Below are 67,776 nucleotides of genomic sequence, written 5' to 3' on the forward strand. Positions count from 1 at the left end.
AGCTTTCAGCTAGTGTCCCTACTGTTTTTTGTTGTTGTCTTTTGGCTTTTGGTGTTTGGTTCTTTTTTTAATATGGATCAATCATTTCTTACTTATCACTCTCTCCAGGAAGAAGCCAAGTGTTCCTCAGGTTACAACTGTTATTTCCACTAGCGTTGTACTCCAAATGTGTTTCTGTACATGAGTGCTGTCTTCTCCTCTGGCACATGCCATTGTGACTGTGTTGGTAGGAGAAATTCCTGCTGAGCTGTGGCCTCAACTGGTCCCCAACTACTGTCTGATGAAGGAATAAAGCATTAAGGCACAGATGCACAAAAAGCCCATCTATACAGGGCTGCCACCAACTCTTCAGGTATTGAGATCAACTGATGTAACAAAAAGAGGTCACAGAGGACCAGAGAGTGAATTTCCTAGAGCTAAGGCTACGGGGACAGGACAAATGGGCTCCCTTGCGGAGGATGGAGAGGGAGCTGGATCATACCCAGGCACACCTTAAAAAAGGCAATGTTGAAGGTTGGATGTCTGCTGTGTTTTGAACTGTCTGTCAGCGAGGAAAAATGATACCTCCCATGGTTTTGAAAGGAATTGACATTCATTTTATGTTCTCCAGATGGTACAGAGGTAAAACACTGAGTAGGTGGATGGTATGGGTCAAAAGAGAAAACCAGGACCCATCTCTTCCTGTGGGAGACTGCTGTGCCTAGGCAGAGTGCCAGCATGGGGGGCAGCTTGGGTTAGCATTTGGAGAAGGAGACTTGGCAGCTTGAATCTAGGGGATGGGTTGTGAAAAGAAAGTGATTTTCAGCTTCATACTTAACTAGCTAAATCTGTGAATGAGTGGCTCAATGTCCAGGGGACAAAGCTTTTTACTTTTTACTCTTTCAATATCTAGAACTTAAGGGTCTTCCTGTGTTGAGGCATAACTGACCTCCCACTCCTGAGGATAGATAGATTAGATAGATAGATAGATAGACAGACAGATTTAGATCTGTATCTGCTTATATCCCTTGCAAGGAGGTGTAACAGAGACAAGACATGAAAGCATGTGTGCATTACAGACCAGCTTAGAAGGACTTCATAAGCCACTCTCCCATGATCTGTGTCCAGCTCTATAAGCCATGGCCTCAGCAGCACTAATGCAGCTATTTCAGAGCCCTTCCAAAGGATTTGTAGTAAGAGCATAGCAAGATACATGATCCAGCCTGGTATTTATACACTGATTTCACTGGCATTGTATTTGTGCATCTGACATAAAGGAGAGCTGGTTTGAGTGTGTGAAAGTGATAAAATGTGATGTGTAGAAAATGGGTTCCAGGTCCATGCTCAGCTTGTGCCTTTTGACTCAGAAAAAGCCAGACCTGGCCACTGAAGATTCATTTGCTATTTTTTCTTACTGCCCATACAGACACCTGTAATGAATTCTTTTTTTGCAAAGCACAGAGCAAAAATTTGACCAAAATTACCAAAGGGTTTTTTTTCTACTTGTTTTATAGCTAACACTGTTAGGTAATAACATAAAATAACTGATAACTGAAACCACTTATGCATAGATTGTGAGAGAATTGTTAAACCCAGTACCAGTTGTAGAATCTCCTGTGACACAAAAAGTATAAAAGTGAAACTAGAACAGGAGCATCTGTTAGGGAAATAATAAAACTGCTGCTACTTGGTCACACTCAGGGTGACAAACTTAATGTTATGGTAAGAAATCAGTCAGAAAATAAAGTAGGAAATTTTTAACAGTCTAAAGCCAGACAACAAATTCTTGACATTTGTATGTTTCGGATTGACAGTATCTGCCTGCTCTAGTGGTCCAAACTTAACACTTGCATTAGCTGCCACAAGGATTTCCACTCCATCACTTGCCTTCTGCTGCAGATGCTCTGATGGTGAAGAGCCTGTTCCTCCTTTTCAACACTGGCATGAAGCACAAAGGCATGATGGGGACCAGTCTAGCACAGCAGAATCAACACCAAGCAGTTGAGCAACATACTTATTAAAGCTGATGTTAATGCTTCCCTGAGAGAAGATTATCTAAATAGGTTACCTTGATTAAAAGCATGTTTCACAAGAAGTCAGTTTACAAATTGAAAGAATCCAGAATTATGCATGAAATGTCATACTCAAGCTGATGTGTTATTGAATTAAATAAACTGTTATCAGAGTTTAGCAAAAGGAAAAAAAACCCAAACAGTTATTTAGATTCACTGAATGTTAGCCTGAGGACTTGAAACTACTGAAAGATTTCTCTGGAATTAATGACGACAGATGCCCTTAGGAGGCTGTAAACAGCTGGGATGTAATCACCTGCAGCTCCCTACATGAACATAGATACACTCTTTGCTCTCTAGGAATTCATACCAGGAGTCTTGAAAACCATTGTGGCACTCACCTGGGCTATGTGTCCAGCCTTCCTGTATGCAGAGACAAGTGTAGGGGACCACATGCCAAAGGGACCAACTTCTATTTCCATTTGAGTCACTTGTGAGAAACACTAAGTTACTACATTGCAAACTGAGGCAAAGAAGGAGAAGGCAGCCAGGAGGGCCAACCATGTCCTGGCTGGCACATCAGGCACAGCATCACCAGTTGGACAAGGGAGGGGGTTGTCCCACTCTGCTCCGCTCTGGGGTGACTTCACCTTAAGTGCTGGGGCCAGTTTTCAGCACAACATCATAAAAAACCCATTATGCTATCAGGGAGTGTCCAAAGGAGGGCCAGGAGGATAGTGAAGGGTCTGGAGGGGAAGCTTTATGAGGGAGGTCACTTGGTTTGTTCAAACAGAAGAGACTGAGGGGAGACCTCACTGTGGTCTTCAACATCCTCACAAGGGGAAGCAGAGGAACAGACACTGATCTCTTCACTCTCGTGACCAGGGACAGGATTCAAGGAAATTACATGAAGCTGAACCAGGGGAGGTTTAGGTTGGACACCAGGTAAAAGCTTTTCACCCAGAGGGGACTGGACACTGGAATAAGCTCCCCGGGGAAGTGGTCATAGCACTGAGCCCATCTGAGTTCAAGAAGCTTTTGGACAGCACTCTCAGACACGTGGTGTGACTCTTGGGGTGTCCTGTGCAGGACCAGGGCTGGATTCGATGATCCTGACAGGTCTCTTCCAACTCAGCATTTTCTATGATTCTATGATTGTTCACAGGCTCAGATCAAGCTTTTAGTCAGACACAGGGAAGCCAATTGTCTCTTTTCCCTCAGCAAGGAGCTGCCAGAGCAGGCCAAACTGGTGTAAATTGTTACATCTGCTGTTGTGCTGAACTCGACTAAGAGGTTTGGGGAAGTATCTTGTTCAAGGGGTTCATTCTAAAAGGAGTGTTCATGCTATGACATTGTAATGGTCTTTGCAATTGATTTCTTAGTAAAGATGCACAGAAAGAGTACTTTGCAGCTCAGGAGGAAGGGCTGATTGTCTATGTAGACGGTGTCTGATGTGCAAAATAGTCACAGCATTTTTTGGGAGAGGGAACACAAGAACTCTCTGACACCAATGCCTTCTCTGCAAGACAGTGCTAACTGAGAACACACTTGTTCATCACTATTCCAGGGCAGGATTTTAAAGTTCTGAATACTGGGAGCCAGAGACCTGAACAGAATCCCTAAATCTGCCACCATGGAATGTCCTCTGAGTGAAGGTTATCCCCAGTTTAAGGCATCTGGGCCAGCCTCAGGTTTCAGTGCCTCTCTAGTGGCTTGTGTGTGTTGCTGAGTGTCTTAAGGACCGTGATTTAAAAGTCAGTTGAGATGAAAACCTAGCAGCCAAAAGCAACTGTAACAGTTCAGAGCTGCTATTAAACATTTTGAACACAACTTGTTGAAGACTAAACGATTGAACAAGCCTGTTTCATGGATATCCCTGCAGTGGCCTACAGTGGCCACAAAGAGGCTCTTGTCTCCCTTGGGGAGTGGGATGTGCCAAGTTCATTCTCTGTCTCTTGCAAGGAATTCTACAGGCAAATGGAAATTCTTCAATTGCCATATATTTTCTTACACTTGATCTACAAACATAAAAATTATGTGCAGAGATTTTGACCATGCTGAAAAAATACGCCCAAAAATAAAAGGTTTAACACCACTGCACAATGTGGAATATAAAGACTTGTGGTGGCTGTCTTGGCTTTTATGCAGTGAATCATGATTGGAAATATATTTACCTTAGCACACATATAATTTATTTTTCCCATAGGAAAATTAACGTTACTTCCACTTAAAAGTCATAGATCTCACTCAGGCATAAAACCAAACCAAACCAAACCAAAAGGGAAATTTTTAAAAAACCAAAACAAAAACCCGAAACAAACAAAAAAAACCTAAAAACAAACCAAACCAAACAAACAAAAAAACACCAACAATAAAAAAGCCCCCCTTAAAAATGGCAATGGAAGACTGTATCCTATTCCAGTACTCTAGATTTTTTTTAAAGAAAAGTGTTACTTCGTTAGAATTCAAGAAACAAGTGTTGCAATAAAACGTTAGGGACACTGTAATACACTCATTGTGTGGTATCACACTGGACCCCACAGAAAAAGGGAAATGTCGTCTGTGATAACAGCGAAATTGAGCAACTGCACCCGTTACACACAGAGTTATCACTGGAGAAGTGACACTTTCGGGGTCTGCCCGAACAGCCCAACGCCTTGCAAATGCCAAAACAAGTCTGAAACACTCAGATAAGTAGAAGTGATGAGAAGTGATAAGAGACCTTTTCAGAGGACAGAGACAACACAACTGGAAATGTATCTCTAGCATGTGCGAGACTAAGTTCCTGTTGTGCTGAGTAGATGTGCCGAGGAAAATGCCGAGTTCAATAGGTGGGAAAGAAAAGGCACTGAAGAGATGCTTCAGCAGCAGGTTCATTGTAGTTAAAACCTGTATCTGCATCCTGTAACTTTACTTGGAAATTCTATTGACCGGGAGTTGTGGAGAATCCCTTAGCTTTTCTTTTTTTTTTTTTTTTTTTAATTTTCTCCCTGCTACTGCCCCTTGTAACTCATCTCCTTTATTTCCAGCTCGCTTCAGCAACCGCACGCTGTTCCTGCCCGCGGCACGCAGGAACCTCCAGCACACAGGTGGGATCCCGTGCCTGCGGTGTCCCCGTCCCCGCGGTGTCCCCGTCCCCGTCCCGCCCCGGCGCCGCCTCCCGTCCGCGGAAGGGCCGGTGCGGCGGCGCCGAGGGGAGCGGGGGGCGGGTTTGCGCTGCGGAGCCGCGGAGCCGCGGAGCTGGGGCTGCGCTCCGCGCCCCGCCGAGCCCACACGGCCCCCGAGGGCCTGCGCCGGGCAGCCACGGGCCAAGCATGGGGCACCGAGCCCCGGAGCCCGCGGGCCCGCTCCCGGCCCCGCCCGCCCCGCCCGGGTGGAGCCGGGCCCCGCCCCGCCGCGGGAGCAGGATGAGGCGGCGGCGGCCCCGGCCCCGGCCGAGGCGGCTGCCCCATGGCGGAGGTAAGTGAGGCGCGGGCGGTCCTGCAGCCGCCTCGGCCGAGCGGGGCGGTCTGGGGTGTCCGTGCGGGGGAGCGGTGGGGACGCGAAGGAGAACGCTTTTGTGAGCCAGGCACCGTCCAACAAAGAGAAAAAAAAAAAACGGGCAGGAGGGATACACACCTCCGGCGGTGTGTGGGGCTGGCCGTGCCCTGCCCGTGTCCCGGGCGGCGGGACGCACAGCGCCGAGCGGCGGGGCCGGGCTGCCGCGCAGCCTCTGCTGGCGGAGCCTCCCGCACCGAGCGCGGCCAGCCCCGCAGAGCTGCCCTGGATCGGGCACAGCCCGGCCCCAGCGCCGCTGGCACCTGCCGGGCAGGGTTGTAAAGCCAGGACGGACAGTTCTGCTGGGCGTTCCCTCCGGCGTCGCCTCTGTTTTCTTCACGCGGGCACACGGGCTTCTCAGGAATATCGCGCATCTGCAGAAACGCAGCTTCTCCAGGGTGTTTCACATGGTGCACCCCTCACCTGGGCGCAAGGCACCTGTGCGTAGTAATGCGGTAGCTACATTTGTCAGGGACATTTCTTACGTGTAGGGGGTCTCACTGTGCCCGGGCAAACCTCGGGGCTCCTTTTATGTGCCTGCGTTATCAGCGCGGCAGTTTCAAACTCGCCGTGAAGCAATAGGCAGCCGGCAGCGCTGACCAGGTTTCCCTGTTTATTCGCGCCTCGTCGTGCAGTCCCTGCCGCGCTTGTGTCGCCTTGTGCCCACTGAGGCCCCGTCCTGCACAGAGCTGAAGAGTTGTGCACAGCTGCAGCTCCAAGATTAGCCAAGCCACTCAGCTGCGGGGCTGGCTTTTCCCAGTTAAACCGCTGTTGGGAATAGAGTTTCATTGTTTCCTGCGTAGTTTATGGTCTGGGACTTTTGTGGTGCGCTTCGTGGATACAAAAGGTACAGGAATGCCAAGACGGTGGGCTTGTGACTCTGATGTTCAGTACATTTTGAAATACCAAGCTGAACTACCAACATTTTTCAAGTTGGTTTTGAACAATTGTGAATAGCTGGTTCTTATTGTGAATTAATGGACCAGCATCAACTGGTAGTTGTTTAATTTGTCATACATGATAGATTTTATTTTTCTTTTTAATTTTTTTTCTTTTTCCCTATTTCCTCATGTGTTCACTTGGTTATTTTTGTAAAGTAGTTGCAAAACTAGTTTCAACACCCTGACTGTAAGAGATGACTTTTTATGTGGAGAGAAGATGATTCATTTCTTTGCTGAGTGTAGCTCTGGGCCTCTCTCTTTACCACAATGCATTTAAGTGAAATAATGTTTGGAGCAAGATAATCAGTTCTTGAAATAAAGCATAAAGGGACATCTGTCTAGAAACCCCCATGCCACTTCCACCAGATGTTTTTTGAAGCACACGGCAGGTCCAAAACATGAAACACAGATCAAAAATAGATCTTTGTTTTTAAGGTGACATTTGGTAGCTTTGTCTGAGTCTACTTATGTTGTCAAAACGTTATTGTAATAGTATAATGGATTCCAGAGTGGTTCAGCTGATTTGTAACTTTCAATTTGCCTTTTGTAAACATAGATTTGAGCTATTTTTAGCATTTCTCTTATCACGCTAGATCAGGATGAGAAGTCTATGTAAACAGATGGAGGTATTGTTTTTTTTTCTGCTCGGTATTGTGTGGCATCATGAAAAGATTGCAGCTGGATTTAGCCATCCCTGGATTGATTTTATTAATTGGACTCCAGTCCCTGATGAGAACACTTCTGACAACACAATGCAAGGTATTGGTCCTTGTCTTTTGAGATCTGGTGCTTAGAACTACTCTTGAAGACAACTGCAGATGAAAATTAATTCAGTGGCCAAAGCATGCTGTTGAGGCATACTAAACTTGCAGGGGTTTAAACTGTCCTGTGCTAAGATGAGGTGCAGTGTTTGAACAGCCTGAGCACTTTGGTTTTGACAAGGGGTAAAGTGGGTAGGGGGGTTCCTACACTCAGCTTGCTGCCCAGCAGTCTCGGATCAGCCCTAACCTTTGTATTCACTGCATTCCCAGCAAACTATTTCGTTCTATTTGTTTCTGTAATCAAACATAGGCTTGCTGATGAAATGTAAACCCCACAATATTTTATTGCTTTAGTAATAAAAATAGCAAAATATACTTTCTCTGAAATACACCCTTAAATGGACAAAATAATCATATTAAGTTGGTTTTCTTAGATGGATGTGTGTAACAGGACCGGGGTAAAAGTGTTTGTACCACTACAGAGGCTACATTAAAAAAAGGTTTTTTGTTCCAAGTTCTGCACTGTGCATACTGCCCTGTCCTGCATCCCCTACAGCAGGTCAGAGCAGGGTTGGTAGATGTGCCCTATGGCTTAGGGTATTAGTTTAATGCCTCTGCACTGTTCTGATCTGGGTCAGCTACAGTCAGCTTGTTGGTTTTGTTCTCAGGGATGTTTGAGGCTAAGCTCCCTGAGAACCATGAGTTTAGAGGAAAAGAAATAAAAAAGCAATAAACATTTGCTTTGGGTTACTGGAAATACATTGATCAGCTCATGCAAGGAAATGGATTCATTTCTATAGTAATGAAAGGTAGTGATTCTGGCCCTACCTCTTTGCAGAACACCTGAGTCCAAGAGTTTGGGCTCCAGTGGGCATGTTTGCTAAGGAAACAGATAAAAAGCCTGAGAGAGAGGCAGGTCTTTTCTTTGGGGTGATTATTTCTCATGCTGCTTTTATTTTCCCAGTTCCAACAGTGTTTGTGCTGCACCTAGTCTTTCTCTTCACAGTTTGCTGGAAAAAAGAGATTGCAGTCCTGGTTGATTTTGCTTGTGTTCTTTTTAAGAAAGGGTTTTTAATGGGAGCACCACTTTCTCCTTAATATTCAGCACCTGTTTGCATATTAACATCTCCTATTGAAAACAGGGTGCCTGACTTTTTTTGTTCTACTCAAACCTACTCATACACGTAAGTCACATTGAGTAGGCCACATTGAATTAGTCACACAGGTAAAGTTGGGCATACCTGCTTATTTTTCCCCAATGTGCTTGTAAAGTATTGTTGGATTGCTCAAGGACATAGCTTATTTTAAGGAAAACTAAAACTGAAATATAGAGGCACTGTGTGGCTGTGTGCATTTTGAAGTTTTAAGCTCAGAAAGAGCCTATAGAAAGGGGAGGTGGGGGAAAGATGTAGCTGACACAGGGTATAGGTCTTATATTGGTGGAGAAAAGAGAAGCCATTCTGCCGGCACATAACTTGGGTTACATTCCACAGCCCACTCTGCAACTGCATTTTCCTTAGGCTTCTCAACGTAACACTGCCTTAACAACACTTCTGGAAAGCTCTTAACACTAAGCCCTAAGTCCATGTGAAAAATGAATGAGACACATTTTCCAAAGCACCTTAAAAACTGTGGGGGGGGGGAAACGGGAGGCCTCAGTGCTACAAGATGTGGCATCAGTCCTATGTGTATGGTAGTAGTATTCCTTCCCAAACAGAGAAAGTCTCAAGAAGCTTGTCACACAGCAAGGTGTGTGAAGGTCTTGCAAGGGTTCAGAACTGCTCTGCTTGATTCAGTGATTTTCTTTTCCCTTTCTTTTTTGTATATCAGTATTTCTATGTGTGCAAGTGTGTTTATGTATGTATGTAGACATTTGAAGAAAGGGAGTTTAAAAACTCAGTGGTTTTTTTATCTTTTACAGAATATACATGAGAGAATATTTAGACTAGCAAGAATGGACTGTGTAGCTCTTCAGCTTTTTCTCTGTGTTAGTCTTACAGTAAAAATGTTCATTCCAAATCACATGAACCCAGGCAGTGATGCTGCCCATGCCAGCAGAAGAGGCAGTACCTGAATGAGAGCAGGAGTTGCTGTGCTAGGTCATTGTACTCCATGTGAAATGAGCTCCAGCTCAGGGCAGGACAGAGAAGGAAGGTTCTGCTCCCACACAAGTCAAGTAGGTTTGTTATATCTGAATGTATTGCATTCTTTCACCCGAGAGCTGAATTCCTGCACTCGATTAAACACCTGCTCTAATTAATAATTAACAGCATAACATTGCTGTTGTTCGTGAATTCGAAAATTTAAGGAAGAAGATGCACAGTGGATAATTTGTATTGTTTGTACTGTTGTCTCTATGTTACTTTTTAGAAAGGGCAGCGTGAGTCAAACTGAGTATGAGGTTTTGTAAAACCTCATACAAGCACAGTTCTTTGAACACCATCAGAGGCAGAGTTTTATGGAAGGGGGGAATCCGTCCCAGACTTTGAACACCATTTGAAGTATTTATATTGAGTGAGAATAATTTGAGTTATGGATTTTTTTTTTTCTTGGTGAGTGTCAAAGTTTGGTAAAGTGAAAGTTAAGTAATAGGAGGCTTTTGTCTGAAAGTTTTTCTCCAAAGGGTGTTTCTGTAATCCATTTGAGAGCTGTCCACTGAAGCTGTGTGCTTAACTTACAGAACATATTTCAAATTATTCTTTTCTTTTTTTCTTTTGGATTCATTGAGCAGTAGGACATGGCAATATTGCTGTGGAGAGACATCTGGAACTAGATAAATGGGATGGGTCCCTGCTTGTGAATGGCCCTTACCTGTTAGCCAGAACTCACCTTAAGGAGGTGGGGGAAGGACTTCATGGTGTTTCAGAAAGAGGTGGCATAAGAGGAGAGCCTCAAACTTAGTCTTGCAAGGGTTTGAAAAAGCCTAGTCAAAGGAGTGTTCAGGGAGGGTGTTGGAGGAAGTTGGAGTTGTGGTGTAGGGCTGACTTACAACAGCATTTTCCTGCTCTCTGGAGAGCGGCCAAGGTATTGCCAGTGCAGGGGTGAGTGAAAAGTGCTTGCAAGAGTAGATGAGGGGAATATCAGGCATAAAGATGGAAGAATTAGAGTGTGGTAAATGTGGAAAGTAGAAGAGGAATTACAGGTGAGGGTCAGAGGGAAGGTGGAGATACTCAAATCCTAGAGGAGCTGAGGTGTCAGATTGTGACTTTTAGCAGTGTTCCCTATTCAGAACTGTGAATTGGCAGGCATTTGGTGTTGTAGAGAGGCTGGTAGCTTGGAAAAGCTGGGAGTTGGATAAGCTAGATACCTGAGAAAGTATGTTTGCCTGGGAAGACTCAAAAGGAAGATATCTGGAACTGAATTGCAGACAAAGTTTTATCTGAAAGGGTAATTTTATCTAAAAGGGGTCCCTGGGTAATTTGTCTTTATTCAGTACTGACTCCTGCCAGTAAGGGTATACAGCCACTTTATGGTAAAGGTAGAGCAAGAAGGGAGGGAGGTATCTTACAGAGCCCTGATGTCAGGTAGTTCACTGACCACAAAAGAAAGCATCTTGGGGCACCAGAGGCATAGAAAGAGATTTTGGGTTTGTTTTTGGGTGGTTTGTTTTTCAGGAGGGAGGGGGCACATGGGCTTTGGTTTTTGTTTGTTTTTTTTTACTGTCCTCCATCTGAAAGAGTGACCAAATATATTTAATTACCTTCATCACATTTACTCTCAGGGATGTTGCATGCTTTACTGATGCTGAAATTGGACAGAAAACAAACTTTCAAACACAATTGGAAGTATTAGAAAGCAGGCATTCTTTATTCTCAGTGTGCTGAACACACCCAGAGAATATCTCCTCTAATCAAATGTATTGTGAAACTTTACAAGAAGATATTTATTCCACGAGGACCATATATATTCACTACAGTGTACTAGCTAATACATAAACATCATTTTTCTGAGAACTAATTTGCATGCATGTGCCTCTAACTGGAAGCCCTTTTATGGTCCTAGAGGGTTGTCTGGAGGAGTCTCTGGTGGTCATACTCACTGAGTGCCCCCAGTGTGACAGATGAACTTGCCTTAGGGCATGCGCTGTTATTTCTTATTATGTGGCTTTGCCACAAAAGCCAATATATTCCTCATTATCTCTTTATCCACTGGTTCCAGCTGTATTTAGTATCCTGTGTGTCTACTTTTGCTTCTTTTATCTTTTTGCTAGTTGGTCTTTAAGCTCTATTTAGCAACTTCGAGGGAAACTGAAAATTTCTATACTTTATGTTGTCTGTCATTACAATGAAATCGGTTTCTGGTGAAAAACATCTGCACAGGACCAAATGGCTGGAGTGTGCACCTGTTTGGTGTATTTTAAAAGCTCATTTTGAGGAGGTTATTGAGCTTCTTTCAGCATGAAAACTGATGTTTGAATTGAAGTCAATGACAACGCTATCAGTCTCTGTGTCTTCAACATGTACCTGTGTGTGCCTCCATCTGGAGAGTAGGTTGGTGTTAATTTTGTGTTGGAACAGAGTGCACACAGAATGTGTGTTTTGTACTAGCTGACACAGCTGGCCCATGCTATCTAAAGCCCTGAAATGCATGTGGTTGGAGAGGTGCTATCATCTCACTGCAGCACACAGGAGGGCTCTCCCAGGGAGTGTTTGGTGGCAGCCCAGATGGCACACTATTGGGATTTACAGTAGATAGGTCATAAATGTTTGACAGGTGCCACATTTGGAATCACATCTATGAACCATTTGATTTACTCAATTACATTGCCTACCTAGCATGGTTTATTGTCATTTTTAAGCCTAGCCATAACATGGAAGTTACTTTGATATTTGGTGTGTCCATCCACCATTCCACCCTCCCCACATCCTAAACCCCAGCTGCATTTAAAAAAATAAAGTACTCTTCTGGTGTTTTCAGGATATTTTAGGGCTTATTATGAATATAGAGAAATAACAAGAAATATTTTTCTTTCTATTTTTCTTATCTATTAAGTAGATATCAGTTTGTAAGATTATAATCACATATTTAAAGTACACAGGCAAAGAGCAAGATCACTAAAATTAGAGCTGAATTATATCAGATACACTTCATTATAATTAATTATTAATTGTATTTAATCCTACCAAGTAGTAAAGTGAAACTACTGGTTATGTTACTAGGAGCTGTTTTGCTTAACTTCTGCTGGTATTGTGCAAGCTTAAAGGATTGTTGCAACACAAACCATTCTAATGATTCTATTCTGGAAATGCTACTTAATTATTCAAAACATTGCAAAGAGCACCAGGCCTGTGCCACATCTCTTCAGCTAATAATGAGGAGAGGGCTAGTTCCACAGAGAAGTGCAGTTAGTAATGGAGAATGGACAAAAGTTTGTGGAAAACCATCTTGAAGGTTAATGACATCAATGGAGCAGTTTAAAACTTAACAACAAAAATAAAGAGAGCATAATGTGAAGTAACTAAGATAGCACATGAACAGGATACATAAGTTAACAGCACCAAAATAAAAATGTTATTTCGCAAGTAATTGTGGTTGTGTACCTTTGCTCCAGCACTGGGGTATTTGTAGTGATAACTCTGAGTGCAGTGAAACAGCTTTGCAGGGGCAGGTGCCCCCTGCCTCTCAGCGCTGTCTGTGTGCCCAGGCAAACCACTCTGTCTGCTCTGCTCTCTTCCAGCAAGCCCTTTCTGTTACTCCAGAGCTAGTTCAAGTATTTCTGTGCACTTGTAGCCCTGGGTTGTGTAGTTCTAGTCCTATGTGCCACCTGCACACTGATCAATAGCTGAAAAGAGATTTATTATGCTTTCTGCTGCTCCTTCAGAGGGATCTTCTTCACCTATCCAATACACCACAGTAGACCTTTTTGTATTTTGGTGTCATTACAGGTTCTGCTGCCTGTACATTTTTTTAAGGACAGCAGATAAGACATGGGTGTAGGAAGCAAGGGGAGGAGATATGTGGAGGAAAGTTTGATGTACAGTACACCCAGCTGATGCTGAGATCAATACTGTGATTTACTTAATTGGAAACGTAAAGCTCTATTTTTAACACAGAGTAAGAAACTCTGGAAACCTGCCAGAGCAGGCAGCATGCTTCCAATTAAGCGTAGGCCAGGCCACCCACAAAACCATACTTTCTCTCCCTTCCACATTGATTCTTGGCCCTCCTTAAGTAGCAGATTTGACATAAACTACTATTTTTCATATTCCAAAGACTGACAAACTGAAGCCTGTAGCTGACCTGTGGTGAGCTGTACCTTAGGGAAAGGGCAGGTGCACGGTTAGAGCCCAGCCCCCCACATACAAGGCTGGTGGATAATTCGGTAAATCATGTTCAGTCTCAGACTGTGTTCTTTAATGCAACTGAAAACAGTAAGTGGCAGAAGCAAGATGGAAATTTCAGATAGTTGGGATTTTATTTTTTTATTATTATTTTATGATGAGAATTTTAGTGTAGCTCTCTGGTTTTGTGCTTGCACAGAAGTCCTTCCAAATGCACATCAAAGGTTGCCCTCAGGTAGGGTTGCAGTTTACCATTTGGAAACAGCCTACTCTTGGAGGCAGGAACTTCCACACCCTCCAGTGGTAGAAAGGGAAAGGCTCCTGCAGTCGATGGGTTTGGTGGTATTATTAAGTCTTCTACAATCAGCAAATATTAAGTCTTTTTCTCTATACAGAGACAACCGTGTGCTTTCCCGATTTCCTGGGCTCAGTGGTAGGTACTGCTGTAGCTCTATTACTGTTTCTTCTCTTACCCTTGTTGCAAAATAAGGATGGGAAGGACAGAAACACTGAATGTGGCAGCACAGTGCTGAAGAAAGAAGTAGGATCTATACCTAATCCTTCTTGTTATTAGATTAATATCCTCTGTAATAAAACTTTTGTCAATAGGTGTACATCCAATCTGTAGAATTAAGGTATCTTTAATGAAATGCCTTATTCAAAAACATAGTGTGGCTGTTTCTTGGGGAGAGACCCCTCCTATTCTCCCCACAGTCCTGCAGTCAGTCCCAAGTGATACAACAGGCATGGAAGGAAGCATTCTGTTGTTGAGCTGTGCTGTTCGGTCATTCTTCATCACTGAGGAAGACAAGCTGGTGCAAAGTGTAATAAAAAGCAAAAACCAGGGGATACCTGGTTTATGCAAAAAACAGCATAATCCAGGGGATTTTTTTGAAAAGCCAAAACAGAGAAACAAAGGCAAAAAGGTTCTGGTTGATTGCTGTATAGAGGATTTTGCTGAAATGATCCCCTAGGTGAAAATGCGTTACGTGAAATACCTTACGTGTGCTGTATCTATGCCACCATTGTTGTGAAAACCTGGCTGCAGGGCCAGGATCCTTCAGCAAGTGCTCTGGTAGTGCTGAAAACAGGTTTTTTCAAAGGATGGAGAACTTATTGTAGTAATAATCACTGTGAACAGCCATGGTATCTATTTTAATATCATCTGCTGGAGGAAGAAATGGTGTTAGTAAGACTAATCTTCAGAGCCACACTGTGAAGCTCACTCAGAAGAGACGACACATTTCCTTTGGCAAGCCACAGGGAATGGGCGTGGCTGCAAGTGTGAGACCCTGCTTCCCTCCCTTCCCCACTGGCACCTCTGCTCCATTCACATCAGCTGGAGCTCTGTGCAAAGATCAGAGGGAGATTCTGACCTCCATTCTGTGCTTAAGGTCAAGAGTCCTTTCGACAAAATGGTTTGTGATCCTGTAGTGCAGTTGGTGGCTCTCAGCCTGGAAACTATGGGTACCATGACACCACCTGTGGTTGAGTAGAGAAAATAGGTACATATTTTTCCCTAAAAGATAACATAAAAATGAATGTAGACTCCAGACAAATTCCATAATTTGTAGTTGGAAATATTCTCCATTTCCTTAGCAGCCAAGAGGTTTATGTACTGATAAGAAAAGACCTGAAGATTCAGTTATCTTTGACATCTTGGAGAAATTAATACAAGACAGTTTTCATAAATTTCTGTGAGCTTCAGGAGCATTTATTTTCCCTTCAGAAAGGAGATGTCCCATCAGGTACATCAGAAATTTAATTGTCCTCACAGTGGTTTGGGGAAGGACCATCTCCATTGTAGACTGTGACAGTGTTCACAGGGGTCTTAGGATGAGGGAAGAGACAAGGATTTGACTCCATGTTTCAGAAGGCTTGATTTATTATTTTATGATATATATTATATTAAAACTATACTAAAAGAATAGAAGAAAGGATTTCATCAGAAGGCTAGCTAAGAATAGAAAAAGAATGATAACAAAGGCCTGTGGCTGGGACAGAAAGTCCTAGCCAGTTCTGCTGTGATTGGCCATTAATAAGAAACAACCAACATGAGCCAATCACAGATGCACCTGTTGCATTCCATAGCAGCAGATAACCATTGTTTACATTTTGTTCCTGAGGCCTCTCAGCTTCTCAGGAGGAAAAATCCTAAGGAAAGGATTTTTCCTAAAAGATGTCTGTGACAGTAGACTTCAGCAGACCAGCATCATCTGCAGTCAGATCTCCACTGTAAGAAAGTTGAACTGTGAGGATTTTGAATGATCTGTAGGACACACCATGGGCTCTTCCCAAAGCTTCCCCAAGCTTTTCTTTTCCCTGGCAGAGGAATAGGTTTATACCCCTGGAAATTTTAAAAGGAGTGACAAATTTTATAAGTTTGTGACTCATATACCTTCTGTATACAAACCTAGTGCTTGCAGTTTGTTTATAGAGGCATCACATTATAGATACCACGTTTGTAACTATTTCCTGCATTTGCCTCTTCTGCAGCCAGTAGAGTAATGAATTTGCTGTGTTATCCAGGAGCTGAATGCTCTGCCACAGCAGCAGCTTTCCAGGCCACTTGGCTCCAGAGGAGCTGCTTAAGGCCTTTATTAGCAGTTGTCCTTGACTTCTTACTCACTTTTGATGATCATGAATTTTATTAATTAGAATATTAACAGGTCACATGAATTTGACAAGTATTAGGTTTGTTCTCCTTAAAATTAAAGCCTAGCCCTGATCTCGCAGGCACATAAGCATGGGACTAATTTCATGCCTGTGATCTGCTCCATTGGATTCATTTAAAGTGTTTGCAAGTAGCTACTTGCCATGTTCTCAGTGTCTTGTGTAGTAAATGCCCTCTCCTGTTTAACTGCATAGAGAAAACTGTTAGTTAGGAGGTTTGTTTTCTTGTTATTGTTGTTTTGTATGTGTGTATGTCTGGTTTTAGGCAAGCAAATTTGTTTTCTCGTATTTGGCAATAAAAAAAATCATCTGGTCGTTTCCAGATGCTGCTGACAAAGAAGACATAATGTATTGGAATATAATTTCTAATGAGTAGAAACTGTGTTAGGCATTACTGAAGGAAACTCTTCATTCCTACATCAGAATGACAGATGAGTGCCCTGTAGATCTATTTGTTTTTACAAATGGCTGTTTATAAAGCTGAAGTTCTCTTCCAGTCTTGAAAAGAAAGCACAGAAAAATTGAAAGCCAACAAACAAAATTAGTTTAAAATGAAATTAATTTTCATATTTTTAAATATTTAAATAGAAGGTAAAAAAATGAAAATAATGTTAATTTGTTGAAAAGTTATATTTAATTTTTCTCCAGAGTCCTATTTTTGAAATTTTTATGTTTACTTTTTAATGTGTTTTATATGAAGGAACAATTTAAAAACTTTTATATGTTTTGATGACTGTTACAACTGCAGATTTTATGTAGTTTATGCTTTCATAACAAACCTGTAAATTGTTTGCTGAGATTTTTAGAACTGAACACTATCTCATTATCTTTGCTGCTGTTGAAAACTTGTCTTTTCTGCTCCTGGCACAGCATTTTTCTGGGAATACCTGGAACTAATGCAGTGTGGCCACTTGGTTTCCTGGCTGCCACTCCTCTGAGTTTCACATTTTAATAATACAGACTTGCCCTGCAAAAGCTGAAATATGAAAATATTTTTAAATACAAACACATTCTTTTTAAAAATAGGAATCAGCACTGATTCCTTCTTACTCTAGCAAAACTCCAGCCCTATATAATAAACAATGAAGAAGTCTGATGATATGAATATAAATAAAATAAAACTTGAAAATTGCTTCTGAGGCCCCTAAATTTGAACAATCTCATCACTGGAGATTGAAAAACTTCGTTACTTGGATAAATGAAAATGGGTAATGTCTACATGGAAGTGATGGGAAGCAGAGTTGCTGCTACAATACAGGTAAGGAAGGGATTTTGCTAACTTGTTATGTATAATTCCTGCTTTATGATTCCATCATTGAGTTTCTATCTGGCTTGGATATGTTGTTGTGAAATGACCTCCAAAAGTCACTCATAATGAGTCCAAAATTTTCATGAAATTACATTGTGGTTCTTTGTCTGGTTTAGAGGAATTTGTTTCCAGCGTCCATTTCTACTGCAGATGGGTTCAGTGCCTGCCAAGAGGTGGTGGCTGCCCCTCTGAACTGACACTAGTCTTATTTTGTCCCCAAAGTCTACACACACACTTCATCCCCATGACCTGTTCAGTGCATATTTTATTTGGAATGCTATCGCTGGAGGAGAAAAAAGTGCCTTTTAAAGATGAATTTTGAGAGCATGCTGTGTAATAGAACTGTTTTATTTGTGTCTTCAGGATGTTGACCTGAAAGCATGTCAGGGAGCTTTGGATGACTGCTGTCCACCTCCAGGAGAGGATCAGCTGGAACTGCAAGAACAAGAGGAGAAAGACAAAAATCAAGTAAGTGATAAAAAAAAGGGAAGAAGAGAAAACTGAAGAAGTGAGGGAGGATACAGAACTTATCACTAAGATAAATAGTAGTGAAAAGTTTTGAAAGGAATAATTTATTTCCTCTTTTTATTTGAAATGTTCCTTGCCAGGGCAGGAAAGAAATGCTCACTTCAGACAGTGCTTTGTGAATGATGCCCTTGTACACCTTTTTGAAAATTGCCTCCTTCCCTCAATCCCCCACTATTTTTTGAGTAGTTGAAATATTCAGAGGTTTACAGAAAACACTTGCAACTAATTATTTTTTAATTTGGGTTTATTTTCTCCAGTATGAAGGTGTTGTGCTTGTGGGCAAGGATGTTTTTGCCTACAAACACTAGCGACATGAATGCTAAATTATACTGCTCTCACAATTTATATAAAGCTTGATGCTCAGATGTAGAATTACATTTGGGGCACTGAACTCTTCAGTTCTGCTCTCTCTAAGCTGCAATGAAAAGAGCACTCCATTTTCTTGAGACCTTGTGAGAGCTGAGAATGTCTGATCCAGGTGTCTTGCCAGCCTCTGTTTGCCACTCCCCTGAGGGCTTGGCTTTGAAAAAATACCTGATTTTTCCACACTGGTGGGGGGAGGTACAGCTTCAGAGGAGAGCCCAGGTCTGCTGTTGTGGGCAGAGTAGGCATGCTCAGGCCATGGAGCTGATCTGCTCATTCTAGCAACATGTCATCTCCCATCAGGATGAAGACTTGATGGTGGGGTCAGCAGCAGCGTGGCACGGTGCTCTGTTTCCTGTCAGACTTTGATTTTTACCTCCTTTTAGGTAAAATAACTGTGCCTTACACCATGTTTCTCTTTTTGTCACAGAGCAACAGCAACCATGTAGATTCCATTCTCTCCTTAGAGAGCTATTTACAGCTTCTGTCATCGCAGGTGGAAAACATGCTAGAGGTAAATGAGAAAATACAGGTATTGCCAATAGATTTGAATACAGTGAGCAATTACTCTGTTTTATCAAATAAAACCACCACAGCCTACCCTACCCACTCTGGGAATTTATTGGCAAATCAATGTAGTAAAACTTACCTGAAACTGCTAAAGATGCTGCTATCCACCTTTTACGGCAGCTCTCATTTGCTTTACTTGAAAAATTTTCCCCAGCAACTTTTCTGGTGTAAGAGCTGTGTCTTTACTGTGATCTGGTGTTCAAAGTTGGATGGAGCCACTGGACAACAGTTAGTTCAACTAAAGTTGCCTTTCTAAAGCCTAATACCAGTTTGTATTTATGCAGCAGCTCTTGCTGTGTTTCTCTAGAGCAACACTGATTCATTACATTTATTACACATTTATTTATTGTATTTGTGGTGAAAGATTACATTTGTCATAAATATTGGGTCAAGTGCTTACAGGGTTGCTACTCTCAAGAACAACAGATCATCTTCACTGCAAATCAGATCTGTCAGCATTAGCAGTAAACTCATTTAGTGTTTTGGGTTTTTTTTTGTATTTTTAAATCTTGTGGCCTTCTGATACTATATTTTACTTTCTGTGTGCCCATCTTCACAAAAAACAGTTGTTATCTTAACTGAAGTCTCCCCCTCCTCCCACAGCTCATAGCTGCAATTATTGACCATAAATCTACTCCCTACATTCCTCTTTTGCAATACGTCAAGGGCATCTTATATACACTTCCCATCATAGGATCCTCTTCCAGGGTCATTAGTGTTTTCCATATAACTCCATGCTTGTCTTGTTTTGGGAATCTCTAGCTTGGATAGTACCTTCTAGCCCATAAATTAGCCTCCTCTTCTGTTCAGCTCTGGAAATGGATTGCACACTAATGAGACATAGAAGTTCATCAGTTTAGTTTTCTCTGTTCTCAAAATTTGAAAGGAATTTGTCTGTAGCCTTTATACAGCTATTACAATACACAGTAACACGTTGCATATTTTATTTAACATCATTAATGCACTGCCATCTTGTGACAATCTATCTGTTGAATTTGGATTGATTGTTTCTGCTAAGTATCAAGTCTTTACAGTGAGTGGAATTTTTTGATAGCTGACTTTCTAAGAATCATTCTTTTCAAAGGATTAGTTGAAAATAGCATCTCTATCCCACAGACTGCAGGTGGTCTGGTACAAGGTAACTCCCTAGGAGAAATAAGGCAAGACCAGCTTCTTGTTACCTGAGGTCCCAGTAAGCATAATAGGGAACCTAAGATGTTCTGGTCCTTATGATACATCATTCTTTCCCTGTGGAAAGTGCTTTTTACATGTTCACTGAATGGCAATCAGAAAGTTCTTTCCTGAATCACAGTAAGGACACTCAACTATGGAGGAATCCTATACACTTCCTACTTGATGTATTTACATTCTCAAGTACTTTGTATCGATCTAGTTCATGACTCCACTGCCTTTGTGCTCCTGAGACCCAGCAACTCTAACTCAGGTCCTCAAAAGATGGGCCTTAGTGCTACTACAGCATTACCACTCCAGTTTATTGTTCGAACATCAGGGCTGAGGGATCATATATCAGCTTTGGTTTTGTAAAAAAAAACCCTGAGTAGTAATTTAAAGTCAAGACATCCACAAAAGGCATGACTTGGTGGGGGGGATGTTACCTCCAAACTGATCAGTAAAACAGTTCAGCTGAATTTTGGATGCAATAGACTTCAGTTAAGTGGAACTAAACAAAATGTGGCACCTCACAGGCCTGAAAACTTCATGAACTGTGAAATAAGTAGTGAGACTGCAAAAGCACAGTCTTAATATTCCTGTCTTCCACTCTTTTCTTCGCTGCTGTCCTTACCAGTTAACTTCTGCAGATGAGCTATTTATCTTCTTAAAAAAGTTTGGTTTTTAACAGTGTATCACCTTGAACCAGCTCACCCTTGAATCATCAGTACCACTGCCAGGGAAGGGTCATGACCACTCCTGCCAGCAGGACATTTTTCTTAGATCAGATCAGACAGAACACATAGGCCACAGTTTGTACACTCTGCAATAGTCCCGTTTTTCCCTCTCAACCCTAATTGGTCCCACACTGTCCTTTGCAAGTCCTTCTCCCATTCCTTCAATCACTTCTGCACTCACTCTTCCTTCTTCCTTTTGCCACATGCCAATACAGATTATGCTTTATACAGATGGGAAACAGCATTCCAAATAGCTAGAAGAAGAGTTTAACATACAAAAATTTGGTTTTAATAGAATAAAGTAGTGGAATGTTAAGAAATGTTCGTGACTGTTTAGGCAAGGGATGTAGAAGCATTCATTTTATGAAAGATCTCATTTTTTTCTCCTTCATCTTTTAGGTGAACTTACTGGAAGATAAACAAGTTGCTACTTCTAGTAGAGGCCAAGACCCATCATCCTCACACCACAATATAAACTTGACCCAGACACTTCACAACAGTTTCAGTCCTCCTGATGCCATACTACTAAGAACAGACTACCCCACTCAATTAAATTCAAAACCAAGACACTTACAAAGGCAAGAGTTCTTCCCTCAATCAAGCACTGATATCACAAACCCAGAATCACAATTTCATGGGTCAAATTTGACAGGGCTGTTTTCGGCTGCTGATCTTAGAAATCTAACAGCCCATGATGATAATTTTGATGAAATTAAGCTCATGTCTTTGGCTTTGGAGGAAGGCTTTAGTCCTATAGAAGTTTCTCAGATCTTTGAAGAGCCTGGCTCAGATTCAGGACTACCTTTGAATTCAAATCACAGCACCACCTCTTATTCAGTCTGCTGTGAAGGTTCTGTTGGGTACAGCAGCGGTGTTAAATCTGCTCCTTCGCACGGCTTAGGAGCTGTTGGTGTCCACTGCCAAGAAAACATTAAGCACAGCCATGTGGAATATCCAGGTGTTGCAGAGTGTTCTACAGAAGCCATGCTTCAGCAGTTTCTTTATAATCACACTTACAATCAGCTGCCAAGTCAAGCAGCATCCACTCCAGAGCCTTATCAACAGATGTGGATGAAGAAATCAAACGAAGTGAAGGAGAGGTGCCATAATTCTACTGCGACAAACCGGAGCAGAGATGAGTGGCGTGCAAAAGCTCTGAGAATACCATTTTCAGTGGAGGAAATTGTGAGCATGTCCGTTGACTCTTTCAACACCATGCTAGCAAAGAACCAGCTGACAGAAACTCAGGTATCACTTCTACGTGACATCAGGCGAAGAGGAAAAAACAAGGTAGCTGCCCAAAAATGTCGTAAACGCAAACTGAATGCAATTCTTAACTTGGAAGAAGATGTGTGTAATCTCCAAACACAAAAGGAAAGCCTTAAAAAGGAGCACTCCCAGTGTAGCAAATTAATCAACCAGATAAAGCAAAAATTAAACAACTTGTACCATGACATTTTCAGTAGACTGAGAGATGACCAGGGTAGACCTGTTAACCCATGCCAGTATGTCATTCACTGCAATAGCAACGGTAGTGTTTTCATAATACCCAAGCACTTGGCCAAATCTGAACAGAAACAAGATAACAGAAAAGAGCAGAAACAAAAGTAAGATGACTGGAGATGACCTAAATCACCTTTATTTTGCCTGAAAGGATGATAAGAGTACTTGTGTGACAACTAAAGGTCAGTGATTACAGCAGTTCAAACAGAACCTACACTTGAGGAGAAACACTCTATGTTGAAGAGTCTGGAAAACCCAACCAGCTGTGATTTGTTAGAAGGTCCGTGAGCTGAGGCTTCCGGATGAGGAAATCTGTTCAGTTTTAGTTAGAATTAAAGGAGCTAGACCATCAGTGTAGTGTAGCTTTATAGACCTAGGTTAAAACTAGGAATTTGGTTACTGGTAATGGGGGGCAGAGGGGAGAACACCTGTGAGAGATAAAGTCAACTTTGGATCAATATTACACATGAAGGAGAATGTTTTAGTCTTGAATACTTGACTCTTTATACAGAAATGATCTTATTTTATTCTCTAGCAATGAAAGAAAAATTATCGTTCTAGTGCATCTTCAACTTAAACTCACTGTGGATTTACATAGGCTCAAGAGATAAGTGCATGCTTTGCATTTATTCAGAACAGTTCTGCTTTTCCTGGTTTTCCTTTGAGGAGAGCAGCCCAGGAGGCTACTGCATTTTTCCTCACTACTTTCAGCATCGTAACTCCAAGTAAAGATAGCCTGCCACTTAATTTTACAACTCATACACTCAACCTGCAAACATACTAAAAAATAGTGTCTGATTCAATATTTTCTTACCTTCATCCTCTGCAAATAAATCATTCTCAACTTTCTTCCACAAAAATGACCAATGGTGAAGGAGTTTCTGTTCTGTTTCCTAGTGACTGTGATATTTATTTGTGTACCTTCTGTTTTCCTCCCATTTTGACACATTCCTCAAGAAGTACTTGAGTTTTTCTCTGTGGCTTTTTTAACTGGTATTTTTAAGTGTTTTTAATGTTTCGGATTTAATTTTTTAAAATATACCTTTTACTTAGTCTTTAAATTAAGTTGAACCAATTTACTGTTTATCTATACTTGTAATTTTGAGGTTACACTCTGATAGTGCTCCAAATGAAAAGTTTTTTGGTTTGACATTTATTTGTGCTATTAGAAAGAAGTTTTATTCACTTACATACTTACAACATCCTATCCTTTACTGTTTTACAGCCTGAAAAAGGTCTGCAAGAGCAATGGCCTAAAAGGCCTGTAATGAATGATAAGGAAAGAATGTTGAGGTATATTATTATGAAAGTAACTACTAATATTGATTTCTAGATAACAAATACTTCTTGTTAATTTTATAACTAAAACACATAATTATAACAGGTATTTAAAAAGTTCTCATTGGTCATGGCATGATGACAATGGAGCAAACTTACATTCAGGTACAATAAAAAATATCTTGTACCAACCATGTAAGAACTCCACATACAAGCTTAAATGCCAAATTATACCTGCTGAAGAAACAAACTGCCACTACCATGGAAGTCACGTTGGCTACTTGCACTTATCTGTAACAAAACTGATACTATCAAGTGATATTTTCTAAAAAGGGAGCCCTAAGATAGTGCCAAGTGCACTGAATTATCAATAATGAAATCAGACTGTTTGAACAATTTTCTCAGCATTTTCTATTAAAAGATTTCTTTAAATAAATGTGTGCATATGTTCTTTATTGATTTCACCACAGTCTGAAATTGCTAAGTGTAAATTCATAGCAGAAGGTCTTATTAGTGAGGGTATGCTATTTTTTGCTATTGGTTAAGCATCAGTGTGAGACATACCTATCCTAATCTGTGTTCACATGGGATTTGTCTACTGGCTAGATCACCAACTCCACCCAAAACATGCAGTAGGTATCAGATACATATGATGAATTGTTAACTTTAGTTGTAGCGGAAAAAAGAAGTGCATATTCAAGTCAGCATGATCATAATCAATTAAATGCTGTAAACATTTTAAAATCCACGCACTTACTCTTTGCAGGACAAGGTCTTTAAACCTACTTCACTGCCTACGTGCACAAATTCTCATAGCTACTTCATTAGGCTCACAACTGAGAAATCCAGAAAGCCAGGTATTTCTGCTTTAGGGCCTCACACAGGGAAGAAAAAAAAAAGCCTTAACTTTTTGGTGCCCACTCCTTCAATAGCAGTGGCAGGTGAGCTCTGTAGATTTTTGTAAGGCCAGCTGCTAATGGAGTATTGCATATACCCAATTGGGAAACAGCTACACATTTACATTTTAGTACATGCCAAAAATAAAGCATACCTGTAACCCTTTCAGAACACAATAATGGAAGACCCTCAGTTCCTCAGAACCAAACAAGAAACTCTACTACAAAAAACTGAGCTGAAATACTGATTTTGGGCAGACTACAACAGTATTGATGATACAATGAACTTTATGTCTGGATGTGTATTTTTTTAACCATCAGCTACCTGCCCACAGGACAAAACAATAGGTGGAATTCAGACTGATGTCCTGTTTTTAATTGGAGTAGACACTCATTTGAAGTGTCTTCTTCCCTTTCTGCAACTAGCCTGTGTTTAAAGAAAAATTCCAGACACACACAAAATCCACACCAAATAAAAATTCCCGAACATGGCCTGGTCTTGGCTATGCTTTATAGTTCCACTTCCTTAAACGATGTGTGCTTAGGCTAGCCAGCTGAAGCTTTTAATGCACTTTATGTACTGGCCTTAGACCATATTTGCAACCTCTATACCAAAACAGAGACACTACAGAATTGAACTTTTCAGGTAAACAGGACAAATCAAAGTTGTTACTGAAAGGGTTGTAAAATGTGGTAACACCTGACTGAAGTCTGTCTTGTCTTTATTATTGACAGATCAAGATTTTCACAAAATCAAGATCCCAAGTGTACAAACCAGGAGCTTTATTGCATGGAAAGACACAGTATGGTATCAAACCTACTCTGCAGCCAGATGGCACAAAGATATTACAGCTGCATCCTACCTTACTAACTAACTACTCTGTTGAAACACAAGTCTCTGAGGTTAGACTGAGAACACTTACTAAATATAATAAATAATAAACTAGGAAACCACTAAACTGATGATTGTAAACATAGCTGTTGACAGCAACAAAACTCAGGAATACCCAAGTGGGAGTGATCATTAAAATACTGGTCCCATGACAAAGCTTTGAAGTAGTCTGTAACACTTCAATGCTAAACTGCACTTTCGTTATGTTAGTAAGAGCTTATCTGCAAGAGGTTAGGAAAGGTCAGATTAAGTAAAACACTGTGTGGACTGTATACCCATTATTGATGGCAGCAACACGTACTACAAAGCATTACCTGCTGGCTGCTCCAAGATTGACTCCTGTTCTGGAGAAACATCCACCAGCAGCCAAGGCAAGCTGAGTACTCCATCCAACTGCAACCCCAGTGGATGCTATTTGAGCTGTAAGGCTGGACACTCCCGTAGAGGCATCCTGTGAACAAGCGCTCCCAGAACACACAGCTGAAACACTGCACGCACTTTAAATGACTACTGCAGTACTGCACTGAAGTGCAGCTTTAAATTCTTATTTTAGGTTTTATTCAATGGCTGTAGCTTTTTACAGTGCCGAATTTTACAAGCTTAAGGTGTTCCTGCTCAAGAGCTTACAATCTAGTTTTAGATCGGGGAACCAGAACAAACTTCAATGAGGAAAACGGACAGAGCACTTCATGAGTATCAACTTGTCAATGTTTGTCTCAAAACACACACATTCGTTCATCTCTGGGAGTCATCTAACAAGAATCTTGAGGACAGAGGTGGCAGAGACCTATAAATAAGGCAACAGGACACTCAACACCAGGGTGTAGTGAGAAACTGTTTATTAAGTAAACCAAATAGAGATGGCAGATGTAACCACTTGAAGTCGTAGTACTGTAGTGTGTATCTCTCATGAAGTACTGCTAGACACCTGCTGCACAGCTACTACAACTCCATGAAGGCTACCAGCCACCCATTTTCATACATTATCTCCAAATGAACATAAAAAGGGGGAGGGAAGAGTGCTGGTAACAGCAATTTTCTAGGACTTTCCCCCAGGCACCCTTTTTTGTACAGTGAAGCAGCATGGGAGGTCTCACAAGGTGCCTGAACACTGTTGACCTAATGTTCATAGCACTCTGTCAGGCAAGTCACAAAGGTCTTATTTATACAATTTTACTGCTGATGAACAAACCAGTTCTTGCTCCATTAACTGGAGTAACTCCTGACAAAATTTCTGTGCAACACAAACCAAAAGTAGCTGCAAAGCAAAAACATGACTGTTAAAAGGGACAGTACTTTCGCCAACATGGATTATTACCCAGGCAAACCCTTCCATCATTGGGTCCACTCCTATCCTTGACACACTGAATGGTATGGCTGAATAAACATGAAGAGAAACAGCCATCTCCCTTAGGTGGAAAAGCAACAGCACTACTATGGTAGTGCTCACTTGCATCACACGCTACTTCAAAAACCAAAAGGAACACTAAACCTACAGGGAATGCACAGCCGCAGTATGTTCCCAGCAAATTATCCTCTACCAATGAGGCAAAGCTGCCAAAACAAACTCAGCTGACAACTGTTTGAAAATTCAGATCCATTTCTGGGGCTTGGGTTTTCTTCCCCAGAAGCGATATGATTTCATCACAAAGAGATCATGTACATTCACCATCAAACTAAAAGAACACAGTCTTTCCTACACATAACAAAGTTCAAGCCCTGTTCATTTTACAGCATTAACAACAACTGTTTGCATTTTCTTGAGTGTTTTTTAGCATCTGCAGCACAATAGAAATGAAGAAAATTCAACTGTCATTGTATATAACACAAAGTCTGAGTGGCCAGAACCCTACTACTGACCTCTTTTCACCATCACTTTATAAATACAAGTCATACTCGATTTTTGGGTGTTCTTTGGCTCACATACCAGTTAGCAACAAGCTACGCTGTTTTTCTTTCTTCCCTCAGTTTGCTGCATGAAGTGTTCACTGGGGGAAAGCTGGACCTAGTACTGACAACCTGATCCTCAGCTTTTAGTACCTGGAAACACTGCAATGTTACACTTACTTGGAAGACTAAGTCTGTAGTGATGAAATCCCACTTGATAGAAAGTAAGAATCCATTGTCTACAAATTGATGACCAGTACTTGACCACACAATACTGCTTTTATTTGAAGTTGCTAACCTCCAGTATTAGGTTGAGTGAAAACCGTGACTTGTCTCACCACATTTGTTGGTGACCATTGTTGACTGTCACAAGCCTTAACTTTTAAGGCCATACCAAGAGAAAAGTCATCAAAGTTCAAAAGCAGGACATCAGCAAACTTAAAAGACACCAGGTTTTCAAGACTTGAAATATCCAGTAATTTCATTCTTGCACAGTGCTGTCTCCCCTATACGCTCCCTTCCCCCACTGCCATCAGATCAAAATGAGAACATCCTCCTTATGGAAAACATACTCAATGCAAGTAAATTTTAAATCTTGTTGCTACACTACTGAAATAGTATTTTAAACAGAAAAATTACTGCCCTTTAAAGTGGTTTGGTTAGTTTTTTTAAATGGTGTATGAATGTGGACTTGGCAACTGTAAAGAAAAAACTTCCATCAACTACATCTAAGTTATAGGAAAGAAGGCAAATTCCTTATGATCTGGTCATTCTGTTGGAAAGAAGAAAGTAAAGCAGATTTGTGCGTCTTCATTTACTGCTTCCGTTAGAGCCCACCGGTTACCTATTCAAGTATTTCAAAGTTCAACTTAAAAAACAGAAGAAAATTGTACGTGAATCCTTAAACAGTATTAATAAAGGTTAAAGACATGATTCTGCCAAAGCATATAAATTTCAAGTTTTGAATAAACCATGCATGAAGATAAGTGGTTAAAACAGTATAACCTCAAGATATCTTCCCTTAAATACACTCCCAACTGAGCTTTCCCAAGTTCACACTTGGTGTTTGTTTTATTGGTTTTGTTTGGTTTGGCATTTTTTGTTTTGGTATTTTCCTTCTGCCCCCAGATGCAGCTATGGGTAGTAAGTTTTGTACAGCAGGAATTCTACATTCCAGTCAGTCTGTCTGTCTTCATGCTAAAAGCACTTTAAAAGTAAAAAGGATAAAGCTCTTGTCCTATTGAAATCTGACAAACTGGCTTTGGTGGTAGTTTCATTAACAGTAAAGTATGAGGTAATAAAAAACACAGCCAAATAAAGCTACTTTTAAGCACTTGTGTCCAACAGCAAAGACATCAGCACTTTTAAATTTGCAGCGCTGTTTCTCCCAAAAGAGAACAGATGCCCATGGTCAGAGAAACAAGTTCCATGAACACACTTGTCAAACTGATTCTGTTTTAAATTCACCTCAAAGTGGAATGTTTCAAATCATGAAAGGGTCTAAACATAAACATTATTTAATGTTAGATACACACTAAGTTTTTATTAAGCATTACACTAGAACTACTTTGGTATAAAAATACTTTATTTTAAAGCTATGAAAGTTATAAATATATGTAGTTAAACTTTCTACTCACAGAATGTTTGCTATTTTAACATTAGTGATTTGTTTCTCCTAACGAATCTGAATTTTATTCGAAAGGTTTACAAGACATTATTACTATAATTTAAAAAACCCATCATTACAGGGATCTGTACTAATTGTGATGTTTTATCAGTACTCATTTAACCTCTAGATTTTTAATGAAGGCAGCAAAAACAACTATTTTCTGATGATACAGAATTTCTTATTTCTTGAAGCGTTTCTGTGGTTGACCACTTCTTCATTAGTTACCTGCAGCATGGCACCTTCCTGCCAAAGAAAAAAAAAGTGTATCTGAAGATGTTTATCACATATGTCTAAACCAAATTACCAATAGGGGAACTTCAGCCATTTTTAAAAAAAAAAGTATAAGCAGTTCACTGGTGTGTCTAACACAAAAGGAACAGGACTTTTGTTAGCTGAGTCCACGTTCTTCAATGGGTAGCCTTTTAAAGGCAATGAACTTTGAAATTAAGGCATTTTTGGTTGCCTTTTTTTTTTGACAGGTTTTGTTGATTTTTATTTAAAACCGAATCTAGTAGAGTATGCCACCCTTACTCTGAGTAACTCATTAAATACTTGATAAATTTCCATCAATTTGAGGTGCAAACATTCAATGCAGTGAGAGTAAGGCTGACTAAATTTGGCACTAAGGTTTGTTAGCTGCAAGAACTATAAAAAATGGTGGAAACCTCAACATTCTAGCCAAATTCCAATTTACACAAATACATTGTACACTTATGAAATACCACCTGCAGTTTCATTTGAAGGTTTCACTTGCCCTCCTAAAGAACTGCTTATGCAGTTGTTAAGAAAATGGACGACACATTCCTTCACAGAGGCAGATGTATTCTGTGGTGAAATTTTTCTTTACACGTAAACACTCTACAGTTACTTGGGAACCTTTGGGATGAAATGTGTTATATAGAATAGATTACAGCAGACAAGACACGGAACAACATAGTTCATTTTCAACAGCACAGAACTACCTTCATTGCATTACCTTGCAACCACCATAATGCATAGACTCCCAAGAAAAAAGAAAATGTTGCAGGATGCAAAAATAAAGTTGTATGATTTAATTAACTTGTGACCTACCATTTTAACTACCAACACCAGGGATGGAACCCTTGCAAAGCTTTACTAATGGACACTTGCAGGTCTCATTTGTTCAACTGTAGCAGTGTACAGTGGCAGCAGTCTATGCTTGTCCAGGGTTCATATCATAGCTAGATTCCAGTAGGAAAAAAATATGTTAAGTAGCTGAAATTAACAATTATTTTTGTAAAAAAAAATTTAATAATACAAGAAAACAGGATTCACAAATTTCTTTTCAATTTGTAATAGTTAACTCAATTCATTGCTATATGTTAAACTACATAATGATAATGACTATACTGAAAGAATACTGTCATACATTATTAATTTCTTGGGTTTGAAACATTAAGAAAGGAAAAGTAAACAAGATCTTACCTAAAGAAGTTTAACTGAAGCTTAGAACTATTTTGCTCTACACCCTCAGCCTTCGTTGCCATCCTTATAAACAATCTACCGTAGTTAAAGCTTTGCAGAGATACAGCACAGCTTTTTAAGACTGGCTGAACTTTTAGTGACGTTTTCAAGAGTTCTCTTGTACTAGACCTGCGTCCCTGGAAGAGTACCTTGCTGGGGGTTTTTCCTTTCCTTGCCATTGAAGAAGCAGCATCTAAAAAATCTAAAAAGGTGTTTCTCCTTGCAGAGATACCCCTTAAGTTACCTAGATATTTTAAACCTGGTAATTTACAGACAACATACTTTTTCTCACCAGCATTAAATTTTACACATACAACAATAGCTTTGTATTATTTGTGGGACCTTATACTACCCACTCCTTGCCTTATTTTACAGTATTAAAAAAAAAATCTAAAATTACACAATATTTCCTTTAGAATTATTTTATTAAAATCATAAATGTACAACAGCTTCTTAACTCTACACACGCACTTAAATTTTTAAAAGGAAAACGTTATGTCTTATTACACCATGATCCTGGCTAAAAGCTTTTCAAAACTTTGAGAAAAATCTTAAAAAAGGTTTCACATGTCACCTGAAACTTACAAATTTAACATTATCAAAGGAATGCTTCTACACTTACAAAGACCACTAGAAAGAAACAACAATTAAAAAGCTAAGAAACTGTCTCAAAGGCATTTTTACAATCCTTCCTCCACAGTAAGGTAATGTTATTAAATAATCCAAATCCATTCACAAAATGGCTCTCTGCATCTGCTCTGGTGTCTTCTGCCATATCACTGCATATTTATGCATGACTGAGATAAGTGTTTCCTTAACATTGTTATTTCGATAACCTGAAGCTGTTCTGTTACCTCTGGGCTCTCATCCTCTCCTATTTATACAGTGAAGCCTGTTTCAACAGAAGTAAAGAGTAAAAAAATAGGTTATGAAATTATTCATCTAACCATTTTTTAAAGGAAAGATAATATCCTAAAAAGCTTTTAACTCCTGCAGCTACTCTCAAGAATCACTGCAATTTTAACACTTAAAAACATACTTACCCATGGCATGCTTGAAGAAACTCAGTAACGGCTCCTCCCTCCATATCCACCACTTCCTCCACTGCCCCCGGGACCATAGTTTCCTGCAGTTGCAGAACAAGAAAGAGAATGATCCCATCAGTACATTTTTAAATCTAGGAAAGTTTTTCACAGAAGCAATCAATCAAAGCTTGGCTAAATGAAGAGTAACATCTGCTTTACTTCCAGTGATAGCATTTGCAACACAGACTTCTAACATTTCACTGTCTTCCTCTAAAGAACTTCCAAAGACTGCCACAGGAAGCAACTATATGCTGAAATCTTAGAAAGATTCAACAGTGCCACATGTAATTTGATGCACTGTGCTGTCTTGAGACTGTGAGGGCTGAATTTGCTTGCAGGCTAAACCTTCTAAGAAAGGGCATCATGTTTCAGTTTCCATTTCACAAGCCTGATATTCCATATTAAATAACTTTTAGACAACAAAAAGTAGGATGCCTCAGAAAAAAAGAGGAGGCTAAAAATCACAGCAAATATGATGGAAATTAAGTAACTAGACTCTCCACAAATAGTGTGAGCTGACAGCAAAGAACATAAAATAGAATCTTTAAACTCAAAATTGCACAACACTGTGGAAAAAGTTAGTACGTCTTATCTGTTTCAAAATAATAAAAATAAATTTCCCTGAGACAAGCTTTACAATATCAAGACACTGAAGCAAACTTGCAGAAAGAACACAGGCACTGCAGTCCATCTACTGCAGAAGTTATCCAATTCCTACATACCCTCCTTGGAAGCACATAGAATAACCTGGGTTGGAAGGGACCTTTTAAGGTCATCTTGTTCCAAACCCTCTGCCATGGGCAGGGTTATCTGTCACTAGACCAGGATGCTCAAAGCCCCATCTAAGCTTGCCTTGAATACTGCCAGCAATGGGGCACTCACACCACCTCTGAGCAACCTGTTCCAGCACCTCATCACCCTCACAGTAAGTTTTTTCCTAATACCTAATCTCAGTCTACCATTTTTTAGTTCAAAACAGCTACCACCCCATGTCTTTTATTTCCCCCAAGTCCTAGAAATCCACCCACTCCAACTACAAGGAAATACACAGGACATATACAATACCTCCACCATATGGTCCCCCCATGTTCCTGCTGCCACCAAAATTTCCACTCTTCATCGGACCATAATTTGAAGGTTGTTGGTTGTAGTTGCCAAAATCATTATAGTTTCCACTTCCATAATTGCCTGTATTATCGACACAAAAGTGGAGAAATACCTACATGAGCTAAAATGGATGCAACACTCAAAGACACCCCATTATAAAAATTCTAAATAAAGTACAAAATCACACATGTATTTCAGCAGTGCATGCACCAAACAATGTTTTCATTCTATTTCATACTACTTGAAAAACAACAACTTCCTTCCACAACATTTCCAAACAACCATGCCCCCAAGCTCAAATGACTTGCAGTAACTTGTAACTGAAATGCTTGAACAATTTAAGCCTAAACGTTACCTCCTCCATAGTTGTCATAACCACCTCCATAGCCCCCACCCTGGTTGCCATAACCAGGTCCTCCTCCACCATAGCCTCCTCTTCCTCCTCCATAACCAGGACTGCCACCAAAGTTGCCACCTGTGAGAACATAATCCTTTTAAATGAGCTTTTCAATATAAAATGCACTCAAATTATACACAAAGAATATTTTTCTGTTTAGAAGAACAAAGAGAATGAAAAAGGTAGTTTTGTAAAGAAAATTCTATGGACAGTATTTTTTAAAGCACATACTAACTCCTACCCTAACTGAACTATGACCAAACCCCAACAGTCAAACTGCCTAAAGATCTCAATTGAAAGGTTTAATTAAAATCCTCATTTTCCAGGAAATTTAAGACCCACTCATCCTAAAGATAAGAATGCTTGTCCAAAAAATAACCATACAATCTGCCATATGGAAATGTGACATAAGCCAACAACCATGTAAATTTCTTAAAGCCAACAAAATGCCTCAGGTAATTCAGATAAATTTTATACATATGAATATAAATATGGAAGTGTTTCCTAATGAGAGAAAAATACATCACCACCACAACAGCAAACTAACCTCCAGGTCCTCCGCCATATCCGTTATATCCATCACCAAATCCACGTCCGCTTCCATATCCATCTATTGGGAGAAAAAACCCCAACGGATTTCAATTTACCTGTAGCAAACTAGTCAAATTCTCAAACTCTTATGACCTTAAGAACTAAATCTCAGAATTTATCAATTAAGAACATGTACAATTAACTTCAGAAAAATAAAGCTAAACATCCAATCATCACTCTACATTTTTTCTTTTCTTGGGTTTGTAGGGTACCCAGTTTTAAAATGTCAGACAAGCACTGCATAGAACCAGAGAAATCTCTTTTTAGCAAATAATTATGTTTAGATTACTTTTGGCTTTCAATAAAAGCTAAAAAAAAACCCAAACCCAACCAAAAAAAAACCACAACCAAAGCAAAACAGAAAAACCAAAACACAAGTTCCCTTGCAAGTTACTTTTCCCAAAAATTCTCTCAACTGCTACAGGTGCATTTAAGTCAAGCAGCACCAAAGCATACAAAGTTTTCCAAAACCAGAAAGACAGCATTAATAAGGTAAAAAATGTAAATGCAACAAACATGCCTGTCTTACCGGCTCCCCCTCTGAAATTGCTGCCAGGTCCTGGACCGAAGTTGCCACCACCTCCACGAGCATCACCAAAACCAAAGTTTCCTGTATCAGTTTAACATTTATAAGTAGCAAGATTGTGGAAAGTGAACACAAAAATCAACCACAAACTATTAACCATTACTTGTACATACCTCCTCTCCCACTCCTAGAATTTTGAACCTCCTGCATTTCCTGTCTAGAGAGAGCTTTCCTTACTTCTGCATTATGTCCATTGATGGTGTGGTACTTCTGCACTGTAACCATATCAAATAACAGGCTATCAGCATTTAACTGGCAACAAGTCAGAATATCAGACTTCTAATACAAACACATCCTGAATCATATAAAAGAACACAAAATACCATACAATTTTTTAACAAGGATGACAACACTTATTTGAAATACATGTTCCCACACAATCCAGCAACCTGTGATGTAGCAAATAATACAGGCACATAACTAATCCCATTATCTCTAAGTTTAGCTTTACACTGAGGCTGTAAGAAATAATAACATCCAAAGAAGGAGTGAAATTACTTACATACAATTTTATCCACAGGATCATGGTCATCAAATGTAACAAATCCAAACCCTCTCTTTTTACCAGACTGTCTGTCAGTAATGATTTCAATAGTGTCGATTTTTCCATACTCCTCAAAGTAGTCACGAAGGTGGTGCTCTTCAGTGTCCTCTTTAATACCACCAACAAATAATTTTTTCACAGTAACATGAGCACCAGGTTTTCCAGATTCCTGTTAAAAGAACTTTCTAAATTAGCACAAAAAAACCCCATTTCACAAAGCACTATTTTACCTGGATTTCAGGAATAGAACTCAGATAAACTACAATTTTTAAGGTAATGCAAGCTCATTTAGGGGGCCTTCTAAGAGGAAAGTAAAACAGCATTTACTTGGAGGTTTTTCCTCCCCCTTTTATGTCAAAGCTTTAAAAGCACTGAAAAATGATAGAGATCAACTGTTTGAATGAACTGCAAGTATTTAATAACTTAAGCTCGTGCATGACTTTTGTAATTGTTAAAACAAAGATGCATCAGCTTCTTCTGCCCAATACCCCAACAGCAGTGAACCCACATTCCACTTGTTTCAAGGCCCTTCAACCTCAGCAAATTCACAACTATGCATTTTAATCCCATTAAACAGCATACACACATGCTGTTTTAATTACCTTTTTCCAAATGCTAACCAACCCTGCATTCTGCAGAGAATGGCAAGAAAATTGGGATAGCTAACATGGGCTACCAGTGATTACAATTTCCATTTCCCCATACCTTTGGGACAGCTCATTCAAATCCAGTTCATCAGTCCAACCATAATCTGGTAAACCCTTCCAGAGCTTCCGTGTGGTGAACAGAACTTGCCTTATAATCCACCCTTGCTCCTCAAGCACCTCCCTGCCACAGTAACCTGGCTCTGGTTTTATGTACCTTTTAGAAATACCCCAGAAAGATCTTGGAATAATCAGAAAAACTGACAGGAGTTTATTAATTTGAGGCTTGTGCAAGGAACTATTCCAGAAAAGTTACTTTGGAATTTGCATAATCACAAATATTCAAGAGAACATGTTTGCTACAACATGTTTCAGACCACAGATGTGTCCCTTGCAGATATGATTCCATAACCAGAATAATATAATAATTCACTGTAATAGTAGACATTTATATAAGAGACTAAAAGTGTGGGAAATAACACCCCAACTATGGGCTTTGAACCAGGTAATTTAAACCCAGGCAATTTCAAACAAGAACAAAGCCTAACTGTCTGACCAAAACAGGCATTTTTGAAAGCATGAGAAGCATTTACTTTCAAAGCCATACTTACCTCTCTAGCCACAGCTCTCTTAGGCTCAACCACCCTTCCATCAATCGTGTGAGGTCTTGCAGCCATAGCTGCATCAACTTCAGCCATGGAAGAGAATGTTACAAAGCCAAACCCCCTTGATCTCTTGCTTGCAGGATCCCTCATTACCTAGAATCAATAAAGACATTTAAACTATTTGTATCAGTCTCATGTTAAGCTTTTTGGTGACAGTATTAAGAGTAAGTGTGTAAACTTAATTTACTTTTTCCTGGCTTTGATTTCAAAACACAAAGTAGCAGACTCTGTTGATTTAATATGAGTGACACTGCTTGGGATCAAAGAAATTCAAACCACTGCTGTCCTCCAAGACTCAGTTAACTCAGAAATGCTGCTAGATCAGTGGGGTGCATCCCTGTCAGTATTTAGAAAACACAAAAACACAGGTGCTTACAGACATGGTTTAGTGATGAACTTTTCAGTGCATGGTTAAATAGTAAATGGTTTCTTCCAACTCTATGAAAACATCACAGAGAAAGACATCCTTTTCCAGCTTTACTAAGGCTGCTTACTGCTCACCAAGGCACCAGTTTTTTGCCAAATGTTACCAACCACACAGATGTAATAGTGCTCTCTGTAAGCACTTTCTAATGCACTTCAGACAACTTTCAGATACCAAAGTTGAACTGTTGGAATCAGTGGTTAGATAATCTGGGAGAATTTTACAGAAAACAGATTGTGAATGTTCCCTAACTCGATTAGGATTGCAAGAGTAAAATTTACGCATTGCTACAATGGACTGAACTGTGTGTAAAGCAACCAACTGTACCATTAAAAGCTAATATTCCACCTTCTCTAAGCCATCCAGAAAACAAACATTTAAAATTCCTACACATTCCATGCCACTGCTATGCATTGGTATGCTAAACTTACCACACAGTCTGTAAGCTTTCCCCATTGCTCATAGTAACTCCTCAAGCTTTCTTCTGTGGTTTCAAAGCTTAAGCCACCAATAAACAGTTTGCGGAACTGCTCCTTTTCCCTCTGCCATGGGAAAAAAAGAAGATTACATTAATATCATTTGAAACACCTCTTCTGCATTAGCAAATCAAACACTAACCAAGATTTTCATAGGTATCAAAGACTTTCAGTAAGATTTGTTTTCAAAATGAGACCCGGCTCTTCTAAAGGTTCTACTCCCATTAAAGAAATTAAGCAATTTTGCAATTCTACAGGCCCACTTTTACAATACAATTTTTTTTTAGTCCTTATTCCTGTGTCTCCCTCTAGATATCAAAAACAAGGGACCACACTTGAAGACTTTCAGAATATTCCTCTGTAAGACCCATATGAGATGCTTTTTAAAGAAAATGAGGACTTTGGGATTTGTTTTTATTACAGAAAATAGGAATTAATTTATACTGTCTGGTTCCATCCTGGGGAATATTCAATTATAAAAACCATTATGGTTAAAATTGTTTTACATTAATACTGCCATACTATTCATCCAAGGCTTTGTAAGTAAAAATCAATTAAATACATCTAAGTATGTTCTCTAACAGGTTAACAATTCATATATTCTCCATAATTACTAAAACAAATGAAACTCGAGCATCTGTAAAATTAACCTGGAATCCCACACCACTGGAATTACCAACAAACCTATACACCCTCAACAGGAGCACCATTAAAATAATTCCTTTCAAAGTAGAAATGTGAATAATACATATTCATATCCACTAATGCTTTCAGTAAGACTTTATTTTCTTGCGAAGAAACTATCACTGCACTTGTTAAGCAAAGATCTTTTATGCACTAACAAGAACATCATAAAAACACCCAAACAAACCCAACAACAAACAGGACCAGTAATAAGCTATTGAATTCACTTTTTTGTATGTACTGGTAAACTAAAGCAGAAAGAAGAACCTTTCGACTTCTACCAGTTCAAAGCACTTTTACTGTAACTTTTTATACAAACCAGGCCTTTTAATTGCCAGGTTCTACACACAAAAGTATCGCCAGCTCATATGTATGAAAATTCATGCCAAACACTTAAAAAATGCACTAAGAAGTAGTTTTCTTCTACAAATTCATTATTTTAGAATGTTGTTTTGAAGAGAACTGTTCTTCGAGGGACAACAGAACTCAAATCACTTCAGCTTTTTACTGTTAACTAACTTTAAAAATCAAGAAAATCTGCTTGGGTGTTTGGTTGTGTGTTTTCTTCAGTACAGTGGTTATTTTTTATACAACTCAAATATCGCAGCAGGAGGTGTAATTGACAAACACAACATGATTAACTGTGCAATGGGTATTAAGCTAAATTTAAATAGGAAACTAGAAAAACACTGAGCCTAAGAAAACAGGTGAAATACTTCAGTACACATATGCTTTTAGAAGTATTAAGCCAAGCTGCATGCAGACCAACATATTTTCTGAAGTTGTCCAAGGCAGGCCTGGATCAAGATGCATATAACAGAACACAATTACTGCAGGCAGTGACAACCCAGGGTTTTTTCTTCAAAATACACCTCCGTATTACCAGCCTCATATACTGCAGTCTGACAAGGAAATCAACTTTCTCCCCTCCTTCTTCCAAATACATCCTCTATTTAAGACTGATGAGTTCAAATTTCTCTTGAAAAATATTTGGAATCTGCTGTTGGATCTAGTTTTTTTTTTCTTCTAGGAATTAAAAGAAAGCTAGTACTGTCTCCTCCTTACACAAAGGACAGTCAAAATAAGACACGTGTTCAAAAGCAGCAGACACGTGTTTTAACTAATTTATTTTCACCTCTTTGCATAAAAGGAACAAACAAAAGAACACTGCACACCAGACCACTATAAAAAAATCATATACACCAATATGCCATTTATTAATTTTGAGTAGGAGGTTGAAAAAAATTTAAGCATCAATACTGCAAAAATAAAAATCCTCCCTTCAGTTCTGCTGCTTGAGAATTAGGGACCATTTGCTTACAGTTTCATAGATCTACACGACATCTTTTTCCTGTATAATCAATTACCATACATTTAATAAAGGGCATTATTATAAAATAATATGAGAATTAAGAAAGTTTAGTAGGCAGGTAAGATATTTTCAGTGTTACGTTTACTCCTGAAAACAGCTATAAACCTGTAAATGGAACTCAAGGAAAGAATAGAACAATTATAAAAATATACTACATATAACTAACAGACACTGAACAGAATAGTTAATGCATTATACAGATGTATTTAGGGTCATGATCTACCTAGAACATCTAGGCACCACACGTCAGAAAACAGCAATAACAAAATTCATCACTAGTTCTTAATGAAAACCATTGTGCCAAAACAGCATACACAGGCTGCTCCACGAACATGCAGACAATCTCTAGATGCAGAGAAACTATTTGTCTTAAATGAGCCAGTTTCGAGAAGCTCTGGATGGCAATAACATTAACCTCCTACCAAAGTCCAGAGAGTTCTACCCATCTAAAGTTTGTGCAGAAAGTATAAAATGTACAACAATAACTATCATCATGCCAGTACCTCTTAGAATCCTGAGGAAATGCTCTTTTGGTAAAGACACAGACAACACCTCATACTTAGAAAAGGCCACAGTATAAAAGCTGGAGGTAACACCTCTTTCGAGATGTCCACAGTATATCCCGTGGCAGGAATCAAGCGCCAGAGCAAATTTTTACCTCTGTAGAATCTTCATCCGTGTGTATTTTAAACCTTTCCTTCACAGGCTTAAAGCAACTTGAAAGCACTAAAAAATGCATAACCTTTACTGAAATATTAATCACCAGAGCAAGGAAAGGTGTTTCATATAGCAGTAACGCACGCACACATAATCCACGCTGACTGCGGAATTAAGAATTCGGGTAACAAAAACGTTTAAGGGAGACGAGGGAGGGGGGATCCCTGAACTGCAGGGCTCGGCAATCTCTCAGTGGCTGCTCGCCCGCCGCCTGTGGCAGCCGGAACGCAGCGGCCGCGCCGGCTCCGCCATGTGGCGGCAGCGGGAACACCGAGGCCCCGAGCCGGGCGGGGAAAATGGCGCCCGGGAGCAGCCGCCGCTTCCAGGGAGAGCGCAGCAAATTGTTTCTACCGTGCACCTGCACACACGGTACTAAGACCTCTCCGGCGCTCCTTCTCGCCCCCGTGAATACCTGACGACTACAGCTGGCACCCCGCTCTGCCGGAGGGATCCCCACTGCCCCTCGCAGCCACGAGACTCGGCCAGGCCGCCATTTTACCCCTCCCCCTCGCCACCGCCATTACCCGCAGCGCGGCCTCGGCCGCTCCGCGCCTGGCAGGGCCAAGACGGCCCCCAGCCCGCGGAGCTCCGACTCCCCCTCCTCCTGCGACACCTCAGCAGCAGCGCAGCTAATAGCCATGGCCACGGGCTCAAGAACGCGCTGTCCGCCATGCGCGGTTACCGCAGCTTCCGCCGCCTCGCCCGTCTGCGCGCCAGCCCCAGTCGCCGCTTCCAGAACCTTCCTCTGCGCAAAGACATCCAGCATCCACCCCGCGTTGCGACCCAGCAGCAGCGCCAGGACTTGCGCGGACGACCAAGCTTGCTTGTAATGCTCAGCCCCGAAAAAAATCACTCTATCTGCACAAGCAAACGCGTCTCCCTCCTTAAAAGCAAGCTCTAAACTCTCCCATTCCACGTACCATATTCTTCATGGTTTATGTATTCCTGCTCGAGAGTACCGTACAACCGGTCGGTAATGGCTGCCTGAGCTGTTACGTAATTTGAAATTCAGCTCCGCGTAGTGTTAGCGCCCTCCTACTCGGGCTCGCTTCCGAGGTTTAATTAATTAAAAAAAAAAAAGGCAAAAAAAAAAAAAAAAAAAAAAAGCCAGGATCTGGAGCTTAAATATCTCCAAAGGGGCTGCAGTTCTGAATAACGCCCCTACGTGTTTTTATCGTATAATGAAAAGTCATCGACTCCGTTAGTAATGGCCGTCTCCGAAATGAGCCGAAGGAGCTGTCGTCGTCGAGCTTATCCGCTTCGACAGCCGCCGGAAAAAGCCGAACCAGGAATGGAAGCCCATTCGACTCGCTTCGGTAATTTCCGGAATCTGCCGCAGCAGGCGAAAATGGCGCTCGGCGCCAGCTCGGCAATTTCCGGACAGAAAGACGCAGCAAGTCATCGACTACTTCAGCCAGCTCGGCAGTTTCCGACAACCGACAGGCTCGCGAGACGTGCCCGAGCGCAGCCGAAGCGGCCTCAAACGCTGCTGGCACCGTGTCACTTGTTTTTGTTTGGTTTTTTTTTCGGAAATTGACAAAAGGCCCCGAAGGCTCAAACCTCGGCGTTAATATTAGTCGGGGGCGGCCGCGCATCGCCCCCCGAAACCTCACCGTGGCCCCCTTCCCCCTCCGCCCAGGCAGGAGGAAGTGAGAGCTACACAGATTTTGGCACAAGTGCGACACATCGCGGGGCCCCGGCGGAGGGAGGGAGGCGGACTTCACCGCAGCCCGCTCCGCTCTACCCCGCACCGTCGGCATCGGGCGTGCCGCCCGCTCCGCCGTTCTGTTCTCCTCCCCTCCTTCTTCCCCTCCCTTTTTCCCTCTCCGGCAGCCCTACACGCACCGCGACAAAGGGTGAGTGCTGCCGCCCCGCGCGCCAAAGAAATGGCGCTGGAGCAGCTCCTTTCTTCCCGCCCCCTCTGCTCCCCCTCCCTTTCAGCTTCACCGCGGATCCACCCGCGGATCTCCCGCCCGCAGCGAGGCCTCCCCAGCAGACTCCCCGAACCTCTTTTCCCACTTATGAATGAGTTCTAGGGCCTCAAAGCCCCGCTGCTTTCCGAGCCCGCTTCCCTCCCCCCTCCCCTTGCTCACGCCCAGGCCTCCCCGCCGCAACGCGGGAAATGGCCGCGCTCCAAGGGGGACCCCTCCAAATGAGCTTCAAACCCACCCCAGCGCTCCTCCCCCGCCCTCCGCGCGCCCGAGGCCCGCCCGGCCGCACCGATCGAGGGCCTCGCTCCGCGGCGGCGGGCAGCATCGGCCCGGCGCGCATTCGCAGCGGCGGCCATGATGGCGGCCGTGGCTCCCGGGGTCTGCCAACCCCGTCCGCTCCCCCAGGCTTACCCAGTCGCTTTCCCGGTCGCCGCGAGGCATCTTCCTTCTTTTGGACGCCTGGCGCGGTCCTGCGCTCGCCCCGCGTTGGAGAGACGTCTTGGCCCCCCTCCTGTGCCGGCGGCGACGACGGTCGGAGGTTGTAGCGGCTCGCGCGTAGGCGGCGGCGGCGTCGTGCGCTCTGCCCCGTCACAGCCGCCGGCGCGCAGTGCTCGCCCAGCCCAGCCCAGCCCCGCCAGCCACCGCCGCGCCGCTCCCCGCCCTCCGCCTCCCGCCCTCCCTCTCTCTCCCTCCCTGCCCCCACCCCCCGCCTCAGCCCCCCGCGGATGTCGCTGTTGCTGCTGCCGCCGCCGCTCAGTGCGCGCAGGGCGGGAGCCAGGAGGAGACAGGAGACCCAAGCGGCTGGGCACCATTGAAGTCTGTATCCTTCTCTCTCTCTCTCTCCCTCTTTTCTCTCGCTGCAGCCGCCTCCTTTCACCCCACTCACCCTCGAGTCCCCTTCCCTGACTCCCCTTTCCTCTGCGGCTTGCTGCGGGCCGCCGCGGGGAGATGCGGAGCGCAACCCGCCCGCCTCCCCCCACCGCCGCTTCTTCCCCACCCCCGCTTCCTTGGCGGTGGGGGGTGGCGGGCGGAGCGGAGCTGTCGGGGAATCGGGGCTTCGGCACCCGCTCGGGAAGGGAGGGAGGGAGGCCGGCCCCCGGACCCGCGGGCGCTGTCGCCACGGGGAAGGAGAGCAGCGCCGGGGGCGGGGGCAGAGGCACCCGCGCGGCAGACAAAGCCGGCCCGCCGGCCGTCCCTGCGTGTGCCCGGCCCGAGGGAATCGTGACGGGGCGGGGGGAAGACGGCGTGGAAGGGGCCCTGTCAGCGGCGGCGGAAGCAGCCCGGGGCCTGCGTCCCCGTTACCTCGCCCGGGGCGGCCCCGCCGGCCTCATGTGCGCCCGCCGTAGGCCCGAGGCGCAGCCGCCCCCAGCAGGCCTCCGCAGGGCTGCCTCTCTTCTGTGGTGGGGGGGGCTTGTTGTTGGGTTTTGGGGATTTTTTTTTTTTACCCCTTTCTGCTACCTCTCTGGGAGACACAAGGCAAGACCTTCGGCACTGGCGCCCTGGCCCCGGCCCTTCTCCCACCTCGCCTACCCCACCGCCCATGGGACTGCCAAAATCCACCTCCCGTGTCAGGGGAGGATTGGGCGGGATCGCTGAGTCCGGGAGGCTTTCTGGCCTTAAAGGACTTCTCTGCTTTACCCAGGCATATGGGGAATTCTAGCATTTCTGTAGCTCGCTGCGGGGTGGTGACAATACATGCCTATGGAGCTGGTCGGTATGAGAAATGACATGGAAAAGGGGATGGATTGTATTCAACGTAATTTGCATAGGTTAAATATGTAATACGTGCATCTTAGCTGAGTTAATATTCTAGGATCTTAGCTCTTGCCAACTTGAGAATCAGAAGGCAACGTTATAGTTGCATTAAGATAAATATTTGCTGTTTATAAGAATTTGCTACCATGTAAGAATAATGGGTGATTCATTGCACCACAAATATATATCTGTTCCCCATCGGATATTTGCATTTAATATAACTTAGGTATATCTTCAATTTCTAGAATCTGAACTCTTGTTCTATTTGGTTTAAGGAAATAAGCATCCCTGATGGTCCTCCCCCTTTTCCCTAGAAACATGTCTATGCTTTTGAAGACCTTGGGAAAAATCTTTTTTCAACCCTATATACCACCTTGTCAGTATCATTTATCCTGGCTAGCCTAATGGTGCATTACTGGGTTATGCCGGACAAAGTAGTAACCTACTTTTTGTTCTGGATTTAATCCGTGTAAGAAATGTTGTATGCAGTGAATACATGGGGGTTGGAACAAGGACCATGCTTGTCTTGGGATGCCTTTCTTTGAGTAATGCAAACTTCCTTTTAATTGTCATGCATTTTTCTAGTAAAAGCTCTGCAAGTCTGCAATAAAAATGGCCTCCAATAAAACTACATTGGTAAGTTCATGCACACCTAAAGTATATAAGGATTTAATCAACATATTTTTCTTCAAACTTATAACTTGGCATCTCCATTTAAAAGATACATCCACATCTCCCCTCCCCAGCATTATTCTGACCAAAATTTCAGATCCAGAAAGTAAGGCTACTAGAAAGGACATTGTCTTTGGTTTTAATAAATCTGCCATTTCTAAAGAGAAACTTGTTGGGAAAAAAGTGTGAAAGGACTCTGCACTATTTCATCTATTCTGCAATAGAAAATACTGAGGATTTTTTTAGCCTCCTTTCAGCATACCATGTAATTCATCATACATCTAAAAAATAAAGTCCAAATCATGTACTCATTTAATTTCTCCCAGTGTATTTGGAGAAAACTATTTGCCTGACAAAAGGCAGTCTTTACAGATGAAAAGTAACATTATTGAGAAATGGTGTGGCATAATTAAGATGCCTTTTGAAATGCTTTTTAACAAATAACAGTTTCTTTGAATTTCATAGGAGCAGAGATTATCAGATGTCAACCCCTCCTGGACCATTTTAATGATGCATTCATGGATCTCAAGTCCTCTAAAGCTTTGCTTGACATTAAAATATGGACTCCTAAGGGCAGTTGGTTGCTGGCTACAGTTCTACTAATAATGATACATAGTTTCACAAAAGACAGACCTGTAGAAGTATAATGTGAGATGTATCTGAGGTGTAGACGGGGAAGTAAGGAAAAAATATATGTGCACAATCCAGAACTTCAATAGCAGAACAGCTGGTTTATAATGCACTCAAAAGGCCTGTTCTTAAATTTACAGAAATGATTACTCAGCTCAAAATATATTCAAAACTTGTATTAACTCCTGGCTTAGAAGTGCAACGGAGTGCTTCCTCTGTGTTGTACTAGTTTAAAATATTTCACCAAGGTGAATGTCTGAACTTTCTGTTAGTAGTTGATTGTCCACTTATCCCGAATTTGAAGAAGAGGTTAGCCAGGGTGGGGAAGGGCGCTTTGGAGAGAGGAAAAAAATCTTACAAATGCAGTATTTTTAATCTTTTGATGTCAAGAATTTTGCTGCACAGGTCAGGAAAATCAGTTATGGTTCCCATGGGAACCATAACTAATTCTGCTTCGTTATATATTTGCATGCAAAACCTAAATGTGTTAAGGGATAGGGTAGCTCTAGAGCTGTAATTCCAATTTTCTTATATCTTGAATGTTAAAATTCTACACCACAGTGTCACATCAGTGTTTTAAGCTTACCCCTCAAAGAAAGAGTGATTATCCTTAGATCTGCCTCTGTCATATGTAGTGTCATATGACTTCTGAATGCAGAAAGAGAAACAAGCTATACATTAGCCTTCAATGGTCAAATGTCCAGTTTACAGCTTACAGCATGCAACCCTAGAGAAGAAGAGAGCTTCAGGGGTCAAGTGGGCATTTGGTATTCTTTGAGTTCAGTCAGGTGTCACAATTCACTTGTGGGCTGAGATTTGCACGGGCTTGTATAATCCCAGAATGTACAGGTTTTTAACATGTTCAGTATTTCTGCAGGCTCTGCAATCAAGTGTTATTTTAATAGGCTCAAGAGTTTGAAGAGCAGTGCTGATGCACAAGACCTAATAAATCTCTAATATTTAAAACAGAAGCAGCATACTCTTTATTTTGCTATTTCTTACTGCACTTCAAGAAAAAATACAGACCCCCATGACATTCATTTTCCTCTGTGGAAGATACTTAAGATACTTAAGTTTTAGAAAGTAAAAAACCAAATTGTTGCTTTGATACAGAAATCCAAAACATTGATCTTTAAGTGACAAGAATTAGTGAAGCCGAAAAGAGTACCAGAAAACAGTCTTCCATTGAATCAAAGAATTTTAGTCCAACGGAGAATACAGATGGAGATGTTCCCCACTTGTAGCCTGCTTGCCTCATCACCAGTAATTATAATGTTATTACTATGGTATAGTGAGTCTGTCTTTTTCTGTGTTGTCGTTTTCCCCTCTGCTACTTTTATTATTTGTTTATTTCCCTCATATCTACCCCTTTCTATTTCACACTTCCATTTTTTGAAAGAAGCTGCCCTCATAGAAGCCTTGGACATCTTCATGTTGTATTTCCCTTCAATATCAGTCTTGCATTCTTTTTCCTGTGGAGGCAAAAAAAGCCAATATGCTTAAGTTAACACTTTTCAGACATGAATGCTGTGGTCAAAATACACCTGGGATATGCAGGCACCTAAAATCTAATTGGAAATACATGCTCTGTTCTCTCTTCTATGCTCTCAAATCAAAATGATGGCCGTGTGAGATATATGTAGAAACTTGCTGTTTAAATGAGAAACTCTTTGTACTTTGAACCTTCAATTTATGGGTTGCTAACCATAAAGAGTGAAGTATTTTGAGGAGGGAGGGAAAAATTAATTATTAAAAATAAGGGGTACAAAGACAGGGCTTTGGCAAGAGAAGCATCTTCCAGTCTTCACTAAAAGAATACAGTTTTTGTTCTAACATACTTTTTTTTTTTTACCTTTCACCACATCAAGACAAAATTCTACTAAGTCTAAAAGTTCGAAAATTTGAAAATTGCAGTGTTGTCAAACTAACCCATATTAGAGAGGACTAGAGAATGGCTATCAAGCAAATAGAGGTGCTTTGTGGTATTTGCTTGTCTGTGTTCTGTTGTAGAGAAAGTGCTTTAGTGAGGAATTACTTCTGTCCACTTTGATTTAGGGTGCTGCATAACTCTTAGGAGCTTAATACTTAGTTTATGGCTGCCACTTGACAATTTCTTTATGAGGTGCAGTCCAAAATGGCAAGCAAACTGCTTTTGGTCTGCTAGTCCTCCAGAACTGTGATACAGCATGATAGGCTTGTTCCAACTTTTATAAGATTACAAACAAGGAAATTCTGAATGTGTCCTTTTACTGCTATTCAATTGTGCCTTATTAAACTGGGAATGCCTTGAGGATGATGTGGATGTAATATTTGTATTAAGAACTTAAAGAATATTACCTGAACTATCAAATGTAAACTTTAAAACACTTAAAAAGTTTTGTAAGTTAGCAAAATTCCATTTATGTGTTAAGTGCTGTACTTAAGTGTAGCAGTCTTAAATGTATGCACCTTTGTGACATCTCTTTGTAAGTTACATGGGTGCATGGCTAAGAACGAGAAGGGACTACAGTAATGGAATGCTCCTAGCATGTGTCCTCTTCAATAGTTGCGGGTTATTATTGAGTATTTTGCTTTTTGTAGCAATACGTCATAAACTTTGCTGCCATCAGTTTCTCCTTGGTTTTTTTTGGAAAAGGTAGAAGCCACCTTTTTTCAGTACCATCCCTTTTCTATTTTATGCATTTTCACAGTTTCCTTATTACTTCTTTTTACTTCTGCCTTGCCCTCTGCCTTTTCACAGGCATAGAGTTAACTTTTAGAAGCTTCCTGATGTTTTGAGCATGTAGCACTGAGAATTAAATTTTTAAGGGGAGTATAGTCACTGAGTATGTGAACAAAAAAATTTCACCTTTTTAAAAACTGGTGTTGGGTATCTCATTAAGCAACTGATAAAAACCCAAAAGATTACCATGTCTTGCTCAGGTTACCTGACCACATGCACTAACATGAAAGGAGTCTGAGCTTCTGGCTTTAATGTTAATAAGCCGGTGAAGTAACTGTGTAAAGCAAAAGAATAAAAAAGAATAATGTTATTCTGAATTTCTTTTGTAGCACAAAATGGGAAAGAAACAGAATGGCAAAGGTAAAAAAGTTGAAGAGGCAGAGCCTGAAGAATTTGTTGTGGAGAAAGTCCTGGACAGACGTGTTGTAAATGGAAAGGTGGAATACTACTTGAAGTGGAAAGGATTTACAGAGTAAGGCATCTTTTTTTTTTTTTTTTTTTCTTTTTTTTCTGATAGAATGATAAACACCATTGATTTGAAACTGTGACAAGAGATTGGACAATGGGCATCCACTTTAAAGAAGCTTGAGGGAAGGACTTTTTTTTTTTTCTTAAATGCATAGTCAAGTGGGATAGTCGAGTATGAAGATAAAATAGAAGATAATGTAGTTCATTGTTTACTCTATATAAAATATTTGAGAACTTTTACAACGTTCTTGGTGATTGTTCTTTTACCACTCTCATAGAGCTTGTGTCCATAGCTATCAAGGTAAGATGGACTGACAGTTATCATATATGTAGCAGAATGAATGGTACTTCTGAGTAACAAATCACGCAGGAATGTAAACTGCAGGCACCTTTGAAGCAGATAGTTTGCTTATTATTAATTTTCCTGAACTGTTCTCAAATTAACTGAATATGCCTGTGGAATGGTTGCCTTCATTAGGCATACATCAAAGGAATTTTTGAGTGTCTTTCCCAGGACTTACATATGTATGTTAAAACTTTGCAGTAGACTTAAGAAGCTGATTGTTTAAGAAGGAATGTAGTTGTGCCTCCTTCCAGTGACACTCTGTGGCAGCTTGCTTTGACAGCTGAAAGAAGAATTTGTGCATAAATGGCTATGTATGCTATGATATTATTGTTGCATACCTCCCAAAGTGAGTGCATTGCAACATTGTGCAGTCTGGCAACCTGGAATGTGTGTAGTGATGTGTGCATAAATGTGAAGCACAATGTGTTTAGTATTTGAGAGTCTGATTTGAACTTGTAATAATATATTATTGTAATGGAAAATAATTTGTAGGTATCCTGCTGGTGCAGTAGTGCTGTGCCAGTATTTGCATGTGAGATACAGAGTGGTTGTGAGGAATATTCTTAAAAATTTAGTTAGCAAAATGCATACTCACTGAAACATAGGCAGTGCCCAGCTCTGCCCACCTTTGTTCCATCCTGCAGTCAGTCCACTGAAGGAAGCAGATAGTTCTAGGTATAGTTGTGTTCAGTGCTCAGAGACAACTTTAGTGTGTTCCTCATGTCTGAAAGCTTATATGTATGGATTTATACTTAGGCTGTTTCTAATGACTGCTATGTACACTCTGTTGTCTGTAACTCATATCATACTGTTAGTTTTCATGGACAGTCTTTAGAGGAACCAGGGAAGTGAGTCAGTTTAAATGGACAGTTAAGTTTTGGTAGGGTGTGGATTGCTTGTTTCAACTCTCACACCCCACTGAGAACACAGGTGTTAATAGAGCTGCTTTTTCTGTTACCTTCAGATTAAAAATGTTGTTTTCAATACTAATGAAGCATCCTTTCAGTCATCAAATGCAGTACATGAAGGCTACTAAAGGTGGCAAGATAAATGTCCTTAGGGTTTAACAGACCTACCTTATATAGTGAGACAAAAATTAAGTTGCTTATTTTAAGGGGAGCCATGGGGCTAGTTTTACATTTTTCTTTTTTACTTAGTTCTACATAAATGTTTGTATGTTTCAGTGCTGACAACACATGGGAACCTGAAGAGAACTTAGATTGTCCAGAGCTAATTGAAGCTTTTCTGAACTCTCAGAAAGCTGGTAAAGAAAAAACAGATGGTGCCAAAAGAAAATCTTTGTCAGATAGCGAATCTGATGATAGTAAATCAAAGAAAAAGCGTGATTCTGTAAGTATATGTTCATGTGTTAAGTTTTTGTTTCCTCCATCTCTCTCCTACCTCTCCATCCCCCAAAAATCATATTGTGACTTTGAGAATGAGATTGAACACTGATTTAAAACTGTAAAAATTTCATAGCATCTGGATCTGTGGTTTGAAAAGGGTATACATTCATTGTGGGTAATGAGACTGTCCAAATGGTTAGTAAAGGATGATTGACTGACACGATGATTAGAAGTTCTTACATTGTCCCATCATCCCACTTACTGAATAATTGAAAGTAACACTGGTTAAGACATATTAATTAATGGTATTAAGCAATAGGTTTCTATTAGAACAAAAGATCCATGAATGGAACAAAGATGAAGTTCTGGTTTGCTGCCATATTTAGTATATGGTTTTGAATGGGTGATTGGCAAGATGGCAAAATGTGAAAATCAATCAGTTACTTAGACTAGGAGTAGCCATAATGGTGGAGAAGGAGTAGAAGAGGTGAGTGAAAAAAGCCTACCTTTCCTGAGAGGTCTGGATTTCTCCTTCAGTTTAAATGAGTAGGCAAACTGACACATTTAATGCTGATAAGTACAGAATAATGCACACGTAGTAATGTGTTCAACAGTTCACATTTTCTTCTATAAACTTTTGGACTAGTGGTTTGAAACCTGAGACTGCCAATCATTTTCATGTACTGGAGACGGCAGGCAGTTGGACATGTGGTTACTGTCAAAAAGGTTGGAAGGCATCAGAAAGAATAGTTCATGAATTATACAAAGAATATTTTGCTTTCTGTATAAAGTCAATTGTTTGGCTTCATCTGGTACAGTAGTGGCCACTGTCTCTAAAAGGATATTATGAACCTATAAAGGAGCTAATACAGGAAATAGTTGTGATATTTTTTGTCACCAGTGTGATGTCAGGGAGCCAAGAAGAGTTGAGGTGTTCCCCAAGGGTGCAGTTTCACTGTTGGTATAGGCAACCCATGCCTGTTGTTTTGCTGAAAAGGATGTGTTTTTTCCACTTCCAGGCATGCATTTTTACTTTGCTGTTTTTGTTATTTTTACTGACCATGCTTGTGTGTTTATCTGCTGAAATTATTTTAGACCATTTGTTTCATCTATTATATTTTCAGAAATAAATGCTGGAAACATGGATATAAAATCCTTTATTATTATCCTACCTCTAAATTACTTGGCCTGAAGATTGGTCATGAAAATGTAATTATAGATTTGATTGGGTTTAAAGACTGTATTTTTCGTTCTGATACACAAACACACACATGCATGTATGTACAAAAATTCCTGTCTCTAGTACCAAAATAGAATTTTGTCTTAAACTAGATAACCATCTTCTAAATTACTAGGTTGATAAACCAAGAGGGTTTGCAAGGGGTCTTGATCCTGAGCGGATAATTGGGGCTACGGATAGCAGTGGAGAGCTTATGTTCCTCATGAAATGGTAAGTCTTACATCCACAGTTCTTGTCCATAAAGGGAGGGCAGGCAGCTGCACTTAGCCTAAAGAGACAACTTCCTCTCAGGAATAAGACACAGAAGCTGGTGGTCTCCTTATTAACCTTGTATTCTTAGAAAAACAAGCTTTCTATATTCAGTTAGGACTTAATCCCTCTTCCTTCAAAACCCAAAATATGTTTCATTTCTGTTGGTTCAGTTTTACTTTAAAAGGTAATTTCTGATAAAATAGGAAGAAATTGGCATTTGTATGGAAAAAAATGGATCTTGATAATGCTCTTGCAGAGGGAATGGCAGGCAGAAATACAGCTTTACATGTTTCAATAAGCAGAAGCCAGCTGCTGGATAGCCAGCTGTTTAACCAAGCATAGTGCCAGCTGTTCTGTATGCATCAAAGTGAAATTGGAAGCAACTAGGGGAGAAAGCAGTGGTGGGGATAAAGAATAAACAACCCGTTGAGGCTTGACATTATGGGCTAGTAAGAGGCAAGAGTGATGTGGGGAGTTTGTGTTGTTGGGAGGCTAGATGGGGACCAGCTTCATCAGCTACAGTGTTGGGAGAAGGATTTCTTGCTTTGTGAACAAATGGGGTAAAATTAATGCTTCTTCCCAGTGTTGAGAAATCAAGAGATTGAATTGACATTTGCTGAGAGTCAGATTTCTTAAGGTGATGGGATAAGAAGGATGGCTTTCCACAGCCTTTGAGAAGGGCAGATTTTCTGAATGGAGTCAAACTGAGTGATCTCCTGAGACATGATTTGTCTTGGGATTTACCTAGACTGCTGAAGATTAGTGCTGTGGGACATTGTCTCCCTTCTGCATTCTCAAATTTTCTATAAATTCTATGTGAAACTTAGAAAAGTTGAAAAACAAAGATCACGAGTGTTTGAATTTCTGCAGTGATAATTGGCAGTATCAAACACAGAGGACATTTTTTTTTTGTTTAATTCAGTTGCTGTTGATTAGTTTTTCATAATTGGTCTTAGGTAACAAACATAGATGAGTTTATATGCACAAAGCTGACTTTTAAAGGCAGCATGCACTTCAAAATGAAGTGAAGTCATGTCAGACTGGCAAGCTTCGTTTGTTAGCCCAAGACAGCATCAAGAATAACAGTATGAAATACAGGAAGTTATTTGCATATACAGCAAATGTAATTTGCATGTAAGTACCAACTCTTAAGATTGGTTGGTCCTATTGATTTTGAAGTCTTACTTTGAAGCTTTGATTAGTCTTTAAAAGACAAAAGTAACTGAGTTTTACTTCTTTCATTATATACTCCAGTATGTAACCTTATGACTGATTCCCTTTGAATAGCATTTTCCTTTCAAACAGAAAATACATGGGAAGGGAAGAACAATGGAGCTATGAAACCTCATCATTACCATTAACATGGAAAGTCTTGGTAGCTTTAGTGGAAGGAATACTGGAAGCTGCTGGTTTCTAGCTGACGTTGTTTTCAGAACTTAGAACTTATGAAGAGCTGCTAAATGTTTCGAAATACTGATTATTAATTTTCTCAAATCCTGCTCTCTTCTACATCAGGAAAGACTCTGATGAGGCAGATCTGGTGCTGGCCAAAGAAGCTAATGTGAAGTGTCCTCAGATTGTAATCGCTTTTTATGAAGAACGGCTAACTTGGCATTCATGCCCAGAAGATGAAGCACAATAATTGTTTGCATTGCTTTTTTTATATATAAGAATATTAAAACCCGAAATTTGATTTATTAGCAATGTGAGAAGCATACATTCTAACAAGTTTCAAATTTGATATTTTTTTGAAGTAGTATGTTTTGCATCAACAGCAAGTAAATAAAAGCTTTCTGCAACTTGTTTCATTTACCACAAGAGAGCATTTGATACTACTACTTCCTCCATATTAGGTAAAAGCTTTTATAAAACATTGATGAACTTCCTTAGTTATTACAGGATCATAATGAATGTCTAAACAAACTCACAGATGTTTTGTAGTCTTCTATACTATTGATGTGCATGTATCTTCTTTACCCAAACCTAGCCCTTTAAACCTGTAAGGTCATTCTTTCTAGTATTTGGGATCACTCGGTCTTAAGAAGACCAGGTGAAAACTAACTTTGTAGTAATTTGAATGTTATCAGACTGTATATTGTTTACTTTATTGTAAATACTGGTGAGCAGTGGTCAATAAAATAGTTTTATATTCTTCCTTTATACTGATAGGCTGTGACTCTTTTGAAGCGGGGTATTTCTCAACTTTTGATATGTTAAACTCAGTTTGTAATATATTTAACTGTAGGTTGTTCTCTCGGGGGGTAGGTTGATTATTAATATTACCCCACTGCTACTCTTACCAGAATACTGGACAAGTACCAGGCTTTGATTATTAGTTGGAGGTTTTCATGAATACTGCCTGAGACACGGGTTTTTCTGAGTCAGGAAGGGCCTGTAAAATTAATGTGCTTTGAGTACTCCTTAAATCACACATTGCAACCACACAACTTAGCTACAACAGTTGGTCACAAGGCCAAGTAGCCTCTGCAGGCACATTGGGAAATATTTGACGTGTATTGACAGTATTAGCCCTTGTTTTAATTTCAGTTCTTAATAGGAGGCTATAATGTACTCTAGGGCTGGTTCAGATGGAATTATTCTACAGGCCATCACCTATGTGAGAATACTTACATAGCTCAGCTTTTAAAGTGGAATATTTAAATGAAGCTACTTAAGTCATATACTTGGAGCAAAAGACTTTCTTTCTATTTCAGATTGAATTTTGAAATTAGTCCTATAATCAGCTGCTTGGATAATACCTTCAGAAGGGCAGAAGTAAAAGCTGGGGAGCTCAGGAAGAGTAAAGTTGCCATTCATCTTTTCACTTGCTTTTATCTAAACACCATCTTTGTGTTTTGACTACCATACTATAGTTTGCCTTAAGCTGTGCTTATACATCAATGGCCAAGATTATTTCAGAATTATCCTTAATTTAGAGTTTTGACTAAAAAATATAATCCTGTAGTACACTGTCAGTGTCCATAGACTCATAGAATGATTTTGGGTTGAAAGGGACTGTGAAGATCATCTAGTTCCAACCTGCCTGCCTCAGGCAGGGACACTTTTCACTAGACCACGTTCCTCAGAGCCCCATCCAGCCTGGCCTTGAACATTTCCAGAGATGGGTTGTCAACAACTTCTCTGGGCAACCTGTTCCAGTGCCTCACCACCCTCAGAGTAAAAAATTTCTTCCCATAATATCCAACCTAACCCTACTCTTGGTTGGGAGCCATTTCCCCTCATCCTGTCACTACATGCCTTTGTAATTCCTCTCCAGCCTTCTTGTAAGCCTCCTTTAGGTCCTGGAAGGTTCTAGTAAATCTCCTTGGAGCCTTCTCCAGGCTTAAAAATCCCAACTTTCTCAGCCTATCTTCACAGGAGAGGTGCTAGAGGTGCTACAGCCCTCTGATCATCTTTGTCGCCCTTCTCAAAGGTGAGACAGTTGGGATTGCCTGGGTATGTTTTTTCAGAAGATTAAAAAAAAGTGGATATTCCTGGAAACCCTCCTATAGTGTGCATAGCCTGACAAGTGAAGGAAGGAATCCAGTCTGTGCTTGATGTTCTTTTGATACTGTTTCACAAATCATTACTATAATTATTAGTCCTTTCAATAGTTTCAAAAGCCATTTATATTGCAAAACAAAGCCTGCCACTATAGAACACCTACTTTTAGTTAAAGAGCAATGACTAAACTTGCTATATGACCTTTTTCCTAAAGATCTTTTATTACTGGTTTTGGGCAGAATTCAGTCAGTTTGTGGCTCTAGGAAAAATCTGATATCCCTGTTAGCATGGAGCTCCCTTGCACCAGATAATGATAATTTGAGCACTTAACTAACCTCTCTTGCCTATTCTTTAGACAAATCACCCTGATTTTATCACGTTTAAGACTCCTACAGAGTTCATGGCTTAATTTTTGAGAGGCCCGTAATAGGAATATTTATACATCTAGTATATAGGATTCTGAAGTCCTTGCTTTTTTATCCAGTAGCTTGATAAACACGTGGGCTAAAGAGGAATTTCAAAGCAGATTGTATTCTCCTGCCAGTTTCTCAGTACGGAGTACATTGTAAAGAGTCTTAAAACTGTTACTGTACAAGTTGCATTTTACTGCCTGAAACTTTGCAGTTTCTGTAACACATTTCAAGTGTGGATATCAAGTCTGTGTGAAGTTGCTGATTTGAAGCAATACAGGTTAAACGGTTGTTTTTAATTATTGGTTATTGTTAGTGGTAGACAAAGATTTTTGTTAAAGGTTGGTTCTCCTCAGTTTGTAACCCTTAAAATACAGATTTGTAACTACATACAGCTTTTTACCTTATATTTGGTTCTTCCTTCTGACTTAATAAAAATACACTGAATTCACTTTTAAACAACTTTGCAGCTTGTTAGACAGTTCTTTAGATTGCTGATTTTTTTATGTTATGATGGTAAATATGCTGACTGGTATTTGTTTCCTTTTTTCTCTCCTCACTTTGTGTCAAACTGAGTTTTGCTAGTAATGCAATGCAACACTTTAAAGTTACAAGTTATGTAAAGTATGCTGAATGTGCTGCATACATAGGCAAAAAGTTAACAAATGTTATTAATTTAAAATTTACTGATGAAATAAATGAGATATCTTCTGTAGTTAGTTGAGTTGTGCAGAGGTTTCTCATCATTGTCTCCTTTCTTATACCAAACCAAATGGGTTTCAGGCTGTAATTTTATGATTACTCTGTGTTAATGGTGCTGTCCTGAAAAAAACCCACACAACCACAAAAATCACAGTTGTGCTTGCTCCAATGCTTTTCACTCTGGCTGAAGAAAATACTCAGGTTAAACATAACCAGGTAGTGTTAGATTATGTAAAATTGAGATCATGATCAGTTACATGAGTATGTAACTCTTATAGTATCATCCTCTTATAGCCTTGTTCCTACTTCTTCACTAGGAAAGAATAAAACTCATACTTTGTTAATTAGTATTGTATTACTTGCAAATTATTCAGAGTAATTGATATGAAATTGAATAAAACAAATACGGTACCTGCGAAAAAACTATTAGCGTTGCAAGTGATTTTTATCAGTTCAGCACAAATGGATTCTGCATGCTTTGTGGTAATTCTTCTAGATTTATGGTGCAGTTCTCCTTAAAACTGTGTGACAGTTTCTTAGCAATAGATTATAGTACATTTAGGACTCAACATATGTTGTCATAACTTGAAATGTAACTATAACTACATTTTTCCTTTAACTGCAAATTATCTTACATGCTTACCTGAATTGGGGTCTTGCAGCATAAAAGACTGTACTCCGTTCCTATTCTAAGACCTTTCTCCAATATTCTCAGTATTCTCCTTGCCATTGGTGTCCCTCTCTGTTTAATATGTCTTCTCAAAATGCCACCTTTTATTCAGCTCCTGAATTTAGCTGCTAATTTAAGACTATGTTATGGCTACTCTGCTGACAGAGGTTTCTAAACTTGGGCTAGTAGCCAAGCCAGATGCCCCAGATTTGTTTCTGAAGTGAAAAGTTGCTGCACAGACCTACTGCACCTTGGAAGCTGAAGTGCAATACCATGGAAGTAGGGCTGTGAGGTTCCTGGAACAAAATGTCACAGGATCAAACAGAACCTTGTTTTTCCCTCTAGGTTTATGATACTGTGACTCTACCAGCTCAAGAAGTTGTTTGTGCTTTGTTTTGCAGAGTGATTATCCAGACTAGCTCTTGCAGGGTTTACCTGACTGATGGATACTTTGACAAGCTGTTTCCACCTGACAGTGTTTTCCTATTCTCCTAACCTTTAGTTGTGACAACACCTGAGGGCATGCTGCAGTGGAGCCAAAAGTGTTTGGTAGTACCTTTATCTCAGCAGGACCAGGAAAGAGTTGCAGAGGCTTTGTGCTTCATTCCTGCTGCCTCTTGTTGGTGCAATCCCAGCCATCCCAGTTTGAGTAATACCACATCCTTTTGAAGTTTAAATAGAAAACATCCATGTCCCAAAATATCTGTCAGGAACTCCTGACATTCTGGACTCTGATTTCAAATAAATGATAGATGGTTTAAGCTAGAAAAACTAATAAGTTATACCAAGCAAAATCGAAACACTTGTACCAAAAAAAAAAAGCCTGCAATTGTTCCAGTCTGATTCAAGTAGAAATGGTGCTCTTCTTCCTTGTAGAGTGCTGCAGCATTTTTTAACTTGGTGAGAGAATTGGATATGATTCCCAGGGCTCCAGATGGCACCTGCCAGATGGAAGCTCATATTGTCTTACGATGCTGGCATTGATGGCATGGTGTTTGAGAATGTAATAACATTTTGTAATGGATTTTCTTACTAGATAAAGTAAGTGGTCAAGTACTTGCATGCATTGCAGTGTATGCCAAAATATTTTGATCTGGTGAAAAGGTCACCCTTATGGGGATGGGATGGCAGAGTTTGGTTTCTTTTTCTTCCTTCATTGAATTTGTAAATCCCTCAGATTTGCTTAGACCAGAGGAGGCATCATTGGCTTCTATATACAATCATTGGCTTCTATATACAATTTCTCCATCCCAGAAACGTTATCCAGGTGCATTACTCTGCACAGAGTTACAATTTGAAATGTGTATGTAGTTTTGCTCCAGAATCTTTGTTGAAAAGCACTGGGCCTTGTTGCCTGAGTTTCTATAAGCAGGATCAACGATCAGGAAGTTCTGTCTTTATAAAGAAAATGGATGTTAAAGAAACTTAGAATCAAAGAATCATTTAGGTTGGAAAAGACCTTTAACGTCATTGAGTGCAAACATTAACCCAGCACTGCCAAGTCCATTGCTAAACTATGTCCCTAAGTGTCACATATACACACCTTTTAAATACCTCTAGGGATGGTGAATCTACTACTTCCCATGGGCAGCCTGTTCCAATGACTGACAAGCCTTTCAGCAAAAAAAATTTCCTAATATTCAATCTAAACCTCCTCTGGTGCAACTTGAGGCTATTTCCTCTTGTCATGTAGCTTGTTTGGGAAGAGACTGACCTCAACCTAGCTACAACCTTCTTTCAAGCAGCTGTAGAGAGTGACCAGACCCCTCTGAACCTCCCTCTTCTCCAGGCTAAGCAACCCCAGCTCCCTCAGACACTCCACATAGGACTCACTCTCCAGAGCCTTCCCCAGCTCCGTTGCCCTGCTCTGGACTCGATCCAGTACCTTGATGTCTTTCTTGTCATGAAGGGCCCAAAACTGGACACAAGATTTGAGGTATGGCCTTGCCAGTGCCCAGTACAGAGTGACAATCACTGCCCTGGTCCTGCTGGCCACACTATCCTTGATTCAAGCCAGGCTGCCATTGGCCTTCTTGACCACCTGGGCACACGCTGGGCCTATGTTCACCTGCTGTCCCCAGGTTCTTTTCCGCTGGGCCACTTTTCAGCCACTCTGCCCCAGCCTGTAGCACTGCATGGGATTGTTGTGACCCAAATGCAGGACCCAACATTTTGCCTTGTTGAACCTCAGACCGTGGGCCTTGGCCCATCAATCCAGCTTGTCCAGATTCCCCTGCAGAGCCTTCCTACCCTCCTGCAGACAAACACTCCTGCTCGCCTCAGTGTTGTCCATGAACAGACTGAGGATGTGCTCAATCCCTTCATCTGCATCATCAATAAAGATCTAGAACAGGACTGGTCCCAGTGCTAAGCCCTTTGGAACCCCTTGTGACTTACCAACAACTGGACATAGCACCATTCATCACCACTCTCTGGGATTAGCCCTCCAACCAGTTTTTTACCCAGTGAACAGTGCACCCGTCCAAGCCATGAGCAGCTGGTTTCTCCAGGAGAATGCTATGAGAAGGGTGCAAAAGACTTTGCTGAAGTGCAGATGACACAAACCAAAGCCTTTCCTTCTTCACTAAGTGGGTCACAAGGTCACAGGAGATCAGGTTGGTCAACCCATGCTGGCTGGGCCTAATTCCCTGGTTTTCCTGCACTTGCTGGCACTCAAGATGAGCTGCTCACTAACCTTCCCCAGCACCAAGGTTACGCTGACAATCCTGTAGTTCCCCAAATCCTTCCAGCACCTCATACAGATGGGTGTCACATTTGCTGACTTCCAGTCAACTCAGACCTCCCTGGTTAGCAGGGGCTGCTGCTAAATGATGGATAGTAGCTTGCTGAGCATTTTCATCAGCTCCCTCTGTACCCTTGGATGGATCTCGTCTGGCCCCACAGACTTGTGTTTGTCTAAGCGGTGTAGCAGGTTGATGACCATCTCCCCTTGGATTCTGGGAGCTTCATTCTGCTACCTGTCCCTGTCTTCCAGCTCAAGGGGCCATATATTCCAAGAACAACTGGATTTACCAATAAAGACTTCAGCAAAGAAGGCATTAAGTATCACAGACTGAGCTCTAGCCAAAGCTATCTGGTTTTCCCCAGTGGTTCATGTTTTGCATATGGGGACAGCCTGCTTCTCTGCCTTTAACATTTCCCTGTTGAAGAATGATCAGCCTTCCTGGACCCCTTTGCCCCCCAGGACTGCCTTCCAAGGGACAATGTTAATCAGTCTCCTAAACAGGCCAAAGCCTGCCCTCCAGAAGTCTAAAGTGCAGCTCTGCTGACCCTCTTCCTTACTTGTCTGGGAGTTTTTAATTCCCAGTGATCTCTGATATCAGTGATATCAGTGATCTCTGTATCACAAGATAGGATTTGGAGACTGAATGCAATGTAATATCACACAACTGTAAGTGAAGCACCATCACCCATCCAGAGCAAAGATGAATTATGTTTCTTTGGATGGAAGATGAGCAAATTACCTTATTCTCAGCTTGAAGGTATTTAAAATTCTAGAACTGAGAATATTTTTTCACACATTTTAAGACACATGTCTGCTCTGGGAAATCATAATGAAAAGAAGATGGTGGCAGTTTTTGTCCTTCTCAATAATATCTAGATTAAATTATTTCAATCAGGAGTACTCTCTTTTTTTAAGAAAGTCACTATTTATTACATTCTTTAGAGCCCACCTTTCCCCTTCTCTGTCCATCTCTGCCCCTGTGTGCTGGATGGGCCTGGGATGTACAAAGCAGAGAGATGCTGTCCTGGATAGATCCTTCACTTCTACATCAGAGTTTGTCATGCATAATGCTGGTCTTAACACTGCATAACTATTCTATTTTATTAATAGAATCATAGAATGGCCTGGGTTGGAAACTTTAAACATCATCTAGTTTCAATTCTCCCACCGTAGAGAGGGGAATTTGTCTTCCTTTCACTAGATCAAGTTGCTCAGAGCTCCATCCAACCTGGCCTTAAATGCTTCCAGGGACGGAGCATCCACAACTTTTTGGAGTTCTATTCCAGTGCCTCACCACCCTCACGGTAAAGATTTTCTTCTGTTCTATTCTCTTCCCTGAACTCACCATTAGTTGAATAAAAATTACATCTTTATTTGCATGAAATGCCAGGGATTTATCAGCTACAAAAACCACTTTCAAGAAGACAAATCAAAAGGTTGCAAGAGGAAACAGTATTTTATTTTCCTGAAACTGTTTCAGAGTTGATGCTCACAAGTATTAAAACAATGTGCATGTGTGGTCAGGCAGGCTTGTAGCATTTCAGAAACCTCTTGCATTTGTTGCAGGGAGTGTTTATATTGCTGGTGTTAATTAACACTAATGTGTCTAGTCTGAGGGTTTACTTATTGCATTACTACTTGAATGCAACACTTCACTGATTGCTGCTTAATTCCATATTGCTGACAGATCAATAAAGCATTTTGATCTCAATTTGGTTTACAGTTCTGTGGATTGAGAAGGTTTTCCCTGCAAAACTCAGGAAAAACAAGAGTTTAAAAAAGCTCAGCAAAGGATCACTTAAGGGTACTGTATAGAAGGTAGATATTCAGAGACTGATAATCACTCTGGCAATGTTGTTCACATCCTTGAAATGCAAAATGACTGTTGATCTCTCCCCCAGTAAGGCTTATTTCTTGAGTGGTCTTCAGAGAAAAAGGGAGAGTCACTGTGTTTGTTGTTGGAGATGTTGCTGTAGGCTGCAGAAGCCCCAGCTGGGCTCCCATCTGAAATTAGAAAACTTTTGTGCTTGTTTGAACAAACTGTTCTTTTAGGCACAACACCGTTATTACATTCAAAACAACAGTAGAAAATGCTCCTGTCTCTGCCCACTCCTGGAACAAAATGACCAAAATCACTTCTCAGAAATCACTGGGGGAAAAATATCTACACACAACTACCCACATCTATATCTATCTATATATCTGTATCTATATTTATATATCTCCATCTACCTACGTGTATATATCTGTGTATATAGACATATGTAAATATATCTATATATATTTATATATATATACTCATCTGCAAATAAGCCCTGACATTACAGCAGTACTGGTAAGTCCAGTTGAAGGTTTGTGCTGAAGACACCAGTTCAACTCACCAGCACTGCAGCCAAGGCAGAGGGAGACAAGCTGGATGGAACTGCAGCAGCAATGCTACTGCAGGAGAGGAACAAAATTAAAAGCAGGAAACAGGAGAAGCCATGAAAGGACACTTTGCTGATTCATGCTATATCCTGAACTGGTTCTCAGGGGAAAGGCATGACCTTCTCTATAATTTTTGCAGGTACTGAATCAGTTTTGCAACATAGAGTTGCACACCTGTTCTACATCATCACAGGAAAGGAGATGTTACAGAAAATTGTGTGGGGTCTAAAGATTCTACCAGACCCTACGGTAATGCAAGACTTTGTGTTCAGTGGATTGCTTACCATCATTTGAAATTATTGACCTGAAACCAAAAAACCCTGCAAAAGAGCATGTCTTAATGTTTCAGAAAAGCTGAAATCATAGATACATAAAGGAATCTTCTTTGTGTAACAAAGAAATTATAGTTTTATTAATTAATTTTTTAATAATAGGAACAGAGTTGCAGTTTGGGTTTTCAGTTAATTTTCATTTATTTGATTAATTGAAAAAAAACAAAACAGACACACACATACACCTGTAAAACTAGAAAGGAGAAATTTTTCACCAAGGGCAAGGAAGGCAATCTGCCTATATGCTGAACCTTTAAATTTGATACTCTAACAGTTGTACTAAGACACATATCCTGTGAAGGCAGTAAAATCAGAGATTCAAGGGAGAAACATCATCTCACATTGGTGTCACAGACATTTTGCAGTTGTTGCCGGAACATAACTATCTGTTACTCGGCAGCATTTCTGATTATTCTCTATGGTTCCATCTACTGCAGCTGATTAATCTGCAGTTTTGGATGTTGTTGCTAAATATTTCTTGATTTTGACAAGTCACAGCACAGTCAATTTTCTAGTAAATGCATTTCTCTGAATTCAGGATTTTATATTTGGCAACTCATTTCTCTCACTGCAGTGTAAAATCCAGCAAAGAAATAGGTCAGTGCAACTCTCTGGATGAGGAAATTTAAGGCAAGAGATACTACAGAGATACATCTTAGATGTATGTAAAGGTGAATAAACAGTACTTGCTTCCTTAAGAAATTAGGAATTACAAATTTTGATTTTCAATAGAATTCTCGGTGATGTCGGCCCTAATAGACTAAGTTGCAAATTTTCAAGTATTCCATAAATGATGTTAGAAAGTCAAATCTTCTTTTCCTTTAATGACAACAAAAGGCTATTTTAAACTAGCTAACTACAGTTAAACACAAATAAAACAGGAAAATACTGAGAAATACATAAAAGCAGTTCTCAGCTACAGAGAACAATTACACTTACTACTACAATACTGATTTGTATTGTCTTCTGCTGTCCCATAAGCAATAACAATTTCTCTTCAGCGTGCACATGCTATGGTCAGCAAGCTAAAATATCTTTGCTCTTTGTGGACAATCTGTTTCAAAAGAAGCCAAGAGAATGTCACCAATCAAGACAAATACAGTTATGAAGGCTACTATACAGGAGCCAATATGTTCCCACAAGTTGGACAACAGAAGGCTGCTAAATGCATTTTACTCTTCCACTGTCTGCAATTGAAAGGCTGCTTGAATTTCTTTACCGCACCTTTTAAATTACCAGTCAAAAGGCAGGTAATGAATTGTGACTTTGGTTTTCCCAGAACCACCAAATGCTCTTTGTACTAAATGTATTGGGAAGGTGAAGAACTGAAAACCTATTTACTCCTTCAATCACCAAGCACCACAAGAAGCCTGGACAGGACACAGCATTTCTGTTGAACAAAAGCCAGGTGAAGCAGTGTGCAGGCAGCATGCTTCCAGTCACCTGGAAATGCTTGTGTCCTGACAGTGTTAATAACCACTGTATTAATGACCCAGGTGGAGGTGCTTAGAACTTCTGCTTTAATGGAATAATACCTGGTAGTTCTTAGAGAAATAGCAGAATTCATGTGCTTCCCATTGAAATTCTGCTGTTTCTCTAAACTGTTACTGATGTACAGGTGGTGTGTCTCAGAATTCTGCACGCCACTGCTTAGAAAATGTATGCTATCCCCTCCATTTAGAAAAGAACCTAGTTAAATCTATCCTTTTTTTTTTAAATGGGTTGTTGACTTACAGCTAATTTTACCCTTTCAGGGGCAATGGAGAACACAATTCATAAGTTTAATCATTTAAACATGTGGCTATATATAAGACATAATTTGAATATCTCGGGTGTTGCTGCTTTTATTTGGACTCCTGTGGCTGAACCACCAAAGTGCCAAGGGTAGCAGTGGTGGTGACTCAGTAGATGGCACTCCAGCCTGGCAGCCACGTTGCTGCCGGCACCCAGCCCTGTCGGTCCCCAGCAGGTGGAGCGGCCGTGCCGCCCTGCCTGGGCCGGCAACTCCCGGGAGATGATGGGGAGCCACGGGCACTTCTGGGAACACCCGGCTGGGCATGGTGTGAACGGCGGCGGGGTGTTCCAGGGAGTCAGTCATCCTTGTGCCACCCTGCTGTAGACTCTTCTATGAGTTTCATGGCTAAAAGGGACCCTAAGCTGCTGTGTTTTAACAGCAGATTGCTGCAGTCTGTTCCTCCCCTTTCAGAAAGGTGCTGCTGGGGGGTGATATTTGGGTTTCCCCACATAACTGCAAAGAATTCATAGCCTATGTGCTACTCTGCAGTGAAATACCTTTTGTCTGCCGTATGCAATGTGTTTTAGAACCTATCAGAATACTAAGGATTGGGGTCAAACTAACAATGTACCCCTTTTTCCATGTTCAGTGCTCCAGACTAAATTTGCTGCTAATGTTCTGGGTGCCACATTTAAAATACCATGCACCATCTTTCTGACAGACATTAATACTGAACTGCTCTTCATCATATTGGCCCTTTTCTTGGTGCATGACTTCAAAGAGTTGGAAGGTGGGGCTTTGAGCAGCATGGTCTAATGGAAAGTGTCCCTGCCCATGGCAGGGGGGGTGAATTAGGTGCTCCTTAAGGTCCCTTCCAGACCAAACCAATCTGTGATTCTATGATTCTATGCCACTCTGACATGACATATGAAGAAGGGAGACCATGAAAGCAGCTGTTTCTGTATAGCCATCTCCTTGTGGAGGTCCACTCAGGATGTGCTAGAATGGAATGGCAAGCAGTGACCAAAGAATTTCAGAGATGAATGGTGACTTCCCTCAAGATGGTTCCATATATTGACATCTCGTCCAGGAATCTAATTATACTCATTGCTTTCTAGTGACTGATCTATTTGCTGCCAGTAGATCAGCAGCCAGAGCTCCTGTCATAAAGATTAGTGCCTCCATTAAGAGGATGTTGTGATCATTTAGAGGGAAGTAAGTGAACCAGGGGAATAAAGATAGTAACATAAGTCTTCGATATTAACTGCTTAAGTATGGGTCAAGGCTTGAATAATGAGATTTTGATTTTATTTATCTCATGGCAGATATGCAAGACCCATGCTGAAGTTTGTAAATGTATTTTTAGGATGAACGACAAATCTTAAACTTTAATTCAATAGATATGTAAAATGACATGGATTAGAATTTTAAATCCCTTACCAAAGGCATTGTAAAGGACTATTTTAAACTACCATTCCACTGAAAAATAACTTCTCAAGCTGATTTTGGGGGAGTCATGGTTGCCCTCCTGCTTGTGATTTCATGGCTGCATGTCACACTGGTGGTGGTGGTGTGATGTCCTAAATATATGACTTACTATTTGCTTCATTGGCTTACAAATGGCCTCATTTAACATTTGGGCAGCAGGCAGGAGTTGTTTAACTTCATGCAGGACAGGTGTGGAGTGGCAGGGGAGAGCAGATAGGGAGGAATGCAGACCAGCTGTACACAGTGATGTGCAGTTTGCCTGCTGTGCATATGTGCAAGAGCAACAGAAGAATCAGAACAAATGGTGATAAACAGAGATTTGGGACACATCTCAACAGCTGGAAGTGCAAAATGTGAATATCTCAAATTGGTAAAAAGACTGTGCATTGATAAATCACTATGTTTCCAAGAAAGCTGTAGTGCTAGAACAGCCCTTGAAGCAGCATCTACTGAAATATTCCTGTTCCTTTGCAGTAACATCACTCACACCCTACAACATGTAAGTGCTGGACTAGACTCAGAGCTGACCTGCCAATGCAAGGCTGAGGATGCAGCAAAGCACCTGAAGAGGAACAGTGAAAATAAATGAGACCACTTTACCCATACAGATATAATGACTGAGTATACACTGGGGGTGTTATGTGAAAACAAAAGTCACAGAGCATTTTTTTTTTCCCACAGTTGCAAGAAACCTATAAAACCAATGCCATCACAGGCTTGATTCCTAATCCTTCACTCTTCACCATGATGAATATAAACTTCTCTCAAAATAATCAATGCTGTATTTTTTAAAAAGACATAAATCTATTTGACAGTGCTTTGAAAAAGCAAAATTAAAGTTTAAGGGAATACTAAAGCTTGAATTAGCAGAGAATGATGTATGTACCTAAAGACATCACCACCGAAGTAGTAGTATTTGAAAGACAGTTACAATCTTAAGTGGAGAAATGAGTTTCAAACATGACATTCAAACATTTGAACCAAAACTGATGTTCAAACTTTTTTCTCTTGCTTATCACCCTTCATATTCCTTGCCATCTGAAGCTGCTCAATTAGAGCAGCTAGAGACAGCCCACTGCTTGTGTCTGTTTTGAATAAGCACAAAACCAGATCCAACTTCATCTTTTTGTGTCTGACCCAGCCACATGTCATTACTAAGACAATTTGGCAGGGTGTCACTTGAAATTAGCTTGCCTCTTTCCTGTACTTAGTGAGAAATTAATTCTGTAGTTGCTAAGGCTGGTTTGAGTGGAGGTCAGTATATCAAGGCCTGGACATTGCAGATATGAATGAATACATGCCCTACAAAGGCACAGGTAAAGAAGAGTTGCCTATGTAGCCCCTTCAAATCTTAGTTCTCCCCATTCCCCAGATATTACTCAATCTTTCTGTAATCAGAATATAATGGTTGTAACAGCAACAGCAAGCCCAGCTACCAGGCTCTCCATTCACACAGGCAAAATGCTTCTTTATTATTTCCTTTTGGTTTGGCTTAGTAATACAAAAACTTTGAAAAGCTTTCTTTGTTTTTTTTTTTTTCTTTTAAAAGAAATAAAGAATTGCAAAAGTATTTCTGGTTTCTTGCTTAACTGTGCTAATGAAGTGAGAACACAGCACAGTAGAGCATGGAAATAATTACATGAAATCACAGCAAGTGCAGAGTAGAGTCCCACATCCCAAACTGAGATGAGAGAGGAGGCATTATAAATCTCCCTAGGAGTATTGCAATGTCAACAAATCTGAAGGTCAGGCCAATGAGTTTTGTAAAAATTTAACTAAGGAATTCTTACCACTCTTCCCACATTATGTTATTATCCAACATTGGTAATTTACAAGGTAATTAAAAAACAAACCCAAATGTTTTAAAATTTGGAATCAGAAAGAGGAAATCAAGACACAGGTGGAAACTAAAGACAATCAAATTCCTAAAGCCATGTCTAATAAAATAACACATTTCAGATAGATCTTGGCATTAGCTCTTTTTGGCCATGTAATATAATTAAAAAACCTCACATGAGGACATCAAGCGCAGACAAAGCAATGATCTACATCACAGAACTTGTCTACACAGGAAAGAGCTAAGAATAACCAGAGTATCTGTTCTGCAACAGCTTCCCATGGGGACAATTTTTTTTTTTTTTTGCATTAAGTATGCATTTAGCTGACCATGAGAAGTGAGCTGTGTTAAAAGCAAACAGAAGCATCCATCATGGAAAATAAGAGCATCTTCTTTAGGAACTGGTACACCACAGCTTCTGGGCTCTCAGTTCTGCACTTCAGATTGTTTCCCAGTAACCATCTTACACAGATCAAGCCAAAGTGCACTACCCCTTCACTGTAAATGTACAAAATGAAGGAAATGGAACAATAGACCACATGGATTCATGATGAGGTAATAGTCAGAGGCTGCTGCTGGTGCTGAGCTACTGCTGCAATTCACTCATGTAGTGTCACAAAGCCCAGGCTGCCAACTGCAAAGAAGCAACAGTCCAGCACCACTCACACCCTACAACAGGCTTCTTTGGCTGTAAATGACATTTCAGAAGTTTCTCAGACAATCAAGAAGCTGTTGCAAATATACTAGTGCATACAGTGTAATTCATACTGTAAGTTCAAATATTACACAGATGTGACTGC

At 40.7% G+C, this 67,776-nt stretch overlaps 3 protein-coding genes across 9 annotated transcripts; 2 read left to right on the forward strand and 1 right to left on the reverse strand.

Moving 5' to 3' along the window:
• The first annotated feature begins 5,409 nt into the window (after window positions 1-5,409).
• NFE2L3 (NFE2 like bZIP transcription factor 3) lies at window positions 5,410-24,078 on the forward strand. The gene is made up of 4 exons (XM_066554724.1): window positions 5,410-5,450; window positions 17,857-17,961; window positions 18,815-18,898; window positions 21,261-24,078. The coding sequence occupies exons 1-4, from the start codon at window positions 5,442-5,444 to the stop codon at window positions 22,470-22,472; spliced, it is 1,410 nt and encodes a 469-aa protein (XP_066410821.1). The 5' UTR covers window positions 5,410-5,441; the 3' UTR covers window positions 22,473-24,078.
• Window positions 24,079-28,884: 4,806 nt separating this feature from the next.
• Window positions 28,885-42,301, reverse strand: HNRNPA2B1 (heterogeneous nuclear ribonucleoprotein A2/B1). Of its 4 annotated transcripts, XR_010784012.1 has the most exons (12): window positions 42,106-42,301; window positions 36,946-37,056; window positions 36,037-36,183; window positions 34,740-34,950; window positions 34,351-34,452; window positions 34,172-34,261; window positions 33,608-33,670; window positions 33,019-33,138; window positions 32,622-32,744; window positions 31,515-31,597; window positions 30,058-30,188; window positions 28,885-29,229 (listed from the first exon to the last, which is right to left on the reverse strand). XR_010784012.1 is itself a non-coding variant. In XM_066554735.1 (11 exons), the coding sequence occupies exons 1-10, from the start codon at window positions 42,133-42,135 to the stop codon at window positions 31,536-31,538; spliced, it is 1,059 nt and encodes a 352-aa protein (XP_066410832.1). In that variant the 5' UTR covers window positions 42,136-42,300; the 3' UTR covers window positions 30,878-31,363; window positions 31,515-31,535. The 4 variants fall into 4 exon arrangements, 3 of the variants coding, with proteins under 3 accessions (XP_066410832.1, XP_066410842.1, XP_066410851.1); XM_066554735.1 differs by lacking the exons at window positions 28,885-29,229; window positions 30,058-30,188 and adding an exon at window positions 30,878-31,363 and having other exon boundaries at window positions 42,106-42,300; XM_066554745.1 differs by lacking the exons at window positions 28,885-29,229; window positions 30,058-30,188 and adding an exon at window positions 30,878-31,363 and having other exon boundaries at window positions 34,181-34,261; window positions 42,106-42,299.
• Window positions 41,466-55,758, forward strand: CBX3 (chromobox 3). 4 transcript variants are annotated; one of them, XM_066554773.1, is made up of 6 exons: window positions 42,398-42,510; window positions 44,035-44,085; window positions 47,803-47,945; window positions 49,472-49,637; window positions 50,989-51,083; window positions 52,641-55,758. In XM_066554773.1, the coding sequence occupies exons 2-6, from the start codon at window positions 44,062-44,064 to the stop codon at window positions 52,765-52,767; spliced, it is 555 nt and encodes a 184-aa protein (XP_066410870.1). In that variant the 5' UTR covers window positions 42,398-42,510; window positions 44,035-44,061; the 3' UTR covers window positions 52,768-55,758. The 4 variants fall into 4 exon arrangements, with proteins under 4 accessions (XP_066410886.1, XP_066410870.1, XP_066410878.1 ...); XM_066554765.1 differs by lacking the exon at window positions 44,035-44,085 and adding an exon at window positions 45,865-46,014 and having other exon boundaries at window positions 42,400-42,510; XM_066554789.1 differs by lacking the exons at window positions 42,398-42,510; window positions 44,035-44,085 and adding an exon at window positions 41,466-41,619.
• Window positions 55,759-67,776: the final 12,018 nt, after the last annotated feature.

The sequence above is a fragment of the Molothrus aeneus genome, chromosome 1 (genome assembly GCF_037042795.1).
Source record: "Molothrus aeneus isolate 106 chromosome 1, BPBGC_Maene_1.0, whole genome shotgun sequence".
Lineage (NCBI taxonomy): Eukaryota > Metazoa > Chordata > Aves > Passeriformes > Icteridae > Molothrus > Molothrus aeneus.

Excerpts from the sequence above, each read along its gene's own strand:
- NFE2L3 (XM_066554724.1), top strand. Across the intron at positions 17,962-18,814 it reads AGGAGAAAGACAAAAATCAA|AGCAACAGCAACCATGTAGA; the intron begins GTAAGTGATAAA and ends TTTTTGTCACAG. Across the intron at positions 18,899-21,260 it reads AGGTGGAAAACATGCTAGAG|GTGAACTTACTGGAAGATAA; the intron begins GTAAATGAGAAA and ends TTCATCTTTTAG.
- HNRNPA2B1 (XM_066554735.1), bottom strand. The coding sequence starts at position 42,135 with ATGCCTCGCGGCGACCGGGAAAGCGACTGG. Across the intron at positions 32,745-33,018 it reads TTATGACAACTATGGAGGAG|GCAATTATGGAAGTGGAAAC; the intron begins GTAACGTTTAGG and ends TCGATAATACAG. Across the intron at positions 31,598-32,621 it reads GGGGGGACCATATGGTGGAG|GAAACTATGGTCCCGGGGGC; the intron begins GTATTGTATATG and ends CTGCAACTGCAG.
- CBX3 (XM_066554765.1), top strand. The coding sequence starts at position 45,973 with ATGGAGATGTTCCCCACTTGTAGCCTGCTTGCCTCATCACCA. Across the intron at positions 46,015-47,802 it reads GCCTGCTTGCCTCATCACCA|CACAAAATGGGAAAGAAACA; the intron begins GTAATTATAATG and ends TTTCTTTTGTAG. Across the intron at positions 49,638-50,988 it reads CAAAGAAAAAGCGTGATTCT|GTTGATAAACCAAGAGGGTT; the intron begins GTAAGTATATGT and ends CTAAATTACTAG.